The sequence below is a fragment of the Cupressus sempervirens genome, chromosome 6, assembly GCF_028749045.1.
Source record: "Cupressus sempervirens isolate cs-2001-9-10 chromosome 6, ASM2874904v1, whole genome shotgun sequence".
Taxonomy (NCBI): domain Eukaryota; kingdom Viridiplantae; phylum Streptophyta; class Pinopsida; order Cupressales; family Cupressaceae; genus Cupressus; species Cupressus sempervirens.
The window spans coordinates 285217391-285289479 of NC_143123.1; positions in this window are offsets into that span (position 1 = coordinate 285217391).

Sequence of the window (72089 nt, forward strand, 5' to 3'; positions counted from 1 at the left end):
GAAATTTCATCCATTCTCTGCTCAGAAGTAACCCATATGTTTATGACATATCAACCACATGTATATCAATAACATCCTAAATCCTAGGGTCAACTATCAACTGTATCTACACATCTTTCAATACACCAATAACTTTTACCTTCATTTTATCCAACTGTTTCACCACTCGATTAGAGGGTTGAGGACTGACTCCTAGCCTTTGAGCTATTGATAATGGCATTATGTTACAGGAAGCTCATGAATTGATAAGGCAATTGTGAAGATTCTTCCCATATATCCTGATGCTAAGCAAAAATGAGGGTACCTCAATTTTGTCTTTGAACATAGTCGGCATCGCTTCTACTGCATTCACTTGTTGAGATACTATCTTTTGAGGAACAATATTTGTATTATGGGAAACCTTTGTATGATCCAAGGTCTTCATGAGTGCTTCTCTTTGTTGTGGAAAATTCTATAACATGTCAAGCATGGACATATTGGCTTTAGTTCTTTTCAAATCCTCTAACGCATTGTACTTTTCAGTGGACCAAGCAAGATTCTTCAGTATTGTTGGTACATTCACTTGATTCTGATTTTGTTGTCCTCCATTTACTAGTCTTATTGGTGGTAGATTGTTACTTTCCCTTGGGTCAAGTGGAGTGGGTTGTAAACCTAGACGAATCCCATCTATCAAGGGATCCTTTCTATTTCTAAGATTGTATGTATTCTGATTGTCATTGTGAAAGGAAAACATCTCATCATGCTGAATATTAGGTTCCTGACTAAATGGGAATGAGAATTCCTTGCTTCTTGGTTGTTCCACTTGTGTATTATGTGCAAAATCATAGGATTCCAATAGCATATCATTGAATTGTATAGGAGGGGGATTGTCATTTACCTATGAATTTTGATTCATCTCCTGATTGCCATTATAGTAAGAACCATCATTATTGAGTGCATTTTAGCTATCATCATATTGATTGATATCAGCATATTGAATGTTGTTGTTATTGATAGGAATGCTTCCATTATTTGGATGAGTGTTCTATTTTTGGTTCTGTCTTTGGAAGCCATTATTTTGATCAGGAGGATTGAAGTTATTTCCTCCGCTATTATTTCCTGCATTGTTGTTATTATTGTTCCCATTGAAGTTCCTATTGTAATTCTGACCAAAATTATTGTTATAGGAGCTAGCATTGTTTCTTTGGTTGTTATTTTGTCCTTGTGACAATCTAAGATGTGTCAATTAATTGTTCATCTATGACATAGTCTTCTTCATTTGACCAACTTTTGAAATGAGGTTATTGTTTGTTTCCACGAAAACTATGGCCTTCTATTCAAAGAAAGTTGTTTTCATAGGCTCATACCCTAGATATGTTATCGCTTGATTTTGTGGAGTGGGTGCCTGCTATAATGGAACTAGATTCATAGGTATAAACTGGCTAGGCATAGTAGGTGCTCCCACGGGTATGTTGGTATTATAGGTGCTCCATTAGGTTTGGCTTGCTTCATGAATTTGATCACTTCTACAACGACTTTATCCAATGTGTCAATATTTTCTGCAGGAAGTCTTCTCAGAAAGATCGCAGTAAGATGGTCCATAGCATTCAGATAAATTTGAATAGTGGCTTCAACTAATATGGTGTATGGTGTTTCCAACTTACAATAGGCCATATGAAAGCAATGCTTGAAGTGGGAATTTATCTCAACTAGATCCCTTTTGATTGATATGAATTTTGTTGATGTATCACAGCTGGGTTGATGAATGTTTTGAATTGTTCCAAGAATAATTTTTTGAATGTGTCCCAATCTCCAATGCATTCGAGTGGCAAATTAACATACCAATTGAAGGCAATTTCCCCCAAAGAGTAGGGGAATAAATGAAGAACCACATCCTCATTAGCAACTTGCTTATAGTTGCAAATTTCCTTGAATACTTTGACGTGATCATCAGCAATTCATGTTTCACCATAAATGAATCTAGGGAAAAACTTCTTGGGATTCTTAGGGATGTCATGGAGTGCACCTCTCAAGTTTATTGGTGAGTCTACAGCATTTACAAAAAAGGCCATTGGAAGGTTTGGCAAACCTAACTGTGGTTGTTGAGGAGTAGCTATTGGAATATGTGGTGGTCTACCAGGTGGTTGGAGTGGAGTTGAAGAAGATGATGAAAGTTTGAATGGAAGTGGTTGAGCTCAAGATGTTCCCTTGTCACTACGTAGTTTTTGGAAGTGGGTGAGCTCAAGAAACTCATGTGCACTTGGTGTAGACCTTAATGCTCGCTGAAATGGGGATTTTGGACAATATCCTCCAGCTTGCATCAATCTTGGAAAAAGTGCACCTCTACAAAAGTACACTTTCTCAGCTCTCTAAATTTTGTACACCACAGAGTTTTGTGCACCTACAAAGTTGCGGATCTGTGGAATTGTGTAGCTATGGACCTGCAAACCTATGTATCTATGAAGCTACGAAGCTGTGAACCTGAATTTATTAAAAAACTCAAGAAATTTTCTAAACTTTTTGTGAAGTGTAGATTATTATAGAAGTGCAAAATTTCAAAATGTGGAAAAATTTTCATACTTTTCAGGAGTCAAAAGAGCCCTCCTTCTCGTACCACTTCTATTGGGAAATCATTTTACATGAGGTCAATGGCAAGAATCCATTGCATAATTCCTATCTTGAAAAGCTAATCTTTTTGGGATCAACTCCAAGGTTCAGTATTTGTCTTGCCACATACCAAAATCCACTCAGTTGGAGATAAATGTGATTGTTCATGAGGAGGCCTTTCCTGGTTCTACTATGATCTTGGAATGAAGTAAATCTATTTGTTGTCTCAAACTAACACACAAAAGAACAATATTTTTTGTATTTTCTAGTTTTTTGATGAATGCAATTGTAACAATGCAACTAAAATGAGGTCCTATTCTAACAAGGGGTTAGCAAAGAAAATAACGAAACTGAAAGAAAATAATATGAAATTGAAATAACTTGAAATTGAAATCCTAAATGGACATAAGCTATAGAAAAAAATACACTGTGAGTTAAACTTTTGAAGAAATCAATAGGAAACCAATGAAAATAGGAGCAGCGCTTCCTAGAATCCACTAATGCAATCGTTGGTGAGAAAATTCAACAATCGTATGATATTTCACCTTTCATCAAATTGCAAGGCCATAGAAAGTGCAATCATGCGAGACAAAAAGCTATGCAGGCACAATTTGATGATCTCTTCTCAAGCTTGATACATCAGTAGAATTCATAAATCTGTAGCAAACACCAGAACTAAAAGATCACACAACTCACTAGTACATTTGGGCTCATTTTTTGACCTTTATTGGTCAAAATTTTGACCCATTTTTCGACCAATCTTTGACCAAATTTGAGCAACGAATTGGTCGATAATTTTTTGGTCAAAAATTTGACGAATATACTGGATGGTCAAAATTTTGAACAATACGTTGATCGAAAAATGTCCAAGTTGTTGAGACATTTTCTGCCATGCATTGGTCAAACTTTCGACCAATGCTTGGTAGAAATCTGTGGGGCATTGGTCAAAATTTTGACCAATGCATGGTAGAAAACTAGACAGAACTGGTTGAAAACTTTTTGGTCAAAAATTCAACCATCTAGTAGGTTGGTCGAAACTTTGACGAATACGGTGGTCAAAAAATGTTGGCGTTGTTAGGGCATTTTCTGCCATTCATTGGTCAAACTTTTGACCAATGCTTTGTAGAAATCTATAGGGCCCATATCATGGACAGTGATATCATGGACCCACTTCCCATGTACTAGGTACGAAGATTTTTGATCGTGAGATTTAGCTGAGATCAAAAGGTGGCATTGACTCACTATGAAGAAGTGCTCGAAAGTTAAGTATAGTGAGTTAGCGAGTGTGGCCCACTACTATTGAAGTAAAATTTTTGTCCACAAGATCAAGTCTGGATCGACGACGCTCATTGACTCGCTATAAAGAGATGTGCAAAAATTAGGTATACCGAGTTAATGATTAATAGACCCACCATCGTGTTCTTAAAGGTTGTTTCAATTGTCTACCACACGATTTAAGTAAGATCAATGATCATCGCTAGTTCGATGTGGAAAGGTGCTCAAGAATTATGTATAACAAGTTAGCGAGTTGATGACACGTGTGCGTAGTCATGCATGGGCCCAGTTTGAACTGCCAGCCTTGAAGGAAAGGTAGAGGTGGAGGTGTTTTATTGGCTTGATTGCCAATGTGTTAAGAAGAAAGCTGAGTCAACTTAGTTGTAATTCCCAGATCGTAGGATTTTTCAAGGATCAACGGCACAAGTTTAAAAAAGAAAGTGTGATGCCACTATGTTTTTCTATTCGGCACATTTATGATAAGTGAAAGCTTCACAGGTGGGAGAAACAGAGAATAACACAGAGATTGTCATTAATTCTAGTCCCACGCGAACAGAGATTGCAAATTTTTTGAACACAAGAGCCTGATTGATTGTGTCATATTAAGCCTGGTAAAGACGTGAAACTATTCTTCTATCATTCGAGAGAAATTTTAGAAGTTCAAAGAAGAACAAGTTCAGCAAGTCAAGTAAGTACTCATATTATAACCTCTGTGGCATTCCAATTCTCTCAATACTGTCAAAATGCCTCCTAAGAAACCATTCTTTGGGAAAATTAATTATATGGATAGGAATGTCCACGATGATTTATTAGAATTACTCCAAGAATCTATTGTACAGCTTGCACAAGTTAAAAAGTTAATTTCCTTAAACCCTAGGCTTAAAATTGGTGATGGCCTATATGACAAGGGGAACTGGGTTAGGGATGAAACAACTACTCAAACTAGCCTTATCTTGTTTAAAAAGTGGTTTTCAGAAAGAAAGTTGTTTGCCCCACATGCTAATGTCTGGAATTTTGATTTGGGAAAGTTAGTAGTCCCAAGTGTTTTCATGGATTATGATTTGCTTGAAGTCATTGCTAAGAATTATGACCAAGCCATTAGGGTTGTAAGAAGAAAGGATGGTGTGCCTCTAGTCTCGATTACTCTTGAAGAAATTAGAGAGGTTTTTCACATGGAACCATTATCAGACTACCATGTGCAAATCAATCTGCTATGATTGGAGAATGAATATAAAGCAAAGAAGGATGTAATTAGGGGAGGTGCACTAAGGGCACATATTGGTACAATAGGAACTTTTCCAGTAATTACTGCAGCCTCTAGAGAGCCTTTTAAGAAGAGTCTTTTCACTTCCCGGGCTGTAGAGATATACAGGACCTTATGCCAAGTTTTTGGTGAAGATGAGCAAGAATTTATGCCCATTGGTTTCATGTACATGATGGTTCAGATTGCTTCCTTTGGTGTAGATGTTATTTTTTATTTTGCTTCCTTTTTGGCTGAAGAAATTCACATTGGTTTAGTTGGGATTGCGAAGGGCAAGGTGGAAAAAACTTTTGGTCACTACTCTCTATTAATGCATATTTTTTTGTTCAAAGGAGTGACATATTTTGGTAATGAGATGGAACTAAACAGAGAGGAGAATGGGGAAATACTGCCAGTCCAGTTGTGGAGTGCAGATATGACCTAGGATGCAAGTAATGCTAGTTTTGTTAGATTTGATAGATATTTTGCTACTAAATTGAGATGCCTCATATTGAGTGACAATCCCAGAATCCCTAGGGTACTAATGAGTCTCATCGGGCCTATGGATAACCACCATGACTTGAAAGTTTCACATAATTGGGGAGATATCATCCCCTACCCTATTTCTACTATTTTTAGAATCTATGGTTTCAAGGGGAACCCTCATGTTTTGCCTTACCAAGTTCCTTTGAAGGTGGGAATGGCTGAAGTTTTATGGTAGTTAGGGGGAGTGGAAGAAATATTTTTGTTGATCTTAATACTTTTTATAATCAATGGCTTTCTTTCCAATGTCTATCTCTCGACTCAACACATTTTTTCATTTTTCTTTCCTTCTTGCTTCATCATAAATACTTGGTTCACAAGCACTTATGGTGTTCTTCTTGATAAGATTATGAAGTGGACAATGACTTTCAATCTAGATAATCAAATGTTTGGCTCAACTTTTTTGGGTAAGTGTGATGATATGTAGTGCACTATAAATTTTATCTTCAATGAAAGGATTAGCACCACTAATTTTCAAATGGCAATCAACCAAAACTAGCTGACAATCTAACCTAAAAAATACATTTTATGCCAAATTCCAATCACAGTTAAAGACATTTAGCTATTGGAAAATGGCAAGATTATGTCTTATTTCAGATATGCAATAAAATGGGCAAGAAATGTGGAAGAACGTTAAGTTTTTATCCACCAAAACATGAGTAAAATTGTATAAACTGAATGTATTTTTAAAAATAATGTCAATTCCCTTCAAAAGAAATATTTTGCATGCAACTTACTTGCTGAAGATATTTCAAGTTCAGCAACTCTTTAATCACAGGATCCACAATAGTTAGAAGCTTTGACCTGTCTGTCAGTTGTGGCTTGGCCTGCAACAACAAAAAATTCTTAGTATATGCATCTCAACATTTAAAAAATAAATCAAGCAATTCAGGTTAGTTATAGTCTGTAAATTAACTGGCATTTGTTTCTTCTTTAACATATTTGAAAATCAAGTACAATTAATAGGAATACAAGAGCAAAACTTGGAATTCTACTAATGTCATCAATGTTAATCTTGGGTGATAGTACAAAGCCAGTAAGAAATCTGTAGTTGTACCAACCAAGATATTTACAAGACTTGATCACAAAAGGTTCATTTAGCACAAAACAACTTCAAAAATATTGTATATATACACTCTTTGACGTTGTCAAAGGGAACAATTATTTTAATGATGTTTTACGTAAGAATTGCTAGAGGAAATGATAAGCATGAAATATATTCAAGTTTTGACACTAAGGAATTGAAACATCCACACTAAGGAATTGCCTAGAGTATTTCAAGAGTGTGTATCCCACAAATGAAATTGGTATAAATGTTACAACCACCAAATTTGGAGGGCATGGAAATTTAGTCATCACTATCCTATGTAGTACACTTAATTTCATATGTTGGAATCATTTTGTGACTTGTACACATGATAGTCCAATAGTTTTTAATGTCATCTTCATCACAATTTTTCTATGATAGTCTAATAGTTACAGGTGGCATGTTTGTCACAATTTTTCCATGATAGTTTTGTTGGTCTGAATTTTTGCATAATCGAATTCCTTTGTCCAAGGTATAGAAGAATTCAAACTGGGATCCACCAATGGTTAATAGGGTTTCTAGCCAAGTCATATTTTGTAGGTCTTTGAAGCAATTTTTTGTCAAAACCCTAGGTCTTGTTTTCTTTTAAATTTTTTGGGCGCAAAACTAAAAATATGCAAAGATTCCCATCCTTTTCAAACTTTTTGCACCTTGAGTCACATCTTTTCTTTTGTGTTTTTGATTGCCCGATCCCTAAAAGATCTACGACAATCGCTATCTCGCTATGAAAAGATAGAAGTATTTTACCCTTAGCGACATAGCGACCATCACTAAGTTGAAAAGCAGTACCTTCAAGTGGAAATATAGTGACCGAAGATTGTATTGTTTCAGAGATATTTCATCACATTTACAACAGACATGTCAGAACTCAAAAAGGAATTACAACATTGAGGTACAAAAGGCATCAATAGAAATCTTAGCTTTTTCGATTAGTCGTTTTGTCACTATTGAAGAAATTGGGCACTTCACCATTAGTGACATGATGCCTTCACCAAAAATAATGGCCGACAGTCACTTTTAAATTTTTTGATGATCATAAGTTCTTTCAGGTTGCGTGGTGTATGTGCTATTTTATTATGTGTCAGATGCATTAACGAGGGTAGTTATGACTTCACTCACCTTTATCTTTCTGACCCTAAATTTTGATGAGTCACTAGAAATCGCTATGTCGCTATCAAAGAATTGGTGTCTCTCGCCGTTAGCGACATAGCACCCAGACGAAAAGTAGTTATGCGGCAACTTTTCAGAGTAAGTGGGTCTCAGAAAGTACTCCATCAGATATCAATTATAAACCTTTGGAACACACTAGCATCTAATGGGCTACACATATACGTCAGGAAAAGCAAAGACACCAGGATTCGCTATGTCTCTATCGGGAACTTTTTATTCTCGTCGTTAGCGACATAGCGCCCGACTAAGAAATAAACAAATATGGGCCCCAAGCAGCAGGTAATATAGCCAGGATTTCATCATGTCATCAATGATTGGACCCACGCCCTGTTCACAAAATATATGAAAGACTGATTGTCAAATCTATCTTAGATCCATGATCATCACTATCTCGCTATGGTGAGTTACATGAAGGTTACGAATAGCGACATGGTGACAAGGGGCCCACCATATTTCTTTTGAGCAATGCATCAAATGTCATTCGCATGATCAAATCAGGATCAATGACAGGCACTATCTTGCTATGGCAAGGTGCTCACTCTTTATGTATAGCGAGATAGCGCCTAAGTGACACGTTTCCTCAGAGTTCTGTGGGTCTAGTTCAGAGGTGCCAACAATGAAGGAAAGGTACACATGGAAAATTTTAATTGGGTTGACTACCAGCTTGTCAAGAGGAACATGAGTCGTCTTTGCTTGCATCCCTGGATCGTAGGATTTTTTGTAAATCCACGGTGTAAATTTGAATATAGAAGGTGATGCCACCCTATCCATTTATGAGAGATGAAAGCTTCACATGTGAAGAAAAATAGAGTATAACACAAAAGATTTTCTTAATTCCACCATACTCAAACAAAGATTCAGAGCATTTCTAAGTAGAAATAGTTGTTGAGAAGACCATGCTAGATTCGGTAAGATTGTGAAGCAGTTTGTTCGCAGAAAGATTACAGTAGCACTAAGAAGAACTAGAGTGAAATTCAAAGTAAGTACTTGCATTATAATCCTCCTACTATTTCAATTCCTTCAAGAGTTAATTAAAATTGCTCCAAAATAGAAAGTGTTTTCTGGTCAAGAGAACTATTTGGATAGGAATGTCCACAATGATTTTCTTGAACTGCTCCCTTCTTCCACTGTTGAAACTGTAGAAGTTAAGAGGCTAACTTCATTAAACCCTAGGCTGAAAATAGCAGATGGGTTGTATGACAAAGGAAACTGGGTTAGGGATGCAACAACTTCACAGACTGGTCTTGTTTTATTCAAAAAATGGTTTTCAAAGAGGAACCTTTTTGCCCCACATGCCAACATCTAGAATTTTGGTCTAGGGAAAATGGTGGTTCCCAGTATTTTCATGGATTATGATCTTTTGGAAGATAGAGCTAAGAATTATGACCAAGCCCTTATGGTAGTGAGGAGAACTGATGGTGAAATCTTGATTACAATCAGTGCAGAGGAGATTAGGGAAGTTTTCAATTTAGGGTCTATCACTCATTATCATGTGCCCATTGATTTGAAAGGGTTAGAAAATGAGTATATGTCTAAGAGAGATGCAGTTAGGCAAGGAGCGTTGAGCACACACATAGGTAGAATTGGAACACTTCTAGCAATAACAGCATCCTCCAGGGAGCCTTTCAAAAGGGCATACTTCAATTCTAGGGCTATAGAAATATATAGGTCCTTGTGTAAAGTTTTTGGGAGAGATGAAGAAGAGTTCATGTATGTGGATTTTATGTATATGATTACTCAAATTTCCTCTTTGGTGTGGATATAATTTTTTATTTTGCTTCTTACTTAGCTGAGGAGATTCACATTGGACTGATTGGAATTGCTAAGGGTAAGGTGGAAAAAACTTTTGGCCATTATTCTCTATTAATGCACATGTTCTTATTCAAGGGAGTAACATATTTTAGTAGAGAAATGGAATTAGATAGAGAACAGAGTGGGGAAGCATTACCAGTTCAATTGTGGAGTGTAGATATGACTTGGGATGCAGAGAATGCCAGTTTTGTCAGGTTTGATAGGTATTTCACTTCAAAGCTGAGATGCCTCCTATTAAGGGACAATCCCAAAATCCCCAAAGCATTAATGAATCTCATTAGGCCTATGGACAATCCAAGTGGTTTGAAAGTTTCACATAATTGGGGAGATGTCATTCCATATTCTGTTTCTACTGTATTTAGAATATATGGTTTTAAAGGAAGCCCTCACGTACTACCCTACCAAGTGCCTTTGAAGGTAGGAGTTGCTGAGATATTGTGGCAGCTGGGAGGAGTGGAGGAAGCCCTTTTATTGAAAAGACAAAAGGGGTCAATTTTTTTCCCACTTGCACAGTGGCTCATCATTTTGTAATCACAAAAGGAGATTGGCTTTCTCTGCACAAGATTTTGAATCCTTATAAGATGGCCACTTCCCATCCTCATTTTTGTGATTCTAAAGGATTTTATGATTTGGCTCTGAGGCAGAGAATTAAGCTTGGTAAAATTGAGCATGAATTTTATTTTCCTGAAGACTTAATAAGGAATGAGTACTCCTTGCAGGACCAAGAGACTAGGAAAGAAAAGTGGAAAGTCTTTTCTAAAATTTTGGATTTCATTCATTGTTTTGATCCAGATTATAGTCCTTTGGATGATGCAGTTACGAATGTAGATAAGATGAGAAAACTTATCAATAATTTTCCTAAAATAATAGAGGCAATGAATGAAAAGAAGCAATTCTTTATTAGGTTCTACCTGGATAAGGCCAAGGAAGTAATGGGAAGATTGGGTTTTACTCCCAATATAAGGGCAGGTCAATTAACTGTCCAAAAAAGGTTGGGATATACTATTGTTCAAAATAAAAAGAATACATTGGACAAAGGAAAATAAATAATTGAGTCCACTAGTAGGGTTTTGAAAGAGAGGCCTACTGAGCCCTCCCCTAAGAGGAGGAAAATAATAAGAGAGGAGGATTCTCATGTTGAGGAGTATTCACCTTCACAGACCCCTTTGAGAACCGAGGAGGAGGAGCTCACTATTGAGCAAATTGAACAAATTGGATCACAAGGGGGAGTTTTTATCACTCAAGCAGAGATCGATGAAGGGAACCCCCAGGAACCTCCTGTGCCAAGCCTTGAGCTGACTGCAGCTGATTTTAAGGGAAGGGAATTGGACCCTATTTTGGAACAAGCCAGCTAGCAATTTTTGTCAAATGACAATTTTGTAAGGTCTAGGGCTTTCCATCAATTTGCTTGGAAGGCAAACATCCACAGTTTTGAGGAAAGATGTAAGAACATGAAAACAGAGCATCTAGAAATGGATGAAGCCTCCATCCAAAACCAAATAAAGGAGCAAATGATGCAAGAATTCCATAACATTACCCCTCAGGAGGGAAGGCAAATGGTAAAAACTTCTACCATACTATTGTTGCCTAATTGGGATATTGCAGATGCATTGATTTTCAACTCTGTTTCTAATAGACTGGAGTTACAAGACCCAAATAAAAAGGAATTTGCAGGGATTGCTTTTAGTGATGATCAAGCTGCTCTTGTTATGTGGTCATTAAGAAGAGGATCCAGGATTGTATCAGCATAGCCTGATGGTTCAGGACTGATAGGGAATATTATTGTGAGGAGAGTTGCTGATACATCACACATACAGGCAGCCCATATGAATGTGGATTAATCTCAGTTTGCCTTGGCTACTGCTAAAAGGGAGGAAAAGGAAATGTTTGAATTACAAAGTAAATATGAGGTAGTTGTGGATGCCTATAATAAAGAGGTAAAAAGGAGAGTTGAGCTTGAGAACAAGCTACTAGGAAAATCCACCAGGCCTAAAATAACATACCCTCACCCCCCTGTTGAACCTTTCAAATCTACCCCCCTCATTGAAATACCAGACACACCCCAAGGGCCACAGTATTACACTGCTGAGGATTTTGAAGAAGAAAAGAGTAAACTGTGGGCCTTACATGTAGAGCTCGAATCTAAATATGAAGATAAACTAAGAACAGCTCTTACATATCTAGGAGACAAGGTTGAATGGCCACTAATCCATGATCAATTGGCTAGGGTGATTAACATCTGGGAGGAGTTAAAAGCAGATGATGAGGCTCTAAAGCCTATTGTGAAAAAATGGGTGAGAAGGGAGAAAGCAATAACCTTATTGTGTCTATCTGTTATAAATAATTCTCGTGATCAAATTGATAAAACCTTTGACATTGTTTCTGATCTTGCTGATTTTGATAGCAAAAGGATACATTTACAGAAGATAATAATAGGCTACTTAAACAAATATAAGAGCCAAAAATTCAATTTATTTCCTCATGCCCTAGATAAGAAAAATAGTTTGAAAAGCAAAGAGAAATGGGCGAAGGAACTTGATGATTTATTCTGTTTAAGAATGAATCAAGTCATAAATGAAATAGGGCATGCACGGTGGGCCACCACAACAGAAGAAATGGTGAAAGCCAAAATATTCTTTGATTCTTTAAAATAGGAATTTGTTGATATTGATAATGAGGCTAATTATATAATAAAGAAACAGAAGGATATTTTGCAATTCAATTGGCCAGATGACACATTATTTGATAGGTGGATGGCAAAAATGCCTTCTAGTGAACAATTTGATGTAGATGAAACTGACAGTGATGAGGTGTAGGGTGAGGAAGTCCAAATCATTGATACCATCACTACTCAAACCCAATTAGAAGAAGACAAGAAAAACCTGTCACTTTCAGTTGCAGAACCGGGACCACAAGATGCCAATACAATTAAAGAAAAGGAAAAGGTAGAAGTTGTCCTTGCCATGCAGAATGAAGGTGGTGGAAGCTTGCAGGTGGAGGTTAATGTGCCATCATCATAACAAGCTTCATCATTGGCTAATTTAGCAGTTACATATGAAGATGAATCAGATCAATAGCCAACTCAGCAACATCAGAACATGTAACAGAAGCTGACACACCAAAAGGAATGATTTGATTTCAATATCTTCTATTACCCATAGTTTTTTCATTTTGTGATAGGTGTATGTAGATATTCCTTGTAAAAGACACCTGTCAGTTTCTCTTAGCCTGAAGCTTGTTGCATTTCACACTATATAAGTGAAATTCTAGGGCAAGAGAAAAGGTCCAAATTCTATTTGCTAAGTGATACACTTAGTCTATTTTTGGTCCACCATTTTTGAGCAAAAATTCATGATGTATTTTCTCTGTTAGATCTTGAGAGTACATGAATATAGAATGATCTATGTTTCTTTCTGAAGGTCATTTTGAGTCTATTGTAAATTGTATAATATTTTCAAGGAAATTGAATACAAATTATGAACTATCCCCATATCAGTTCTTTCTGAACTTTGTCTCCTTTTGATTACTTAGTTATCTTGATGTTGTATAAGTAAAGGCTTGTGCAATTGAATGCAGTTCAATTAGGTTGTATATCTATTTATCATGGTTGTTAATTCAATGAATTAAGTAAAAGCTTTGATGAATTTGATAAGGTTGCTGCAATAGTGGAAAGGATTTTGAATGACGATTTTTGATAAGAATTGCTGATAAAATTTGTTGTAAGGAAACAAATTAGATCTAGAGATTTGTAGTAGACTCTGAACCCCAATGATTTAGGCATTGATCAAATTTAATCCAGTTGAAAGAGAAATGTGTCACACATGATTGTCAAAATGCAAAATTATAATCAACTTTACTTTTATTTCCTGTAGATCTTCAAAGTTGGCCTCTACTTGTTTGCATGGAATGTTTTAGCTTTAGTTAGCCATTATTGCTGAGAACATATGTAGACCTATAGAAGATTTTTGGCCATATCTATTATATGGGATGTGTTTATTAAAGTATCAAAAATTGTACATGTATTGGAGAATTTGAGATGAGAATTAGAATGAAACTAAGATAATTCTCATACAGTTTTCCCAGTCTTGTATCATCCCTGGGTATACCCACCCTAGTTTTGCAGAGCCAAAAGAGTAGAAAACCACCCTTGGTTTTGTAGAAGTTTGGCCCAAATGGTGTGCACATACAATTGATAATAAGAATTGGCTAGTCTTTAGACTGTGTGAGTATTGTCATCTTGGTATTAAGCATTTTGTTGCTTAGTAGTTTTAAAACACCAACAAGTCTATTATTCATCCAAATGGAAACCCTTGTAGGAAGGGTAAAAGCACAAACCTGTGTCACCTTTTATAAAGAAACATGATATCAGAATGTGACAGTTCAACATTAGTGACAAAAAAAATTGTATTTGTGTTTAAAATATGAAAATGATGTAAACTGATGAAATGTGTAGAATTGGATGAATTTTATGCCTATAATTTTTATAATTTTTTGAGCAATAATTTATTCATTTTATTTTATTTTGAAGTCCCTTTTTTAACTGTAAAAAATATAGGGTGTAGCTCCCGTCAAACAAGTATATGCAAAGCATCTTTTTTTGTTCTGATTTGAAAATATCTTATAGATGACATGTATAGCTAGTGCACAAAAAAAGAAATAATTATTTTTGATGTATATTTTCTTTGTTATAAGTACTCAAGTTTGACCTTATCAGAATCCAATAGTTTTTTCCTCCCGTCAAAACTTTCCTATCAAATCTATACCTTCTTGAAAAAAAATTACATATTCGTGAAGAGGATTCTCTCCTCTAGAGATAAATATAATTTTTAAATTTTTTTGATATGATTTACTATTTTTTCCCCTTTTTTGAGGGAGCATCTTCTGAAATGTTGAAATATCGACTGATAATACTTTGAGATTATAACATATTATAACTCATCAAAACACTCAAAAATTTATATAATGATGATATTGAATCTGAGATCTATTAAAGGGTATTTTTAGTTTTTGAAAAAAATTGAGTTTTGATAGAGAAATGAGATTTGACCAAAACAGTTTTTGGTATCACAAACGATGACACAGATTTGTGCTTTTACCCGGAAGACCTAATTGCAATGCAACAATTAAATGTAATGTTGAAATATAGGAGAGAGATTCTTTTGGTTGAACTAGAAGATAAATCATCTTCTAACAAAATGACAGAGACTTTCGGTAAAGGATCCAAAGTACATCAATTCAATTATAGTCTAGTAAATTTAGGTGCCATCTTCATCATAAATTTTTGAAAATAGTCCAGTATTTGTAGGTCTCATCTTCATCAAAAAATTTCTATGATAGTATATTAGTTTGAGGATTCATCTCCATCACAAGTTTTCCATGGCATACTTGTAGTTAGAGGTGCATTGAAGACCTTTTATCACTACATGAGCTCGTAGTAGAAGGTGATTATTCATTATCATCATCATCATCTAACATAGAATCACATGAATATCATATTTTATAGCCCACATGGCCTAGGTATTGAGGGTACAACTCCAAGCACTAAACACACCAGATTTCAAATTATTATCTTTATGTGTTGATGTTTAAGTTGAATGTTCTAGAGTTGAAGAGAGAAACACACTCAATTTTTTTTCTTTTTGTTCTTTTTTTGAATATGAAACTGTTGTCTAAATGATACAATATAATTATGTATTATTAAAACAAAAATACAAGAAAAATATGATACCAACACAACTATATTTATAAAACAAAAAATCTGTCATTATTATTTCTTCTAAGCTTTTACAACTACAGCTTCTGCATATACATTTCCTTTCTTTTCTTTCATTACTATAACAAAAAGTATAATAGTTGTTACAATAGACCAACATTCCAAATGATAAATTTGCATCTACACACTTTCAATAAAATGAAACAACAAAAGTACATTACATTCTTTTTGCAACTAGACTCTTTTTAACACTTATCATCAAAACATCACTAAGAAAAAACACTTGAGCGGAGACTCTCCCATTTATATTACACAACAATGGTTGAACTTTGGCATAAAAAATAATAATGATAGTAATAGTATTCACTTCCATCTTCAATATTATCATAAAAACCTACAACAAAAATACACATGTACCTATGGAAATATGCTCGAAGAGAAATCCCTCTCCTCGACCACCGGAGATGCAGGTGTGATTGGAGGTCGTGAATGGAACAGCTTTTGAAGTCGAGCACATCAGGAAGAATGAAAGAAAGACAATATCGAGAGTTTCGAACTACTATTCTTCCCCCCCTATATTGATGCAAATGCAAGGCCCCTTTCATATTATTCCCAGGGCTAGCAGGCATCATTAATCAAGTGGGTAGAGAAAATCTGAAACGAAACTGGGCTCAGAGAAAACCATGCGAAAATGTAGAGATAACCATGCAAAAATGCTCCAAAAATGTCAAATGAAATCGGGCGTGAAAAACGTAATTGGACAAAAAAATTTGAACTTTGCAGATGTATAAGCCCTGTGTTGGTCAAAATTTCAACCAACATGGGTCTTATATGTAAAAAAATGAAATTTTTGCCTTTATATTTCGACCACCCTAAATTTATTTAGTTGATGGTCAAAATTTTTGGTCAAAAAATGATGTTAAATGTAGTAGTGACTAGAAACAATGCAATAAACCTTTGGCTCAATCACAATTCCATGAACAAAATTCACAAAACAATGACACATTCAGGAAAGAATCACTACACTCTGAATGCAAACACCAAAAGCATAATTCTATTGCATAATAATGGCGGCCCTCATTACATTTTACAATTGGGTATTTATAAGAAAACATCTCCTCAATGTGTTGAGAGTGAGAGATATCTTCATGCAATAAATTTTTTTTTTTTTAATTTTAAAAAACTAAATATATACAAACTAAATTAATCTAGTGCTTAGAGGGACTCCATCCATATTTTATTCATTAATTGGATGCATGAGCCCTTTACATGTCAAAAATAGAGAAAAAATGAGAGAGAAAGTAGGAGGAAGCCTTTGATCAAAGTAGGAGTGTCTGGAGGCATCAAAAAAGGAAGTTGGTCCTTCACTAGGTGTGTGATGAAGTTAAAATGCCATCAGAATGCGTTCTTGATGCATGGAAAGTGTTATTTTTAGAACTGGTAGTTAATTTTCAACGCACCTCTAAATTTCAGAGCTATGGAGTTGTGGAGCTGCGGACCTTGACAGGGTCAAAATCTCAAAATTTTACTAAGTGTCAAAATTGAAATTCTGGCATCTGGGTTTTGTTCTTCTTCATCCCAAAGCTATGCTTGGATGTTTGCCCTTGAATTTCTCTATCATCTTAGTTATCTTAGCCACATATAGAAGATATAAAGCCTCATATTTATCCTTAACCTTCTATCTGTAGTTGTCCACCTCAATTCAAGTCTCTGCAAAATCTCCAAGTTTGGTGTCCAACTCTAATAGGCCTTCTTCTATCTGGAAGGCTTGTCAGATGTCCTCATCATCGACAACCTCCACAAAAATCTTTTTAAAATTCTCCACTACTATCTCTATAGGTAACAACCTCACTCATTCCTCATCTTCAAAAATATCCAAGCATGCATTACTGTATTGTCTCTCTACTTTCAAAATCTGTTCTCAGGCTTGGTCCTTGAGCCGATGAATCTCCTCGTGTAATATCTCCTTTACTTTATTGCTATATGTTATTTTCTCTATCCAACCATCAATCATGTCTAATTCTTCTCCAATATATACATCAATCAAAACCCGATATCTTTGGCCCTTTATGGCTTGTAGAGTCTGCAAATCCCTACTCCAAACATGTACCTCATCCATGATATTGAAGTCCTACTTCAAAATTGCTATGATCTTATTCATGTTCTCCTACGTAGCATGCAATAACTTCAAATTTCCTATGATAATCGGGATACCTTTCTCCTCAAAACTTTCTCACCATTCCAAACAAGCTTTCAAAAATGGGTCTAATTGTACACCTCCCCCTTCTCTAAGTGCAGTGTTCAAAGTATGCTCTGGGTGTTCAAGATCAAGAGGACCAACAACCTGGGCTAGATATCCTTTTAGAATCTCAACCTATCTTTGAAGCATGTGGAGTTCAATCTCCTTTTTTTCCATGTACTTGAGGACCTCTTTGACTCCCATAGTCATCATTTGTTAGGCTGAATCTCATGTAGACCTTTCCAACATAACATCCTTCAACTCATAATCTTTGAGACTAAGGCCTTTTGCATCTATGCCTTTAGGAGGGAAAGCCACTTGTGCAAATAAATCTAGGTTCCATATGGTGGTGGCAAATGCCAATGGTGCTGCCTCATGTGATGGAGACTCAAGTTTTTTCAAGATCTCTACAATGTCAAAAATGTCTTCTTCTAAAGCACGAATTTGAGGCTTAGAACTCTTCATTATTTCCTTTCAAATCCATCTAGGGATGTGTCTCACTAAGGACCTGGCTCTTGATGATGAAGGAGTATGTTATACAACTTCCTTCCCTTTGTCACTCCTATTGGGAGATGTATCTTGTTGGGAGGGTTCTCCTTGTGTAGCCTCAATCTCAATGGACCCTGTAGCCTGAACCTTGGTGTCATAGGAAAGTGACTAAGAATATTCCACCATTTGTCCTTCTAACACTTCACTGGTCACCATTTTCTCTTGACTCTCCTCAGATACTAGTTCCTTTTGAACATGCTCTTCCTATGAACTCTGAAGTGGGGAAGTCACCAAGCCCTATTCTACCATTGTAACTTGTGGTGGAAATGGAGGAGTAAGATCAAGACCCTATGTATCTCGTGACATCTGCATCCAGTCTTCCTGTAGGGGTGTCCCTGATCTTATCCCTTATCAACTCTGTACCTACAGGCATGAAATAAAAATCTAACATTGAGAAAACATCATCACTTTCTTCACTCTGCTCATCCACCCACTGTTGTACTTCATCTTCTAAAGAAGAGAGATCTAAAGGTTTTGCTTGAGTGGATGGCAAGGTACCCATGGCACTCTTTCTCCTTTACAACTCTGTAGCTCTAGCTAACTGAGTTCTTCTCTATAGGGGCACTTTTTCCTCTTCCTCTTCCTCCTTTGATTATATTTCCTCCTCTTCTTCATCTCCCTCCAAAATACTTTTAGGAATAGATGGATTAAGCATTAATCTTCTACTGATCCTTTGCCTTTTCTTCATTTGAATCTTAATCCTCTTCTATTTTTTGGAGGTAGAAGGAAAAGTTGGCTCATCTTGCATAGGAGGAATGGAGACTTGCAAAATCTCTCCTCTTCTGGTTGGCTAAGTACAATGGGCGGCAACTACAGTTCATCCTAGACTTGGGTAGCTCCAGTATCTTGAGACCCTTGTGGACTCTATTCATGCTGTTGGGAAGGCACATGTTCTATCTAAATCCTCTAAGGAGGGGTCCTCTTTCTTTTATTCTTTCCCTTCCTTTCAAGAGGGTGATAATATCCCACCAGGCGATCAAGCTAGTACATTATTTCTGGCCTAATAGGAGATTGAGCTGCAAAGGTAGCAATTGTTACTTTCCTTCCTCTACCTCTTTCTGGGTGAGCATGTGATTGGAAGATCATAGTATTAGGAATTGGATCAAGTGGAAAAGGTTTCTTGATCCAGTCTTTTGTCATTCTTATGACATGGCTCACTCAATGATTAATATCATTGACCTCCTCCCTATCAACCTCAGCATTCATAATGGGTCTTTCACCAATTTTGTCAGCATTGAATAGGGGGTCCAGTAACTCCTTTGAATCCTATTGCTTTATCTCCTCCAAGATGTTCAACTAGAGAGCCTTTTCTACTAGATACAAAGTCATCCTACAATAGTCTCTAATGCAGACATTGTAGTCATTTGTGGCATTCATCCAGTGATCTTCAATAGCATCCTCATGATGGAAGTCTCTTCCTGCCAAAATCTCCACTTTCCCAATATTATCAAAGTATGATCGAGGAGATTTGTATTCTTCAAAAGGATAGTTCTCCCACTCCCACTCAAAGGAAAGAATATCCTATTTCCTCTTCACCTGATAAGGTCCAATGACCAATGGCCATGCCCAACAAGGTCTTCATTATCTCTTTATCTTCTCATAGTCCAACTCAATTTGTCAAGATATCTCCAATAGTACTAGTTTGTCACTAGGGTATCTTAGGAGCTTCTTAGGATTGATGGATGCACCAGCTACCCGTAGATAGGTGAACATTTTGAACTGGATGAAGTAGGCTCCAAGAGCAGTGATTTGTGCTTTGGCTTCATCAAATAGCCTCTTCCCAAAGTCTCCTTCAATGAATTGAATGATCACAAAGATGAACGCATCATTCACAATTTTGTATTCTTTGCTTTGCCCTAAGAGTTTCTTCTTCACTAGCTGGGGATAGACTATGTATGGCCAGGCATTGGGGTCCTACATACTACCTCTCCTGTACAAATCTGGATAGTTTGTTGCCCTTTCTACAAGTAGGTACACCATGTAAGAAGTCATGTAAAACTTCTTCTTGTCCTTCACCATCCTCAACTGTTCACACAAGTTTTCACTTTGTGTGGTGGCCCAGTCCTGTGGTATCTTTGCCTATCTAATGGTCTCAATGAAGTTGACCATGAAGGTGCTAAGATGACCTACTATGGGTAATCCCATGACTCTACTCAAGAGAATAATAGAGTACCTGATATCCTCCTTCATGTATCCTTGGGTCATATCCACTTTGCCTGTTATCTTTCCCCTTGGAGGCTTCTCAATGAGGTATGAAGACTATATGATGACAATTGCCTCCTATTGGTGCTCCGTGTACCATCTTTCAGCTACTTCATATGACAATTTGATGAACTAATCCACTCTTTGTAGGTGGAAGACCCTCTCAATATTGTCAGGTTGTAGGTCCAACACAATCTCTCTAGTTACACTCTTGACTATTCTTTCATCGGGAACAAAATGTTGTGATAGGGCCATGATTAGTTCAGCTAACTGTACTGACATGGGATGTGACACTACGTTTACCAATCTAGAACGGATCAATGTGGACATCATGGCTGACCTCTCTATTGGCTTGTTGCAAATTCTCAGGAATTCTCCTAAGTTTGTGTGTCTGAGGTCGGTATCTCTGATCTCTATGTGGTCATCATGGAATCTCAACTTTGAAGGTACACCTTGAAACTTGAACATGACAGCTTTGGGTGCTACTCTAGATGTGGATGCCATTTAATTACCTGTACATTGTGAGAAAAAGAAAAAAAATGTTATTAGTCCAAGGATAAAACGTTAAAAAAAAAAAATTTAAAATAAACATAAAGAAAAGAAAAAAAAATGCCCCTATTTGGACATTTTATTTAATTTTCATTTATTTTTATTATTTTTTTAATACATTTTTATTTCCCTTTTTTTTTCTTTTTTTTATTGAATTTTTTTAAAAGAAATTATTATTTAAAAAAATAAATAAATAAATAATAACAAAAAGTGTGTGGTTTTTTTTTTTTAAATAAATTAAAATGGGTGCATGAGTGTCAAGGGTGCGATAAGGGTTTGTAAGCGAGCGTTGCCAACTAGTGGCGTGCAGGCACAAAAGCACAATGTGTTGTGCACAACAAAAACATGGGCATCAAAGGTATTATAGCCACAGGCACCATATAACATTTGTATCGCTGCCTTGGCACAGGTGCAGTATGAAATGGGCACTACTGTCGCTATCTTTCGGTGTGGGCACAATTTGAAATGAGTGTCACTGCCATTGGCATGGGCATAGTGTGAAATGAGTGTCGTTGCCTTTGGTGCAAGTGCAGTATGAAATGAGTGCCACTACCTTTGGTGCGATCATAGTGTGAAATGAGTGCCTTTGCCTTTCAACGCAGTCACAGTGGCACAAGCGTAGTGTGAAACGAGTGCCACTGCCTTTGGCGCAAGCATAGTATGAAATGGGCATCGCTGCCTTTACCCTAATGTGGGGAGATACCAAAAGCACCAATCTCATTGCTAAAATGATGGTGAAAGAAATATTTTGGGGGCTTTTATAACCCCATGCCGAGCAAGGTGTGTGGCTCACCTAGGCCCGTGCACGGGGGGCGTGGCTCACCTCGGTGCGTAAATGTCATTTTTTTAAAAAAAATTCTATGTTTTTGTGTTTTTCAATTTTTCTAATATTTTTGTGTTTTTACAACATTTCTAATGTTTTCGTAATTTTTTTATTTTTCCTTCTTCTTTTTTGTAATTTTTTTGAATTTTCGACTCTAAAACTCTAACTCTAATAAAATTTCTTCTCTCGACTCTCGAACTGTGAGTCTGGGAGTCAAAAAAAGGGGGTCCCCATTCCTAGCGAGGAATGGGGCATGTGTTGTGGATACCACAACACCTCCATAGGAGCACGCAAAGCAGTATGGCTAACTTTTAGATGGACTATTTGGAAAACCAATGGAATCCACTATAACTCACTGTGACAATTAAAGTTGTATTAAATTATCAGTTAACCCAATTTTCCATTACAGGTCCAAGCATATAGAAATTCCTTACCATTATACAAGGAATATGATGGAAAGATATGTTATCAAGTTTTACATCAGTACTGAAGAACAAAAGGCTGACATCTTCACCAAACCTCTTGCTAAATTGAAATTTGAGTATTTCAGGAATAAACTTGGTATAACTGAACTGTAATTCACTATCATGTAAACTTGTTATTGAATATCTAATAAAATCAATATTACAATATTTTGGATGTGTTATCACAAGAAAGGTGATGATCTTTCATGCAGATAAGGTCACTATTATAAGATGATGGTCTTAACAATAGGTTGACTTGTTTTCATGTGTCTATAAATTGTTAGAATGCATGACAATGGATGTATCTAGATTGTCTACATTTGGGTTGAAATCTCAAAATGTGTTGAATATCTTGATACTATGTTATCACTAGATTCAATTTTGTAAGAGATAGGAATAGTGATAATGGTTGTGTCATAAACAGTGAAGATGAATGGATTTCATTTCCCCAAATTGATACAAGTGCATTGGATGCATTCAATCCTCTTTTGTCTAAGAGGGAGTGTTAAGAATATAGCTTCATTCATATTGAAGCATTCTTACTACTATGAATTTCTTATGGTTATGAACACACACACACACACACACACACACACAAAGAGAGATGTGTGTGTGTGTGTGTGTGTGTGTGTGTGTGTGTGTGTGTGTGTGTGTGTGTGTGTGTGTGTGTGTGTGTGTGTGTGTGTGTGTGTGTGTGTGTGTTTATACATGATTATAATAGTGATATAATAATAAATATAAATATATATAGATACAATTATTATATACATATATATATATTGTAAATACATTAATATAATAATGAGTATCAATCAAGATTAATATTGTTTATGTTCAAGTCTATATTGATAGGATTATTGGTGTCTTAATTGAGTTACTATTGATCATGAGGAATCATGATCTCATGAGAGGTTGTGACTTTCATGGCAATTGCCACTAGGGAGTCACACCCTCTCATGGAATCATGACCTCTCCCTATAATATAAAAATAATTGTGATCAGTGACTGCTCAATTACCAAATCTATAATAGTGGCATTATGGTATGAAAAATAGTCATCAAAATTTATATTGATAATAAAACTAACAATCTCTTCTCACACCAATAATAAGATCAAGGATCTCAAAAGATAATTCCATATACATAATACTTTGTAACTATACATCAGTTACTGATATTATAGAATTTAGATTTTCTCTAAAAAGGATCCATAATCTTTACAAAGTAGTCCTTCAATGTCTTCTTCTTCATATTAAGTTTCATTCTATTGAATAGCCAACTATTTCCTTCTCTTTAAGGATTTCTTCAATTCCTCTCTTGTTGCCTCGAGATGTTACAATACAATTTGTATGTCAAGCTTCTAATTCTCAGTGAACTTTCCCAACTTGTAGGCATCCATATCCAAGATCTTAACTCTCAAGTGGTTAGACTTCTTCAAATAGAACAAGTTCTCTAACACCAATTGTTGGAATTTTATTGGGAAAGGAAGATATTGAGGTGGGGGTGAATCAGGATCTTTAAAAAAAATTATCCTTTGAACTAATGTCAACTATCACCACTAACCCTTAGCTCAATAGTGTTACAAATCACATAAACAAGTACTACAATGATATGTCATATCTAATCTACTAATCACAATGATAAGCTTAAAAGTAAATGAAAAATGTATACCACAAAAGATCTGGTCACCCAAAAACCCAACAAGGTGGAGGTAAAACTAGGGTGGGGATGACACCCATAAATCTTCACTAGTACACTAATAAAGTGTGTCTATTAAGGCTACAATGTTTGATCACTTCAGGTGATCTATCTTATGAGGGGTCTACCATGATAAGAGCTTACAATATTTATTCTGTGTACCTTGAAAAATTATTGAAACTTACAAAAAAGTAAGCATTCTATTTACATGGGCTTGTTAGGATCACTTATTAAGAGATTTACCCTAATTCACTTCCTAGAATGTATGAGTACTTAATCCTTTGGTTGGCACTCTGATGTTTGAATACAAATCTCCTCTTTCCAATTCTTGATCCTCTCTCTTTAATTCTAATAAACTCTATGATGTACTTCACTACTTGGTTGGTCTACCTATTTTTTGCTTCTAACATCCAAACATAACCTCTTTCAAATACACACTTATCTCCTTTTCTCTCCTCTTAATTTAGGGCTTGGATCCTCTTTAAATAAGAAATTGGTGAGGCTTCTAGATCAAGATCAATGGTCTATATTCAACACTTTTTTCCATTTATGCATTCCCATTTTCTGATTGGTTGCATGTCTTGCATAGGGATAAATGACCAAAACAAAATGCATAGTCATCTCCTTGAATTACTCCTTAATCATTAAAAAATGCATAGAAGTTGGCTAAAATATTTTACCTAACTGTTTGTGTCATTCCAGACATATATACCAAAACTACTTACTCGGCATTAAAAAAAATGGTGCTCAACCATTACTCTTATCCATATGTTATCACTTGACATTCACACCACTCAATATGGATTGTCACTTGGTATACTTGCTTAGCTTAGTACATATTGGAGTACTCAACAACCACTAATTTTCTCAATAGTAACTACTATTTGGTCCATACAAGATATTTACACAAATCAAATACATTTCTCAACCTTAGTAGATTGGCTCAGTTACAGTGATGACTGGCCAATGCTGCCTCATAAATGAATAAGTGTTTGACACTAATTAGAAACATGACTTGGAGATTAACAATAAAAACACACTCTTGTAGAACCTTTGAGTCATACTAATGGATGCAAATCTAGGGATAAGACTAGTTTGGGATTCTCCAACACTGACAAACAACCCATATTTTATTAAGAGCCTAATAGTGTCGATGAATCCAAAGAAGAAACTCTACCTATTAATGTTGTCACTCATGAGGATGTGAATTTTGTTCCTTCTACTATTATCCTTTTAAATAAGGACCCTACTCGATCATGTTGATGAAGCTTCTATATCCTACCAAAATAATGATTCAAATATTAAGGACCCAAATAGAGAAAGAATCCAGAGGAAAACTGCATGTTTTCTAGAATGAACTATAGTTCAAATTCGCATGAATATGATTGGGATTCATTTTCACTTGAATCTATGGAATTGTGGGTAGATGTTATGCACGCGTATTCTAATTAGATCAAGATGGTAGATGTGCCACTCATAGGACTTGATGAGCCAAGTCCACATATACCTTGGAGGAGAACCTTAGAGATTTTGAATTACTTGTTACTAGAGATGACTCCTACCACATAAACAAATTGGAACCCTCCACATCACTTTCACTTGTACATCCTGACCTCATTGGTTGGTCACAACAAAATCAACAACCTAAGCTCCTCACTTTCCATAATGATTATGAGATTTCATGCTACCTCAAGGCAATTGAGCATATAGTTTCTTCCACCAGTGAACCTATTACAAATATGATTGAATCTCACATCAAGTATCTTCATCAAAAAAATGAAATGGAAAATTAAAATAAATAGGCATTTTGATGCTGAAAACCACTTTATGGCAGTGTCAAAACTGAAAGTAGTAAAAAGAAAAGATGTATCCAAGGGTGAAAACCTCTATAAGGTGACCAAGGATGAGATACTTGGTAGTCTTTCTAACCATTTCCAAGAAAGATCATCAATCTTGATAGAGCCAACTCAGCAAGTTAAAATTGGGACATAATAGAGTCCATATATCATTCATCTAGCTCAGTCCTTATCAGAAGAAGACAAAAGGTAATTTATAGAGTTCTTTGTTTAGAAGTGTTTGGACATATTTATACATGCTAGGGCTTGACACTAATATTATTATACACCATCTATCTATAGCTCCCGGTGTGAAACCTATCAAGCAAAAACTAAGGAAAATGCATCCATGCGTAGCTCTTTTAGTTAAAGTAGAATTAGAAAAACTACTCAATTCTAGATTCATGCAAGCTATTGATTATGCTAAATGGATTTCTAATAGTGTTCCTATTTCAAAACATGATAAGTCTATTTGTGTATGCATAGACTTCTAATATCTTAATGAAGTGTGCCCTAAGGATGATTTTCCATTCCCAAGTATTGATAAGATAGTGGACATGACAACAAACTATGATATGTATTCCCTAATGGATGGATTCTCAAATTATAATCAAATCAAAATATCCCCTGAAGAATAAGAAAGTATTACATTTCACTTGTGCACATGGAACCTTTTACTGGAGTGCCATGTCATTTGGACTAAAAACTGTTGGAGATACCTACCAAAGAGCTATGACCACTATATTTCATGACATGATGCACAAATCTATGAAAGATTATGTGGACGATACCTTGTAAAAGTCTAAAAAAAGAAACACTCATCTTGAATATTTAGGTTTAATCTTGGAGTTGATGAAACAATTAGAGGCTAGACTTAATCCCAAGAAATGCACTTTTGGTTTCACCTCATGAAAACTACTTGGATACATCATTTTAGCTAAAGGAATTGAGGTTGACCCTGAGAATGTTCAAGCTATAATGGATATGCCACATCCCAAAAAAATTAGTCAAATGAGAAGTTTACAAGGACATCTTTGATCTATTAGGAGGTTCATGTCTCAACTTTCTAATAGAGCACAACCTTTTAACAAGAATTTTCACAAAGGAGAACTTGCATATGGAATTAAGAATGTGAGAAGAGCCTAGATATTAAAAAGAATACTTGATTAATCCTCCTATTCTAATGCCTCATATACCAGGAAAACCTCTCACACTATATATCTCAACTAGAGAAAGATCCTTGGGAGCATTACTAACATTAAAAGATGATACAGGAAAAGAGAGAGTCATATGCCTCATCAATGGAACTCTAATGGCTTCTAAGATCAATTACACTAATATTGAAAAAGCATGTCTTGTAGTATTGTTTGTATCCCAAAAACTCAAACACAATATGCTATCTCAAAGTATACAGCTTGTAGCTAAGATTGATCCCTTAAAATGCCTACTAACAAAACCACCCTTACTGCTTGACTAGCAAAATAGATGATTATTCTTTCCAAAATTGACATTCAGCACATCAATCATAAGGAAATCAAAGGACAAGCCATCTGTGATCAACTAGTTGACTTTTCTCTACAAGACCATACACCAATGCAAATTGACTTTTTGGATTCTTTCATTATGTACATGATGTTGAACACCTAGAAGATGTTCTTTTATGGTTCATATACATAGAATAGTGTTGGTTTTGGAGTCCTTTTATCACTTCTCAAAGATACACTATACCAAAGTCCTATAAGTTGTTGTTTCCTTGCACAAACAATATAGTTGAGTATGAGGCTCTTACTAATGGGATTAAGTTGTTATTGAATGGAGGATTACTAAGTAATAAATATTTAGAGATTCTCATCTTGTCATCAATTAAACCAATAATGATTACCAGACTAAAGATGAAAAATCAATGCCTAATAAGAAGATGATCGATGATCTTTGGAGTTACTTCACCTTTGTCACATTCTATAAAAATTTTAGGACTAAGATTCAAGTGGTTTATGTTATGGCCACATTGGATTATATCCTTCAGTTACATAAACATGAATCATTATGTGAATTTCTAGTAGAAGAACTATGCTACCCTGCATAAAATTCACCTAAAAACTATGTTATCTACACCATTATTGGTTGTGATTCCTCTTGCTACACTAATATTTATTCCTACCTTTGTGACCAAGTTATCCTAGACAACCTAACTCATAATGAGAAAAGACAAATCATCTATAATGCCTCTCATTATACCCTCATCTATGGTGACTTTTTGAGGAGGGGTCTAGATAGGACACTTATTAGGTGCTTAGAAAGAGAGGAATCCAAATAGACATTAGTTGAATTCCATGATGGTGTATGTGGGTGTCACTCTAATGGTCTTGCACTACCTTGGAAGCTACTTAGGGTTGGCTAGTACTAGCCTACTTTGTAGACAAATGCTTTTAGATTTTCTAGAAGTTATAAGAAGTTCCAGATGCACTATGACTTAATCCATGCTCCAAGAAGATACCTCATTCCTTATGCCTCACATTGGCCTTTTCAGTAGTGGTATTTTGATCTAGTAGGCCAAATACATCTCAACTAATTTGGAGGGCATAAGTTTATCATTACTCCTACTGAGTACTTCATTAAAGGGTTACCACTTTTAGATTCTATAGGGAAACAAGTGTTAGTTTTCATGTTAAATTGCATCGTCTATAAATATGGTATTCTATCCTTCATAATTACTAATACTAAAGAACAATTCAAAAACAAAAATCTAAAACAACCATGTAAGAAATTCAAGATCAAGCAACACTGGTCTTTTATCTACTACCATTAATGAAATAGATAAGTCAAAGCTTTTAATAAGACTCTTCTCAAAATCTTACATAGAATTATTGGAAAATCTAGTAGGCATTGGAACCTTCATATCAATCCTTCTTTATGGGTTTACAAAATGAGAAATCACACATGTAGGGGAACTACTCCTTTCACCCTTGTCTATGGGGCTAACGATGTCTTGCATATTGGGATAGAGATACCTTCACTTCAAGTCTCCCTAAGAGGACTTATCATAGACGAGGACTATCACATTCCCCACATGCAAGAACTAGAGCTATTGGATGAACATAGAAAAACTTCTTTTGAACACAAGAGTTTATCAAAAATAAATGTCTACGAGATACAATAAGAAAGTTGATCATAAAGCTTTTGAAGTTGGAAATTTGGTGCTAGGAGAAAACCCTAAGAATTATCAACATAAGCAATAGGAGGGGAAATTTGAACCTAACTAGTTGGGTCCTTATATCATCACTGTTACTTTTATATATGCTCCATATCAGCTCTCAACACCAAGGGGAGATCAATTCCTCATGCCTATCAATATACTCCATCTAAAGAAGGTTTTGATTGATTCTCTTGGCATTTAGAGCTTCTATACATAGCTTATGGTCCTTAAAACATCCAAATTATTAAAAAATATCATGAAAAATGATCATTTTAGTAAAAACCTAGCAATAGGAATTTTGATGTATCATCAAAAAAAAAAAATTCCTACCAAGTGGTGAAAGCCTAGAAACATGCACTACTTGAGATCTATGAGCTTATATCTATCATATTGTGGTCTTGGCCATAACGTCTTGACTTCTATCACACTTGTTTGCTTGGTTTGTAATTGGTCTTTGTCTAGGTATAGGGGCACCAACTATGTCATGTTTGGTCTCTAGAATATGCTATTGTTCATTGACACAACACCAAGCAATGTTTTTCAACACTACCCTAAAATTGAATGTTCTCAACACTTATCAAATGCCTTGTCTTGTCTACACCTTGTTAATTGTCAAATTGTGTGATACATCCCACTTGCAAGCATAAGTCCTAGAGAGTCAATGATCATTAATTTTTTTACAAAATGATTAACCTGAAATGATTGATATATGCTTGCTCATTTTCTTTATGTGTTGATTTCTATTGCTAATTTTTACTAGTGTTCCCTCCTTGGTTACTCTAGGATGTAACTTGACTAGATGATTAGGGGCATGGGGCATATTTTCTTTATCTTCTTCCTATGGGCATAGTTTTGATGATCCTATGTGTTCTAGTGCATCATGTGTTTATGTTAAGTACCTCCTCTTAGTTGGAACATCGCATATACCTTGACCTACTTCATTTGGACACTTGGGTAATTCAAAACTATGTCCTTGACTATTACATTGTGTTTTTCATGTAATACCATGCTTATGGTCATCTAAACACCCATGTCTCAATGCATGAATAATCTTTCTATATTAACTAGGAATCTAGAATCAAGTCATCTTGACCTATATGTCTTTGATGCTTATGTTAGTTTCCTACAACCTATGACATATAGATCATATTCATATCTTCATAGTTGCTCTTGCACTAATGATGATTTCATGATCTTATGATGTCCCTTATGAAGGTTTGATGATAATAACAAGGACCTACTTAATTGACCCTTGCAAATCACACTTTACATTTCATAATAGCTTGTATATTAGAGTTTTCATCCTAGCTTGAATTTTAGGATTTGCATCTTGAGTGAGGAGAGTGTCTTCATTAATTAACTACATTCATCCTAGTATCTTATCTTCTCTTCTTGATCATATTTTTACCATTTCTTGATCCTGTGCTCATCATCATTTCTCTTTTATCCTACAACCAAAGGGGTTAGTCATATCTTCTTATTCCAAAATTCTAAGTTTTCAAATCATGAAGTTCATAAAGCATTATATCAATAACATCTATGAGAGCATCACACATACATTATGGTACTAGAAATATAAAAAGAGTATGTATACATCAACATCACATGAGCGTAAAGAAAAGTGTTGGAATTAAATATATATCCATGATACAAGCATAAGCAAAAGACAAATTACACAACATAAAGTTGAATCTAGTATCTAATACATATAAATAGACCAAATATAAGTACAATGAGATCAATGTCTCAAAATGGCCCTAAGTACAATCCATGCATCCAGAGCTCATGACTGACTATTGCCATCCTATATAGGAAAAGTAGGGAGAAGAGCCAATGTCCTATCTGGTAGTTATATCGCATTCCTTGATCTCTCAACCCATTGCAAGTATTTAGGTAGCCTCTAACCTTCAGGTACAACACCTATATATCATGCATAGTAATAAGAAGCTTGCATATTATGATGCTCTATGTCTTGTCAAGTATTTTCTCTCTCCTAAAACAAAGTTTGACTACATGATCTCTCATCATGCATTTTTGGTCCCATGTGATGATAATCCTCAACTACTGGATCTCTTCTTGCACTGCCCTTATCTCTATCTCTAGTCACACTAGCCTACCCTCATCCTTCAGTTGATCAAGTGCTCTTTGCTCCTATTGTTGTCAATTTTGTCTTTGGTTGGATCCTAAGCCTCTCTCTACTCTATGTCTCCTTATCACTCTTGGTCCCTATGGCTCATTCTCCTCCATAACCATGGCAATCCCCACTGAGCTCAAAGTTCCCCTCTCTCCCCTTCTCTTGGTGTATGTCCAAATACTAATATGAGAACCACCACCACCTCCTCCTTTCCCTTCTCCATGACCTCCATATCCATCGTCATCCCCATCATCTCCATCATAACCATCTCCTACCCTAGACACTCTCTATGGGATTGATAAATTTGGGGTATGGATGTTTCATGTATCCATCTTATATACTCAATTGACATACCCACATCTACCACATATGAAAGCAAGTCTCATGCCACTTATTGTAACTCATGTAGCTCCTTGAGGCATAGGTCATAACTAAACATGGGATCCCATCCTAGGGTCTCCTCCATAGGGTACCTTGCATAATTTTTCACCTCTACACTCATAATCTACTACCGCTAAAATAGTCTCTACATACTACTAATAACAAACCTCTTCACTAATCTGGTGTGCCTACCTAATAGTGGTTTGCTACAAAACATGCATGCCAATCATCCCCAACACCCTCCTACTACTCACAATAATAATTTCACCATACCACCACTAAGATTTCATCTAACATTTTCCTCTAGAAGGGGGTATCTCCCACATGAGTCTGTTGAATGTATCCTAAACATCTATAATATAAACCCCCTACCTCATTTGTACTCTAGGATAGGTTACATCAATATGCTCCCAAGCCTATGCCTATGCAATCATGACCTCGACTAACCATCTCTTCCTCTCCCTATATATTATGTCATGGAGCTCTTAGTGTATATCATACAACATAAAGGAGCCTCAAGCCATGCATCAAGGATGTAAAAGCAAATCCATCATTAATTGGGCTTAGCCACATTGAAATCCTTGTTGAATCCTATCTACACCAAGTAGATATCCAATCAAGGATTCATAATGCAAACATCTGGATAATCATTATTGTAAGTGGTCATCATCTACTACAACAAGATTGTCCTATCCAGGATAGGATAGTATGCAAAAACCTAATGCATCATAGTTATGCCCTCTATGTGTCACAAGTTATAGAGTGTGTTAGTATCTATCATGGGTATTTCATCAATAAGAAACAATAAAAATCACAAAAACATCTACATACTCATAGGATCTCCTCTACAAGGAATGTATTGTATCTAATACACATCCTCCATTGTGATCATGATCTCACTAGTGGGTAGATGAAATGTATTACGCTCAGAGTGAAACCTCTTAGTAAGAACAGTCACTAGGCCATGATTTTCCCATATATAGGGAAAATATAACAAAGATCCAAGACCCATGGTTTCTAGTGTCAATTTCTCCTCATTAGAAAAATGACATGATACTCTAAGGTTGACAAAATAGGGACACCTCTATTGGAAATTTGGTTAGCGCTCCCCTCAAGATTCATGAAAAGGGCTTAACTCTCCTATGTACTATAAGTTGAGTGGTTGCATCATGCATTGATAGATCAATCTTTTGGTGCAATAACAACCCCACTCTAACAAGTGGTATCAGAGCTTGGTCATAGGTTTGAATCCTCAAACCTTCAGGTATCATTGAGGGGGAGATTGTTGGAAATTTGGTCAGTGCTCCCTTTAGTATTTGTTACAAGGGCTTAACCACCTCCTATGTACTATAAGTTGAGTGGTTGTATCAGGCATTGACAAATTGGTCTTTTGGTGCAATAGAAACCCCACTCTAACAACCTCATAGTTAGATCTAGAAATTTTTGCTGCATCATAAGAGAGAGAAAATATTCTAGAACACATAAATAAGATATCAAGAAGCATTTAAGTACATCAATGAATCACTCAAAGAATATAGAAAGTTTATTGGCTAGCCTAAAAAATAATTGCATGATTAATTTTTTTAAATGATAATGTACATATTGTCCTCATATTTTATAATCTTTAGCTCTTTGTCTTACGATAGTTCTTGTTTGTTCAGTACTTCACACCCAATCATATTACAAGTGGATCCACATCATGTGATACTCTAGAAAACTACAATATAATACTCTAAAATAATACAAAATATCATACAAATAAACTCCTAATTATATGTGTCATTCTAGAGTATTGTACAAAATTGAAATCTCTAAGCTAAAAACCATGAAAAACCTTAAAAATAGAAGTAGAAACGAGTTTAGTTTTCAACCACATACTAGTGTGAGGTAGTCTTGAGGCTGGTTATGCATTTGACTTAGCTTAAATCAGTTCTTGTGGATTGGAACCTACATTTTATCTCTCTAAAGGCTCTAAACTCACTAAAGGATGAAGGAACAAATGATTTGAAAATGACCCTTTTGGACCCCTTATATAGCATTTTGAACTAATTTTCAAAAGTTTAAAATCTCCACAAAAATTACACCCTAACCTGCTTTTGATGTCCTGGATCCATTTTTGAGTTCAAAATTGGCATCTACATTCATCTTGACTATAAAAATTGTGATTTAAAATTCTCTTTCTTTTTTGCATAGTTAACTAACCCTTTCAACGTGAAGTCTTTACATCTTTTAATGCAAACATCATTTATTCACCATTTCAACCTCTCTATCTTCTCACCTTCATCATTTCATCACATTTGTTCTCTATTTGACCTAGTTTCAATATTATATTCTTTTTGGTCAAACTAGTCAAACTGGGGCACATTTTCATTACATGGTGGTCAAACTTAGTCCTATGTTTTTTGAATCACTTATATATCATCATGGACCTTATTTAGCTCAATTTGATCAAATATATCTTATTTTTGCATCTCCTCTATATCATTTTAATTTCAATCCCAAGGGGATGGGAATAATCTATCATTGCTCTTTCAAGCTACAAATTGATTATGTTGAGCTATCAATTGCTAGGGGCATCTCAACTTCATCACTTCACATCAAGTTGAGATCCTTCAAACCTTTCTTCTTTGTAGATGCTTGGTCTAAACTTTTTTTTCTTGGATGCATCAAATCTCATTGCATCACATCAATTCTAGTATTGTCTTATCAAGCTTTTCCTAGTGTCAAGTTTCATCACTTCACTTCAAACTGTGTGTTCAAGATCATCTACCTCAGTACACTTCATTCGATCAAGTTTGGAGTTGGTTATCATATCAACTACTTAACATCATCATTCTTTGACTCAATGTGCTCTCTTAGATCACTATCATGTTGACTTGAAGACGGGAAAATGTAATCATTCAAAAATATTCTAGCATACTATAAACCCCCTTTTCAACATTTTAATCTCCATGCTAGACCACACTATGTTCTTAATCAATTTTTCATAATTAAAAATCAATAATCTTTGATCAAGTCATTGTTTAATAATTTATTTAATTATATTGTAAAGTTTGACCACCTTATCCTAAGTTTTATTTAATTAGAATAACATGCTTCATTTTAATTATATAGAAGTTCCCTTTATCCTATGTGTACATGAAAATGTATTTCTAATTTAAAAAGATCAAGAAAAAACAAGTTGTCTACAACTTGAATGCACATGTTTGAAGGTGGGCGGAATCTCTTTTGCCTCTTAATCTCTTCCATTCATTCTTTTTCCTCTTGACCACAACTACTCCTTTTTCCTCTTGAGAAACTCTTGTACATTTATCAACTAGGAGAAAATCTCAACCATTTCTTTTGTCTCTTAATATCTAACCATCCAAATCTCTCTAAAAGGAGTCTCTCACCTCACTCTCTCATAACTTTGGAGTTTATGATAATTTTATGCTGCTATTTTAATTCTTGATTTCTTGAGCACTTGAGCACTCACTTGCACTCTTGCATTCTAGATTAATATTTCCTTTTATTGCATATAACTTAAGCCACATAACTTAACTAGGAAGATTTTGATCTTCACCTTGTTATCTTATTTTACTTTTCTTTGTACTTGCATCTCATAGTAACTTAATCTTACATTCTCATTATAGTTAGATTGCATTGCATTCTCATTTTAAGTCCTTGGATATTAGAATTCTTGCTATTACTCCTTGAATCTTCCATTCTATATAGCACCTTGTAAGGGTCTCCATCCTTAGGCTTATTCAAGAGAAGCTATCACATTATTTGGTTCCTTACACTTCATATATAGGAAGCTAATTAAGCTTTCTCTTGAGACTCCTAATCCATGGGATCACTTGAAAATAATGGTTTATAGAAGTGTGCTCACATTTTAGCATACAGGGGTGAAAAGGAGTATTATGAACCATAACTGCCAAATCCCAATAAGATATGCCAAAAAAAATCATTAATGAGGTCTTTGATCTAGGTGATCCTCTTTCCTTTGGTCATTAATTTTTGGATAGGTCCTTATGAAATCCACAGTTATGCTAAAAATTTAGTACCTACTAGTCACTTTTCTTATTGACCTAATGTACCAGTTTTTTGATGTCTTCTTTAACAGTTAGACTAAATTTGTGTATTGTTGATTTTTTTTGGATGATCAAGTTTTGGATGCTATAAAGGCTAGAAAATGTGATAGCAATGACCACTTTGTCATCAAAAGGAGTAGTGCGACAATTTGATATCTTGGTATTACCCCTCCAAATATTCCTAAGGACCTGACGAAGTGTTCTCAATTTTATAAGGGTATAAACTTCTTGCCCATAATAAACAAAAAATGAGGGAATGGGAATTGGTTGTTAATTGTACCTATTCTTAATAGATTTGTGAATGACATATTTACTAAGATAATTTATATAAATTAATAGTATGCTAGATGAATGAAAGCATTATGTTAGATAATTAGTGTGTGTGGTTTTTATTTCACCAATAACCTTGTTTATGACTTAACTGTGTTGAAGAAGAGTTCACATAAGTTGGAGATATATTTCCAATTACAAGAGGTGCTTATATATGTTGATTAGAAGTAGAATAAGAATAGGAGATACAATTCTCTATAAAAAAAACATTATCTTGAAGATCTATTTGGTGAATGGATGTACCTACATGGGTTCTATATGACCTAAAGTGTAGGGAAAGTTAACCACAATCTAGTTAATCTCATTCATTGGCCAAGTCAATTGGAAGGTTTGAAAATAGAATTTTGCATATTGTTAGATTTTTTCAATCTATTTATTTAAGAACCAACACTATTTTTAGATCCTTTTACTCTTATTAATCTCTCTCTCTCTCTCTCTCTCTCTCTCTCTCTCTCTCTCTCTCTCTATATATATATATATATATATATATATATATATATATATATATATATATATATATATATATATATATATATATATATATATATAGATGTATGTATGTATGTATGTATGTATGTATGTATGTATGTATAGTTCATCTCAACCTTTTTGCCTTTCTCTACCTCCCTAAATCTCTTCCATCCTTTACAAAAAAAATTCTCTCATATTCTCTTTCCTCTATTTGTATTATAATTGTAAATTATTTGGTTTTGCACATTTTGTTTCTCTTTAGTCTATGGTCACAATAAAAGAACTTAACAGATTTTGATTAGATTATTTTAATGTAACCATTTTTGAAGGGATTATAATATTATATTTTAGAGGATTTATCTATATCTTAATATCTCTCTCAATACCCCTACCCTTCTTTCTATATTTCCTCCAATTTCTCATTCTCTACTCATATATTTGTATATTTCTCATTTTCTTTCTCTTTCTATCTTTGTATCTCTTCCTCTTTGCTTTTTCTTTATAAGTGAATGTGTCTTCACCCTGTATCATTCCAATTACATTTATCTCTCTTACTTTTAACTAATATTTCTTTGATGTATCTCCCTCTCTCTATCTATAATCCATTTATTTACATATATATCACCTCTATATCTATATAAATATCTCTCCCATGCCCTCTCTATCTACTAATGTACATTTCTATCCTTATTTATCTTTTGTTATCTCCCTCTCATTTCTATGCATATCTTTCTCTACCTCAACATCCTTATCAATTTTTCTATACATATCTTTATTTGCCTTAATATTCTTATCTCTTTATCTCTCCACCTACTATCTATCTCTTTCCCTATCCTCTTTGTCTTGTTTGTTGGCCAAATCGGTTGGAAGGCTTGGGCATAGAGCTTGGCATATCCTTATACTATCCATAATGTTGATACCATTAAGAGAAGAAGTACAAGTAACATATATCATAAGTCTACTATTGGTTGAAGCCAAATATTTAGTAGGCAATACACCACTGGTATTTTTTTTTGAAATGTTGAACACGTAGTTATAAGTTGACCATCAATACTTCCATCTTCTAGATTTATTTTTTTACCATGAATTGAGTCATAATTAAAAATGGCTTTGGAATCGCAATGGCCCATTTATGGGAAATTTTTCTTTCCCTAAGGTTATGTTTTCTTCTACCGCAAATTCGTCTTCCCCTAAGGTTATGTTTTCTTCTACTACTAGTAATCCACTTTTCATAAAATTCACTCCATTAATTACAACATAGATTTGTAAGCACAAAAATGGTTCGATTTTCTCAATAAAAAAATCCAATAAATGAAGATAGATAGAGGAAATGACCAAATAACAATGACTTTCTCTCATGTTGACCTCACAATTGCTAATATGAAATGAACCCCAAAAATGACAACGTGTGTAATTGTTAAAGTTTTAGTCAATTTGGATGTCTTTATCCTTTATATATGTGTGTTCATCATATATATATATATATATATGATTAAAGTTTATATTATATTAATTATCTAATTAATGAATAGGCATGTGCCATGAAGGGACTTGTCTCTTCATCAATTATTCTCTTTATATATATAAGAGATTGCTTCCATTTGGAAAACACATATCAAATACAATGGTAGTGTTAATACATTTGCAACAGATCCTCAAAAATTCAACATGGTATCAGAGAAAGGTTCATAACTTAAATAGCACTAGCATAAGCAAAATAGTATAGAGTACAATTCATGTGCAAGTATTGTGTTGTGTAAATAAATTTGGTATATTCATCGCATATCAGTGTGCTCCCTCAAGGTTAAAAATGGTAGAAGATATTACATATATCACAAAAGATATTAAAGTGATCTCTGAAGTGATTCAACAATGATTTATGAAAACAATATTTATTGGGGAGTAATATGCATGAAGCATAAATAAAAATGAATTATGCATATTATCCAACAACAAATAAGGAATAAAGCATGTATATAACCTCATCGAGATTATACTGAAAAAGCAATAAGGACACAATAGAAATAATTGAATGCCAACAGTCACCGTAGGGGGAGAAAAGGAACAAAATATATAAAAACAAAGGTTATTATTTAATTCAACACTAATTTTTATCAATTCAAGCATGCAAAGTCATGCTAAAGAAGATTATGATATTTTTGAGAAGTATGTCAGTTAGCAAAAGGAAGAAAAATTGATTAAATAGGCTAGCTAAGGAGAAAATGTTTCCATTTTTGAAGCAAATATATGTAGTGATATAAATATGTCAGCAAACACATAAGACTATACACTAAAATTAGAAAGAAATGATTAAGATAAAAGTTTGACAGTGTATATGTTTAATGGTGAATTTGACCATATATGTAGATCAAATAATAAGCAGTCAAGTATAATTAAAACCATCACTTGGATATAGAATTTGGGTCAAATATAAAGTATAAAATGAACCTCTAAGAAAAATATAATTTTTGGAAGCTACAACTTGTTGGAAACTTACAATTGGAACAATTTTTGTTTTGTATTGACGTCAAATCTACTGATAAGACATATTGCTACCTAATCTAAATGTCATATCTATTTGATTGATAAAGAGGATTTGAGAAATTGCTCATAACAATAGCACCTAGAGGAAAGGTTGAGTTATAAAAAGGAAGCTACAATGGACATTTGATTAGTTGGACTTTGATGAGAAAAATTTATTGTTTATATCAAAAAAGTTAAGCTAAGCCAAGTAATAGAGTAAATGGTTAAGGAATGTCAAGTGATGCTAGTGTCAACCGAGCCATAGTAAGTGTCAAGAAAATCTAGTGTTGATCGAGCATCAGTATCAATCGAGCAAGATAGTTGCTACCAAGCCATAAATATTTATAGTGACCGAGTGTTAAGTGATAACCAAGTGTCAAAATTTAGTGATTGTCGAGCAACATTGTTGAAGATGAATTTGAGGAAATTGTGATTCCCAACCGACTTAGTTGATTTCTTGGGAGATGTAAATTGTATTGAAGATAAGATTGATTAGTTGGATCATTAAATTCAAGGCAATTATTAGGTAAAGACCTAATAAATAGATTATGGAGAAGTTTCTAGAAGAAGATCAAGAAGATGGATAGATACAATGAATCATGTTGAACCTGATTGTAAACCTTAAGATCTATGGTGATAGTGGAAAATTGTAAAGGAATAATTGCCTATATAAAGAGGTATAGAGCCAAATGGAAAGTGTGTGTGTGTGTGTGTGTCTATGTGTGTGTGTGAGTGTGGTGTGTATGAGAGAGAGAGGCATACAGAGAAAGGTGGATCAGAGATGCACAAGTGTAAGAGTGAATGTGAAGCTAAAGGAGATTGCTTACATAGATACTATTGATATTGATAAGTGAAATTTGAGCAAGAAGACTTAAGTGTTGTTAAAGGGGGAAAATTGATTTCTTGAAGGTTTTCTGAGTGAATCAAGAACAAAGATAATAGTGAAGAGCTTATCACTAAACAAGCATGTGAACTGAATAGAAATTTGAACTTGCAAAGTGAGTTCTAATCATACAGATTGAAACCATATTGTTTTCTTTCTAACCATTGTAAATAGCTTGGATTGAAATCCTTTTAATAGAGGTTGACCTAGTAGTCATTTGAAGGACTTAATAGTTTATGTAAATCCTTTAACAAGGTGACATTCTAAGTGGAATGATAAAATTCCTTTGACAAGATCAGTCCTAACAAGGCTATTAAATCTCTAACCAGGTCACATTTAACAGTATGTATTATAATAATAGGGTTGGCTCCTAACATAGCTCATTCTAAAAGAGTGAAAAAGTAGTGGCATGTTGCTAGTGGCTTTTCCCAAATTGGGTTTCCATGTGAAAATCCTAGTGTCAAACTTGTGTTGAATCCTTTATATGTTTTACATTTTATATTTAGCAAAGTATGATATGTTTGAGACAATAATTGTATCATTACAGTAGAGACCTAGAAACAACAAGATAAGAAAAATAGTGAGTTTTGTGTTTAATTATTCAAATGGTACGTAAGGACCTTAACTTATTCATCCCCACCCCCCCCACCCTTCTCAAGTATTCTGAACATTTCTAACAATTGGTATCAGAGCTTAGTACTTACATAGAAAAATTTGAAGGTATTAAAGCCAAAGATCATGACTCAGAAGAGAGATGTACCTAAGCTAAAAAATGAGAACTTTCCTACATGGAAAACCTTGATGAGGTTACATATATCCAGTATCAATGATGTTGCTATCAAATTTGTGGACAATGAGTATGTGAAGGTAATAACTACTCCTCTAATAGTTGATCAACTAAAGTAAAATCAAGAACACAATCAAGCAATGTTGGAGATTGCCTTAGCCCTTAGTTATGTTGAGTTTGATGACTTAAATGATTGTGATAGTGCAAATAAAATGTGGGACAAATTGAAGACCATATATGGAGGTGATGACTTTGTTTTACATCTCATGCTCTCTTTCATTTTGATGATGGATTGTGTAGTGTGATTTGAAATGTTGATGGTAAAAATATTTACACAATTGAATCTAGAAACAAATCAATGTAATGTCTTGAGAGCCAAATCAAATAGCCTAAGAGGTAAATTTGATGCCATGAGAATGATGGAAGGTGAGAATTTAATACAATATTGCACAAGAGTTAAAGAAGTTGTTAATGCTATTAGTGGTGCAAATGGAGAAATCAAAAATGAAATTGTGATAAACAAGGTATTGAGGACTCTACTCCCTATTTATGTCATTAGAGTGTTTGTAATTCAAGAACTAAAATGCACACCAGGTAAAACTTTGACCCTGGAAGGTGTAATTGGTAGACTTAGTACTTTTGAAATGTCTAACTTGATAACTACATGCCTACTACTATTGAATATGTCTTTAAGTCACAACTGGTTCTTAGCAAAAGAAAAGGAAACCATGTGAAGAGTGACAGTGACAGTTATGATGATGAGATTGATGAACTTGAAGCCCTCACTACAAAATGATTTGGAGGAGGAAAAGGTGAATACAAAGGTAAACTACCTATTATCTATTTTTCATGAATCAAAGTAGGTCATATTGCGGCTAGGTGTCTTGACAGGGAGGATAAGTATGAAAGGAAGGAAAGTAAGTACAAAGGAAGAAGAGATGACTAATACTTGAAGAGAAACAACAATGGAAAAGTTAAGAAATCATATTATATTGCTGAAGAAGAAACTAATAATGAATCTAAAAGTAATGATGATGAAGTTGTCTATGTTGCTATGAAAGAAGATTCTGATGAAGATGAGAAAACTGTATTGATTTCATATGTAAACAAAAGTGACAAATGGATTATTGATAGTGGATATTCAAATCATATAACTGGTGATAAAGATAAATTTGAGGACATTGATCCATACAAAGGTGGATGTGTTAAATTTGGTAATGATATTCCATGTGTTGTAAAAGGTAAAGAAACTATTCAACTAACTAATAAGATAAAATGCGACAAAGTTTACTAGGTTGAAGGATTTAACTATAATTTTTTGAATGTTTCACAACTGAACAAATCAAGTGATAGAGTTGAATTTCACAATAGGGAGGTCAAGATACATGATGTTGATGGTAAGCTAGTTGGAAGTGATGATCAGAAAAGAGGTAACTTGATCTATCTAGATTTATCTAATGAGACATGTTTGTTTTAACAACAAGAAGATGTTTAGTTATGGCACAAGAGGTTATGTCATATAAACTTTGAAAATTTGGTTGATATCAGTAAAATGAAGAAAGTAAGAGAATTTCCTAAACTAAAGAAGCTTGACAATGCTATGTGTAAATAATGTGAATTGGGAAAAATGACCAAGTCTGGTTTTAAGAGAAAAATATACACTTCTAATGATATTTTGGAACTGGTTCATACTGACCTATGTGGACCCGTTGATGTTCAAAGCTACTATGGAGATAAGCATTTCATTCTATTTGTTGATGATTACTCTAGGATGATGATTGTGATGTTTCTTAAAGCTAAATGTGATGCTTTTCAATTATTGAAGTGGTATTTAGCCAAAATTAAAAAAGAAACAATGAAGAATCTAAAGTGCTTGAGATCTAACAGAGGTGGTGAATTCATTTCAAATGAGTTCAATACATTCTACAATGATAGAAGATTTAAAAGAAAGAAGTCAAAACCAAGGACCCCTCCTCAAAATGGATAGGTGAAAGGAGAAACAGATCAATAATGGACTATGCAAGAATATTAATGATGGAGAAGAGTGTATCAAAGTGTATAGGATAAAATATGGTTGATGAATAGGGTTTAGAATAATGCACAAGAAAGAGTCCCTAAGCCCATATTTTACACATACATATAGATTATTATGATATGGGATGTAAATATAGGAAATTAGTATTGAAATGAAGAAATAAAGGGTACTTACCTCCAAAAAAGAATCGAATAAAAACCTTGTCAAATAATCTCAAAAACTAATGATTTTTGCATACCTAAACCAAAATTACAAGATCTTCAAAACCCAGAAATATTTTTCTTTTCTGAGGGTAGGTCAATCTTGACCCAATTAGCAAGGCATGATTGTGCCTCAAAATTTGACCTTGACCAGCACTGCTCTGAAAAAATTTATGTTCGCAAATCCTACAAATTTAACGAGAAGGATATCCAAATATGCATTGAAATTTGTTGTTCCACACCTATACCTACAAGAAAAATGGTTTTTTTTTTTGGATGGAGGGTTTTCCTTAGTCAAACCCCAATTTGGAATTAACCTTGAAATGTAATTGAAATTGTAATATGAATAAACAAAGTAAATGGAACTATTCACCTTGCTGATGATGAAATCCTTGTGGAGGATTCAAATCCTTAAATCCACAGGTACGAATGCTCCAAATGAATGTAAAAATGTATGTAGGATATCTCAAATCAATGGCATTAGATCTTCAACACCAATCTTGAATGGATCTTGGATTAGGAAGAGGCTTGAATGGAAATGGATAAATCTTAAACTAGAGAGCTCCATAGAGCTTGAATCCTTAAATGGTTACTAATGGATCTCCTTGATGAATTGAATGTTTGAAGATGGATGCTTGCTTGAACTTGATAATGCTTGAATGCTTGATCATGAAAGAGTATAACTTCATCTCATCTCCTTATGCCTTGTTTTTTGTCTTCTTGAGTGTTAGAGAAAATGATAGGAGGAGGCTTCCTTATACCGAGATCTAGGGCACAAACTTCTAGAGAAGGCTAACATAGGAGCAATAAATCCCAATTAACCTTAACCCCTAGAAATGGACCTATATTAAATTAAATTTAAGAGTTTACCATTTTGGAGACCAAAACAGCTGACCCGAAAGCAGGAAAGAAATTCTTTTCAAAACCCAACATCTGAAAATCATAGAACCTTGAAATTTGAACCTTAGGTTAGGGTCGAGGTCTACCCTGACTAGGTAAGGGTCAAGGTCATCCTTGACCTAAGTCAAGGTCAAGGTTGACCTTGACCTAGAAGATCATCCTTGACACAAAAGTCAAGAATTTTAGGATTTTACTCCAGAATGGTAGAAAAGTACAGAAAGACAATAGACAAGGGGGCAGAATAGGGGAGAAAGCCATATCCAAGTCAAAGACCCATTCAAGGCACTTGAAATGACCCCAAACCACTTACTCAAAGAGCTTAAACCTCTTAACATGGAAGTGCTTCTATTTTAAGATGATACATTTAACCCCCACTTCAGCAAGATTATGGATTCGATGCAAACTCTTGGTAAAGTAGATCATAATAAAAAGATGATCTTATTTAAAAGTCAAAGGGACAAAGGAATCCTCAAGCCTCTAGGGACTCAAGTCTTTGTCAACTCCAAGATCACAATAAGAGAGAAATCTCTAGAAAAGAAATCGAAGAGGGATAGAGGAGGTGTTAGCTTTCCCAGTAAGATGTGTGTATCTCACTGTGAACCACAAAGGGAATAGGATGGCCCATGAAGAAGAAACTTGATAGTCACCCCATAAAGTTATGCACCTTCTATTGGCTTTGTGCATATATCTAGTGCATCTTTCGATGACTTTTATAAAGTACCCATGGATCCTTATTCTCATATCACCATAGAATACACTTGTACAATGTGTATTTCTTCAGGATTTAGCAATTTATGTGTGTTACCTTCTGAGGATTTAGCATATTTGAAATTGGAAATGTGTGTCTGTTTAGAATTTAGCAACTTATGTGTGTTACCCTCAAAGGATTTAGCATATTGAAAATTGAAAATGAATGTCTCTTCAGGATTTAGCAACTTAGGTGTGTTACCTTCCTAGATTTAGCAAGCTACAAAATAAAAGGTTAGAACAAAAATGCATAATATAGAACAAGGGAGGCCATATATATTCCCCCCTCCTTAAGATGGAAAAAATAAATACTATTTTGACATGTTAAGGAATGAAAAGAACAAGGATAAAGTCTTCTTCAACATCAAGACAATATCCATAGACAACACCCAATCCAAGCCAAGAAGGTCACAGCTTCTATGAGGCCATGGAAGGGATGAATGCAAAGAGATATCATGCAAGAAGAGAAAAAGTAACCCTTGTGAGGGATAGCACATAATTTAGCTTCCAAGGTGAGAGATTTATCAACCACGGAAACCCAATGTCAAATAACAAAGTAGGTTATGATCAAGGACAAATATCCTCAATGCAAACCATAATTTTCATGTACAGTTGAATATCACATAATATAATATATTGCTTAACCAAGGAAAAGTGAATCTTGGCAAGACAAAAAAGAAGGAGAGGACATCCTTTCCCCCCAAGCATAGGAACAAGGATGAAAGGGGACCTATTATATGAATCACAACATTATACAAAACAGTAAGCCCCAAAAGATTAGGCTAACATTGTGTACATAATGCAAAGTTCCATAATAGGAACATAAATGTTATTTGGAAAAAGTAGGATTGAAATACAACTCATTGCCACATGATATATAAATAAACTTACATTAATGAGCTATCTAATATTATAATGTAAATCTTGAAATTCATTAGTAGAGTGATCATGAAATCAATGATATAAACAAAAAGGAAGAGTCTTTAAGTGTGGACTACATTTCTTTTTGCATTTAGGTCTAGTAATCATCTTAGAATGAAGGAGTTTTGGCAAAAATAACTTCTTGGTCAAAGCCCTTCATAGTTTCATCATGTTTTGAAGTGTTATTTGAGATGTTATCATTAATTTTTTATTGAGGATTAAATCCCAATGCATAAGAATTCTCATGCCCCCCATTCTGTAAGGACATTTTAATTCCTTGTTCCATTGAATCCTTGTTTAACTAGGAAATGATAACTAGAACCATAATAAGAAGCCATATCAAAAGGAGTTAATGACACTTTAGTAGTCACTATGTCAACATTTGTAGGTTTAATAGTTTCATTATGGATAGAAGCAGAAACAAAGTGGTTACAAATAGATTTAGAAGTAAAAACTCATTGTTCAAACTCTCTTTGTGACTTCATAAAATCAAGATCAGAAACCTTATACTCTCTAATAAAGGTAGGATTAAAATCCAAGGTTCCCCAATCATCACCAGGAAGAGCATTAGAGAAAGAAGGATTACTATTAGAAACAGTAGTATGAATTTGAATATTAAAACAAGGATTTAGCGCATCATTCACATGAAGTGTATACATCGTGTTGTTATGTATAAACTTGACTTTATGGTGAAGGGTGGAAGGAATAACATGCATCTCATGCAACCGAGGTCTACCCAAAAGAAGGTTATAATTGAGAGGTCCCAACATAACATGAATAGGTGTATTCATGATGACCAAACCTACTTTAATAGGTAAGGTAATGATTCACAAAGTGCTCTTAGAAATATTATCAAAGCCACGTATAGGAAAATTATTAGGTTGAATAGTTGAAAGATCAATGTTAATTGCTTTGAGCACATCCATGCTACAAACATTAAACCCAGATCCATTATCAATCAAGTTCCTATGAATGATACTTTTATTGATAGTAACAACCACCATAAGAGCATCATATTGATTTTGAACTTCTTTAGAAGGTAAATCCTTTTGAGTAAATACAATGTCTGGAACACTCAATGTAGTATGCATGCATTGTAAGAAGTTATTTATGTTCTCTTGATTAGGAGGTGGAGTGGGAAAAGTTGCTAGAGCTTTTTGCAAGGCTTCATAATAGGTAGGTGAAGTTTGAAGAAGCTCCCGTAAGGAAATCCTATCAGGAGTATTTTGCAATTGGTTTATCAATTCATACTCCTTGCTAGGAAGATGAGGTAGAGGAGGAAGGATGGGTTGAGAGGGTAGCAATAAAGTAGAAACCATTAGATTAGGTTGAAGGTTACTCCTTGTACAATATGTGTGAGCTATAGAATCTTGGTCACTAAAAGACTCTAAAGATTTCATAGGTATACCTTTGATAGTAATGCAAGGACAACCTTTGATAGTCAACAAAGGTTCTAGATAAACCATGTTAATCATCTCAACACTACAAACAAAATCATAAGAAGGAAGAAAAGAAGACATCCTAGGAGAAGATGAGGTAGAATCTTGATTCTCCATAAGATCATCACTAAGAGCATTAAGGAAATTTATATCATTCTCCGCTAATGCCTCATCACTAGAAGGAATCTCAAATGGAGGTAAAGCATCTATAATGTCATTTTCATTCACTAAAATATATACATAAGGAGAGTATGTTTTAGAAAAATAGTTATCATTATGTATGAATATGTCATCCATTAATAAATCACCATCTTGCATCAAAGCTTCTTCATGAGGAGGGGATAAATCAATGTCTTTATCCAAGGGTTCATCCCAAAAAGTAGATTTAGTCACAATGGTTTCATGAGGATGAGATTAATCAGCATCCAAATCCAAATGTTCATCTTGAATAGGAGGATTATCATCCCTATCAATAAAGCACTTTGTAGGAGTGCCATAAATCACTAAAGCTTGATCCCAAAAGGGGGAAGAAGGTAAATTATATTCTAAAGTAGGCTCATAGAAAGGACATATATTATGAGAAGAATTAACATCAATCCTTATCTCATGTCCATAATGAGAAATATGAGGGAGAGATAGATTAAATTCATCTTCTTGCTCTAATGTATCCTTACAAGGTGATTCAAAAGAGATAAAGCAACATCACACACACTAGGAAATATCATTTTAGGTTAATCAATATTTAAAATAGTGGAACATGAAGGCAACCATGCACACACCCTAAGGTAAAAGACAATTGGAGAGGTTTTGGAGGAGTGTGAAATAGGAATAAGATCAATGGACATCTTATCTAAACCATTTTCATCCTCACTTCCATGTACCTCATTAGGCAATCCATCCTCTTGTGCAATAAAAGCCTCATCAAAGCATTCAAAATAAGAATCATACATATTGAAATACTAAAAGCATGAAAATGTAAAAGTTTTGTATTTTTAAAGAAATTTTGCAATTTTATTTTTGGATTTTTGAAAAATGCAAGAGCATAAAAGAAATCTACTTTTATATGCATGTAAGATCTAACATAAAATGAAAATCTAACATAAAAAAGAAAGAGTTGTCTATCATGGGCTCACCAATATGTAAGATGAAGGTGAATACACAAGATAATATGAAGGGAAAACTAACACCAAAGACATGATAGGGAATCTAATTCCAAAAAAGTGAGGGGGTAGGCATGTCGGGTTCACCAAAATGTATAGGGTAAAATATGAATGATGAATAGGGTTTAAAATAATGCACGTTAAAGAGACCCTAAACCCATATTTTACACATACATTTAAATTATTATGATATAGGATGTAAATATAGGAAATTAATATTGAAATGAAGAAATAAAGGGTACTTACCTAGGAAAATGAATTGGCTGAAAATCCTGTCAAACAATCTCAAAAACTATTGATTACCGCATTACTAAACTGAAACTGCGAGATCTTTAAAACCCAAAAATCTTATTCTTTTCTAAGGGTAGGTCGACCTTGACCCAATTAGCAAGGTTTCAATTGTAACCTGAGGCACAATTATACCCTAGGGCATAATTGTGCCCCAAAAATCAAGTTCAAGCAAGCATCCATCTTTAAGCTTTCAATTCATTAAGGGGATCTATTAGTGGCCATTGAAGGATTCATACTTGTGGATTTAAGGATTCGAATCCTCCTCAAGGATTTCAACATAAGCAAGGTGAATAGTTCCATTTACTTTGTTTATTCATATTACAATTTCAATTACATTTCAAGGTTAATTCCAAATTGGGGTTTGACTAAGGAAAACCCCCCATCCAACAAAAAAAACCATTTTTCTACAGGTACAAGTGTGGAACAATGACTATTAGTGCATATTTGGATACCCTTTTCATCAAACTTATGAGATCTATGAACAAAAAATTGGTTAGAGCAGTGCTTAATGAATTGAAAGCTTAAAGATGGATGCTTGCTTGAACTTGATAATACTTGAATTCTTGATCACGAAAGACTATAACTTCATCTCATCTCCTTATGCCTTATTTTTGTCTTCTTGAGCGTTAGAGAAAATGAGAGGACGAGGCTTCCTTATATAGATATGTAGGGCACAAACATCTAAAGAAGGTTGAAATAGGAGAATTAAATCCCAATTGACCTTAACCCCTAGAAATGGACCTGGATTAAATTCAATTTAAGAGTTTACGATTTGGAGACCAAAACAACTGACATAGAAGCAGGAAAATAATTCTTTTTGAAACCTGACATCCAAAAATCATGGAACCTTGAAATTTTAACCTTGGTTCAAGGTCGAGGTCATCCTTGACCTAGGTTAGAGTCAAGATTCACCTTGACTTAAAAGGTCATCCTTGACCCTGATGTTGTCCTTGACCCAAAAGTCAAGAATCTAAGGATTTTAGTCTAGAATGCTAGAAAAGTGCAGAAAGAAAGTGGAAAAGGGGGTAGAACAAGGGAAAAAGTCAGATCCAAGTCAAAGGTCCATTCAAGACACTTGATATGACACCAAACCACTTACTCAGAGGGCTAAACACTCTTAACATGGAAGATCTTCCATTTTAAGATGATACACAAAGAAATATTGAAGAGAAGCTATTAGTACTATTGTCTATACCTTGAATGGAGTACAAGTCAAGAAAGGTACAAATGCTACACCATTTGAACTATGGTATGGATATGCTCCTAATGTTAAATATTTCAAAATCTTTGTAAGTAGATGCTATATACTTAAAGATAATAGGAATGGAAAACTTGATGCAAAGAGTCAAGAAGGTATATTCGTAAGATATTCCACCAAGAGTAAAGCTTATAAGTGTTTGAACTCTAATACTAACAAAGTTGTGGAAAGTGAAAATGTGAAAATTGATGAGTTTGTAAACAAAAGTGATGATGCATGCAAAGAAGAACATGAAGACTACAATACATTCATCTATGTGGATGATGATGCTCCAAGCACTCCTAATGAACAAGCAATTCAAGTTGCAGTCTCTCAGCAGACAGGAAATGTTGTAGTGGAATAAATTTATGAGGAATAGAGAGTGGGTGTCGAACAATAGACTGAAGATGCCAAGTCACAAATAGGCAATGCTGACCATCAGATAGAAAATGTCGAGCATGTAGAAGTTGGACCAGAACCTAAATGAGAAAGAGAAAATGAGCTTGAGATTATTTTCCAAGATGAACCTATGGAAGAACAATAAGGAAACTACCTATGCTAGTAAAGTATGTGAGAAGACATCACAAACCTAAACAAATCATTGGTGATGTTGAATCAAGTGTTATGAAAAGAAAGAAACTCAAAGATGACACATGCTTACTTTGTGAGTTTGAGCCCAAAATAGTAAAAGATTCTCTAGACAATGAAGATTGGATTTAGGCAATGAATGAGGAATTGAATAGATTGACCAGATCAATACTTAGACTTTAATGGAAAGACCTAAAGACAAAAATGGAATTGGTACAAAGTGGGTTTTTAGAAAAGAACTCAATGAGAATGGTGAAGTAACAAGAAATAAATCAAGACTGGTATGCAAGGGATATGCTCGAGAAGAAGGAGTTGATTATGGAGAAACTTTTTCTCTTGTGGCAAGACTTGAAGGAGTTAGAACTTTGCCTGCATATTCAACCTATAAGAATTTCAAGGTATATCAAATAGATATCAAATATACATTTTTGAATGGTATACATGAGGAAGAAGTGTACATTGATCAACTTGAAGGATTTATAGATCTCGACAAGAAGAATATGGTATGTAAATTGAAAAAATCCATTTATGGATTGAAACATGCCCCAAGAGCATGGTATGAAAGATTGCATAATTATTTGGTAAAGATTGGTTTTGAAAGGAAAAATGATAACAATAATCTATATTTGAAGAATGGTAAGAACAATGAAGTATTGCTATCTAAAATATTTGTTGATGACATTATATTTGGAGGAAGAGAAACATTATGCAAATCATTTGTTGATGAAATGAAGAAGGAATTTACAATGTCTATGTTTAGTGAAATCAAATTCTTTATTGGATTACAAGTATGTCAAATAAAGTTTTCTAGTTTTATTACAAAATCCAAATACATCAAGGAGATGCTAAAGATTTGGTATGGAAGATTCAAGATCAGTGAGCACACTTATGTCAACATGACATAAGTTATCTAAGAATGATGAATCTATTGATGTGACCTAGACCTTATGATGCAAAGATAAACTCAACAGAAGCAAAAACAAAAGGAACCAGCACTAGAAAGAGATAGATAACAATATTTTTCTAATTGATTCATCAAATGAATAGTATATACACTTTCTCTCCTAAATATTTCTTCTTCCCATAACTTTGTACCCAGAAACTTAACTAAACCTAAACCTAAAAACTCTATTTATACTTGCTAGGATGGTCTATGGAACATTCTAGATTATTACAAAATAGGAAAACTAACCCAAAGAGATCTCTTACCAAAACGGCTTATAGAATGTTCTAGATCTTGCCAAAATGGCTTACAGAATGTTGTAGGTTATTATAAAATAGGAAAACTGACCCCACAATGGTCTGGGCACATCCCAAGAAGAGATCTTTATGTGGGTGCTCCTGCACAATACACCCGGGGACAATAGAATTCAAGTCCCTTGGATTGTCCTTCCTCTTTCTTGTCTTCCAATTCCTTGGTATTTGTTTTTTTTACTCTTGACCAATATCCAAATCAACTGTCGTATGTGTGTAAACATTTTCCATATTCAGATAGAACTCTTGAAAACCTACAATGAATGGATTAGATGGAACCTCATTAAATATGACTTAACCAATTTGGGTTACTGTAGGAATTGTTGCATCCTTTACTATGATGTCTTTATGCTACAATATCTCCATGCTTGGAGACAAATTCATCGCTATTAGAGCCTCCTCTATCCTCTTAGCTTCATCACAAGTCTTCTTCCTTGCTACTAATATCCTTTTGATAGGCCAGACCACCTTCTTTCTTAATGTCAAATGCCATTTCTTGGTTGCATTAAGGACCATCACATCCAACTCTTTATGAACCAATTCATCACAATTATCATCAACCATTTCAACCTCTTTTATATCTTTAAGAACTTTTGTATCATAAGTTTCATCAAAAACATGTTGTTGCTCACCTTGTATAGATGCTTCACTGTGCTTATTTGGTATGTCAGCATCGATCTGTTCATCTGGTATATTAGCATCAATGTGATCAGGTTGTTCTTTCAATGGACAGCTCTTCTCTTCCAATGTCTCAGTACAAGCTTCTGTAATCTGAATGGATTGTTTCTCCAAATTATTATTTTATCTTTCCATATTTTTCTTCAATTCCTCTTTTAGTCTCGCTAAAATTTCTTCCCATTTTTTTAGTTCCCTCATTAGGAATCTCATTTTCTCTTCTATCTCTTGATTTATTCTAGCTTCCTCTTCTCTTCTCTTTTTTTTCTCTTCCTCTCTTTTCTTTTTCTAAAAATCACAATATGAAACCCATGCATCTAAAAGTATCCTCTTATAATGAGATAAATCCCCTCTTGTGACCATTTTTCTCCTATCTAGGTTCTCTCCACTCAACCTAGTCTTGTGGCCACTCTACAAGTTCTCTTCCCAACCTGTCACAACGAACACAAACTCACAATTCTCCTATGCCTAGACCTTTTGCTGAGTTCTGATACCAAAAATGATGCAGAGATGAACTCAATGGAAGCAAAAACAAAAGGAACCAGGACCAAAAAGAGATAGATAACAATATTCTTCTAATTGATTCATCAAATGAACAATATATACACTTGCTCTCCTAAATATTTCTTCTTCCCATAACTTTGTACCCAGAAACTTGACTAAATGTAAACCTAAAAACTCTATTTATACTTGCTAGGATGGTTTACAAAACATTCTAGATTATTACAAAATAGGAAAACTGACCCAAAGAGATCTCTTGCCAAAACAGCTTATGGAATGTTCTAGATCTTGCTAAAACGGCTTACAAAATGTTGTAAGTTATTACAGAATAGGAAAATTGACCCCACAATGGTTTGGGCACATCATCTCAAGAAGAGATCTTTATGTGGGTGCTCCTGCACCACCTTATATAGATCCATGATTGAAAAATTGTAATATGTTGTTCATAGTGGACCTGATATTACATTTGTAGTTGGGATAGTTGCTATGTTTTCAGAAAATCCTAAGGAAATTCACATGATGGCAATCAGAAGGATAATGAGATATCTGAAAGGTACATAAGACTACATATTGTATTACAAAAGAAGTGTTAGATTTGAACGAAAGGTATTTACTGACTCACATTGGGCAGGAAATATTGATGACAAAAAAAGCACGTATAGAGGTGCATTCTTTATAGGAAAGAGATTGGTATCATGGAAAATCAAGAAACATAATTATATTTCCCAATCAACAACTGAAGATAAGTATGTGGTAGTTGTAGTGAATTGTTCAAACATTATGTGGATAAAGCTATTATTGAAAGGTATGAAAGAAGAAATTATAGATCTAGTAGATATCTATTGTGATAACACAAGTTTCATTAACATTTCACAGAATCCAATGATGCATACTAAGACAAAGCGCATTACTATCAAGTATCACTACTTGAGGGAACTAGTGCAAGACAAAGAAGTGAAGCTAGAATATGTGCACACCAAAGAACAAATTGTTGACATATTCACAAAATCCTTACCTAAAGATGTTCATAAATATCTTAGAGGTAAATTTGGGGTGATTCCCCTAAACAAAGCTACTTAAGGAGGCAAGGTGCATTGCATCAAATGTGCTAATCAGAATATTTTATGCATTGATGCAATACAAATCTATGTTGTGAAATGCCTAAGGTAGACATTCAAGTACAATATAATAGATTAGTCATACACAGATGACAAAAATCATCCATACATGCAAAATCTACATAATTCAGATGTATGACATGATTGAAGCTAAGAAACTTGATTATCTTTGGCATTGTTGTCAAAGAGGGAGAAATATACAATAAATGAAGAAGAGATAGCCATATAATATACAACATAAGAAAATGACCAAAGAGGGAGACTTAACCAAATGAAGGAGAGATAGAAAAAGGACAGATTACTATCTCAGAGGGAGAAAATCTTTTTGGATTGTATGGTAACAAACTGAGACACATTTGATACATTAAGATATTGTGAATATTGAGATATAGAGATATTGCCATGGATTCCAAAGAGGGATATTGTTGGAAACTTACAATTGGAATAGTTGTTGTTTTATCATTGATGTCAAATCTATTGATAAGGCATATTGATACCTAATCTAAATGTTATATCTATTTAATTGATGAAGAGGATTTGAGAAATTGCTCATAACAATAGCACCTAGAGGAAAGGTTGATTTATGAAAAGGAAGCTACAATGGACATTTGATTAGTTGGACTTTGATAAGACAAAGTGATTGTTTATATAAAAGAAGTTAAGCTAAGTCAAGCACTAAAGTAAATGATTAAGGAATGTCGAGTGATGCTAGTGTCAACTGAGCAACAGTAAGTGTTGAGAAAATCTAATGTTGATCGATCATCAATATCATCTGAGAAAGATAGTTGATGTTGAGCCAAAGATATTTATAGTGACTGAGTATTAAGTGATGACCAATGTCAAAACTTAGTGATTGTCAAGTAAGACTATTGAAGATGAATTTGAGAAATTCATGATTCCCAGCCAACTGTGTTGATTTCTTGGGAGATGTAAACTATGTTGAAGATAAGATTGATAAGTTGGATCATTAATTAAAGGTGAGGATTAGATAAACACCTAACAGACAAATTCTAGAGAAGTTTCTAGAAGATCAAGAAGATGGACATATACAATGAGTCATGTTGAACCTAATCATAAACCCTAAGATCTACATTGATCATGAAAAATGGTGAAGCAAAAATTTCCTATATAAAGAGGTATAGATATGAATGGAAAGTGTGTGGGTTTGAGTGTGGTGCATATAATGGGGATCAGAGATGCACAAGTGTAACAGTGAATGTGAAGCTAAAGGAGATTGCTTACGCAGATGTTGTTGATATTGATAAGTGAAATCTGAGCAAGAAGGCATAAGTGTTGTTGAAGGGGTAAAAATGATTGCTTGAAGGGTTGCTGAGTGAACCAAGAATAGAGATTATAGTGAAGAGCTTATTAGTAAATCAACACTTGAACCGAATAGAGATCTGAACTTGCAAAGTGATTTGTAATCATACAAATCAAAACCCTATTGTTTTCTTTCTAATCATTGTAAACAATTTGTATTGAACTCCTTTTAACAGAGGTTGACCAAAAATAATTTGTGGAGAAGTGTTTGAAATATTCAAGATTATGCTAAGTTATTGAGAGGGGAGGGGTGAATTAGTAACTTTGAAACTTTTATCAAATTCTAATCTTAATTCCAATAACCATTTAATTCAATAAATTAGATCTAACTATATGCATAAGAAACTGAAAATATTCATGGCACATGAACACAATGATTTGGTAACCCATAAACCTTCCAAATAGAAAGTAAAATTGGGGTGGGGATGATACCCACAAAACTTCAATACTACAACAGAAAGTTGACCTATTAAGGCTTATAATGATCACTTATGATGATCTACCCTGTTAGGTGCAATTAGGACTGGTAGGTCTACCTTGTTAGACAATTTGCAGACATACAATGAAGTATTCACTCGGTAAAGAGATTTGACAAAAGATGGTTAAGTCTACCTTGTTAGAGGATTTGAACTGGTTCACCTATTAGAATGAAATAGTTGATCTTTGGCTTAACACTGATTTGTTGATAGAGATTCTTTGAAGTATTGATCACCTTTATGTGATAGATATGACTTTGTTGCTCCTTTGCTGATATGGCCTTACAATATACTTTGCTAGTGATTCACATTCACATGCATATGTATATTCATGTATTCATTCTTTCTTTTCACACTGGATATGATACAATATATTGCATGTGTGTGTGTGTGTGTGTGTGTGTGTGTGTGTGTGTGTGTGTGTGTGTGTGTGTGTGTGTGTGTGTGTGTGTGTGTGTGTGTGTGTGTGTGTGTGTGTGTGTGTATCAATCCAATTTTACAAAACTACAAATTGACCAATATACAAGTTAACACCAATATAACAAAGTCAACTCAAATGAAGACACTTAGGTTTTAAAGACTGACTTGGTGAAGTTATGATACATGGTGTCCACTATCATTACTTGGCATTGTCATGTATTCAGTAGAAGTAGAGTCTCGATCCATACTAATCATCTTAGAGTAGTCTCGAACTCGGTCTACACTGTCGACTTGCTAGATATTGTGTAACTTGTTAGAAACTGAATTACATGCTTACCATACCTAAACTCAGTAAACACTAATCATCAGATAACTTGATAGAAACTATGAAGCTTGATAACCACTAGGGTGTTTGGTAGGAACTGTAAAGCTCAGTGGCTATAGAATTACATGGCAAACACTATAGACTGTTCAATGAGCTCGGCAGCCATACAGAATTTGAATAAGTGTTACATCACTAATGAAAAAAATTGACATAATTTCAACAAGAAGAGTCCCAAAATTATATCAAAATTTTTTACTTAGAAGTGCACAAAGTTACTTTCCACCAATACAACCTAGGGGTCCACAATGGTTCCCAAAACCCACATTATCTAAACTAGATCCAATTCAAAGTCTAGAGCACCTCTTTAAGGCATAACAAGACACAAACTAAAGAGAAAAAAATTAGGGGTGGAATATGGTCTTATTTAATATTAAGATGCAAGTCTCAAATGTTTGAAACACAAACTCCCCAATATTTTCCTTGGAAAATCAAACTACACACCTAAACCTCCAAATAGGGCTACAAGGAGAAATCTTGGATTTATGAAGGAAACCTTCTTGGAACTCCACCAAAAAAGCCTTAATCACCTCCAAACTCTTTAATCTACTAATTAACAACCCTCACCAAGCTAGGACCCCTAATCAATCCCCTAACTCAAGTTGCTAATAATTCTCTCCTAAGCCTAATAAAGCCAATTAGGTCACTTTTACAAAGAAAGTACTAGGAATTTAATTCATCTTCCAACCAAGCCTATTGTAACACTTTAGGAATATTTAAAAACATCTAAATTTAAGTATTTAGACTTCTACTCCACCCCGAGGCCAAGTTGTGCCTCAAAAACCCAAAATTGGACAATTACATGTAAATGCCTATCCAAAGGGTTTAATATTTACTCCCCACATCTTTTGCCTCTAGGTCTAAGACAAAAAAATACTTATATTACATCCTCTACCCTTTCTTTACACCAAGGCTTAGATTTTTACCATGGTGGAATCTCTAGGAAACAGAGATTTTGTCTCGAAACCCTAGTTAGGGCCTTCCTTCAACCAACAAGCACACAAAATTGGATTTCTCTTATTAAACCTAATAGGAAGAATTAAAACCACTTTAAAATCCTTCATAATAAATATATTCAACTTTTCCAATCCTTCAGTGGTTCACATGCATCCGTACAATTCTGTACAATCGAAGTTTCAGATAGTTTTTGTAGGAAACAACAGAATATTATTGATTTCAATGCCAAAAATTGCACTAGATTCTTCTCTTCTATGCTGAGAAAGGTTTCTCAACCTTATTTATAACATTCCCAATAAATTCCAACTAAAAAAGATGGTTGTGAACATTGGGATTCAAATCTTGCATTTTTGCACAAAAATTGCATTGCAACATTGAAAAAAAAGTTGTCAAATATTATCAAACTCTTCTCAACTTTAATCCTAGGCTCTACCTAGGAACCTAGAAAGATTATGATCATAATATAATCATTATTCAGCCTTCTAAACTACTTTTTCCTATTTATAACTTAGAAATTTCCCATAAAATGAGTAAGGTAGACAGCTAGGTTTATAACACACCTAATGTCTCCTTACCTTACAAATTGGACATTATTTCTAACATTGGATTTTAGATCCAAATACTACCCTAACCCTTTGTATTTTTTCCTCTTGATGTGCTTGTAATGGATGGAATTAAAGGTGCTCCTGCACCATACTCTTGAGGTGCATTGATCTCAAGTCCTCTTGAGATAAGGTCTTGCAAATTTAGGCCATGTTTATGGATCTCTTGTTCATCCGTCCATATAGACTCTTCTTTAGGAAATAACTACCATTAAACCAAATACTTCTTTTATACATTGTTCCTAGTTTGTTTGATGACCTTTATGTCAATTCTCCTTCATTCATGGGTTGGTATCCCTGCAACATCTTCTTCAAGATCTTCAAGCTTCACTTTTGAACCTGCATTCACATCACCTTTATATGGGGTTAGATCACAAATATTAAATATGAGAGAGATACCAAGATGTGAGGGAAACTCTATCTCATAAGAATTCATTCCATGCTTCTTCAATATCTAAGAAGGTCCTACTTTCTTCATGAGTAGTTTGTTATGCTTGCCCTTTGGTAACCTCTCCTTTTTCAAGTATGACCAAACCAAGTCTCAAACCTACAACTAAAAATCTCTTTTATGTTTGTCTTTTGCTTGCTTATACTTCTCTACACTCTTCTCAAGTGCCAACCTCACTAATTCATGAATCTCCTTCATACTTTCTGCAAACTTCTCTCCATGAGCATTGATTGGAGTGTTTGAAGGTAATTCCCTAAGTTCTAAGATGCCTCTTGGATTCTTCCAATGCACTATTTGAAAACAAATCTTTCTTGTACTCCTATTGGCTAAGTCATTAAAAGAAAACTTTGCTTGGGGTAGGACTGATTCCCACGTGTCTCCATATTGATTTGTCAAACACCTAAGTAGATTTCCAAGAGACTAGTTGACCACCTCTATCTGCCCATTTGTTTGTGGATGGTAGGCAGAGCTAAAAGTCATATTAGTTCCCAATTTCTTCCACAACGTCATCTAAATGTGACTAATAAATTTTACACCTCTATCTAACAGTATGGTTTGAGGAAAACCATGTATCCTAACAATTTCTTTGACAAATAAAATTGCAATTGTTGATGCATCATTAATGCTCTTACAAGGGATGAAGTGGGCCATTTTACTAAATATGTCCACTACAACATAAATGCTATCATTTCCCTTCTGTAATCTTGGAAATCCCATCACAAAGTCCATGCTACAACTCGCCCAAGGCCTTATAAGAATAGGCAAAGGTTGGTATAGTCCTACATTGGTGGATGTACCATTGGCCCTATAAAAGATTATACATGTCTCCAAAATCTTCCTTACTTTAGTCTAAAGTCTTGGCTAATAATAGAACCTTCTCACTTGTTCCAAGGTCTTGTCCAAGCCAAAATGTCCTCCAATGTTGCCTGCATGTTTCTCCCTAACAACGTTCCCCCTCATTGAACATTTTCGAATGCATAGTTGGTGCCCCTTGAATAATAACCCATTTTGAATCAAGTAGTCTACATATTTAGTGTGATAGGTTTCAAAAAAAATAGAACACACCTTATAGATGTCTTTGAAATCACTATCCTCTTTATACATGTCTTTCAATGAATTGATCCCTATACTTTGGAGTTGGATTTCTTGCACAACTAGATTCCTCCTACTTAATGCATCTTCCACTTTATTAGAAACTCCCTTCTTGTGTTTTATTGAAAAGGTGTAGGCTTGAATTGACTCCACCCATTTCATATGTTTGTGGCTTTGTTTCTCTTGGCCATTTAAGAAACTCAAAGCTTGGTTGTTTGTGAAAACCACAAATTCTTTTGGAAGGAGGTAGTGGCTCCATTTCTTCAATGACTATACTAAGGCATATAGTTCCAAGTCATGAGAAGAGTATTTCCTCTTGGATCAATTTAGTTTCTCACTAAAAAAGGCTATTGGCCTTCCCTCCTAACTCAAGACAGCCCCTATAGCCAGGTTAGAAGCATCACATTCAATAGTAAAAATCTTCTAAAAATCAAGGAACACTAGGATAGGTTTCTCCATTACCTTCTTCTTCAGCATTTGGAAGGCCTCCTCTACATCCTTGTTTCACACAAACTTAAATTTTTTCACACCCTTGATGGTCTCAAGGATAGGAGCACACAACTGACTGAAGCTCCTAATGAACCTTCTATAGAAAGAAGCAAGTCCATGAAAGCTTCTAACTTCAATCATGGTCCTAGGAGAAGACCAACTCAAGATGGCTTCCACCTTCTTAGGATCCATTTTTATATTGCCTTTTAAGATTAAAAATCCCAAATAAACAAGTTCTCCTTGCATAAAAACACACTTGTCCGAGTTTATGAAAAGCTTTTATTCATGCAATCTTTTTAAAACCAAGTTAAGATGTTCTAAATGTTCCTCCTTACTCTTGCTAAAAATAAAAGTATCATCAAGGTACACTATGAAAAAATTTTGAAGAAATGGTTTTAGCACTTCTTTCATGAGTCTCATGAATGTTCTTGGAGCATTTGACAAGCCAAAAGGCATCACCCTCCATTCATACAAGCCCTCATTGATTTTAAATGCAATCTTCCACTCATCACCATCCCTAATCCTTATTTGGTGATAGCCACTTTTCAAGTCTATCTTGGAATAGTACCTTGCTCCCCCTAGTTGGTACAATAGGTCCTCTATTCTAAGCATAGGGAACCTATACCTAATAATGATTATATTTATTGCTCTAGAGTTCATGCACAATCTACATGTGCCTTCCCTCTTAGGGGTTAAAAGGACATGTACTACACAAGGACTGAGGCTTTTTGAAATCAAACCTTTATCTTGGAGTTCTTTTATTTTTCTTATCATTTCTTGATTCTACTCTAGAGTTAGTTTGTATTCTTCCTTATTAGGCAATGTTGCTCCTGGGATTAGATCTATGTTATGGATTATGTCTCTGATTGGGGGCAACTCACTTGGCAATTCTTTGGTGACAATGTCTTTATACTGGTTCAATAGGTCTACAACCTCTTTAGGACCCACATGTCTCAAGGGCCTCACTTCCTTCACAACCTTATTAGGTCTATCATACTTTGGTAAAATTACTAGGGCATAGCATGGAGCCTTTTCCTACTTTGCAACTTTTAGAAACTCTTTTCCATCTAAAAATAAAAACTTAGGATCCTTTTGTTCTTCTGCAGAATTTGGCAAGGGTAAGAGAGTTACTTTTTCACCTTTATGGTTGATGGTGTATGTGTTCAGTCTTCCATCATGGTGTGCATCCACATCATATTGTCAAGGTCTCCCTAGTAGCAAATGACAGGCATCCACTGGAACAATTTCACAGAGGATCTTGTCTTTGTATTTTCCAACCTAGAATTCCACCCAAGCTTGCTCCTCTATGATAGTTTGTTGCTTCTTTGTGAGCCAGGACACCTTGTAAGGGTTTGGATGTGGCACCCTTCTCAACTTCAACTTCTTTATTGCCTCTTTAGATACCAAGTTGTCTATAGACCCATTGTCAATCATCATCTTGTAGACTTTGTCTCCACACTTGTGGGTGGTTTTAAACAAGTTCTTCATCTGAGGTGGTTGTTGAGTGCTTGGAGCATTCAATAATGTCCTCATCATAAGGGCTTCTACCTTCTTATGTGTTGCATAAAATCCTTGTATTTCCTTTTCTTGACTATCTTCTTCTCTGACTAGGTTTTCTCTCCTATCAATTTGATTTTTTGTCTTTTCAGGACACTTAGATGCCAAGTGCCCCATTTGGTTACATCTATAATACCTTGGAGTTCCTAATGATCTCCCTCCAAATCTTCACCTTGAGTCTCATCTTGTTCCCCTATGAGATCCTCTAGAATTATTCTCATTAAAGGAATTCTCCTAACTGGTCTCCCCATAGTCTCTAGGAGTTTGTCCTCTACCACCACTTGATCCTCTTCCTCTATTGCCAAAATCTCTCTGGCTTCCTCCTTTTCCACCGTGATCTTGCTTCCTCTTAGGCTTATCCTCCACTTTCAATGCAAATTGAAAGAATTTCTAGACTGTGTTAGGAGAACACAAACTTTTCATCTTCAACATTCATCCTCAACCCTTGCATATACCTAGCAAGTTTGACACACTCTGGCTCCACCAACTTAGATTTCATAGTGAGTTTGTGGAATTCCTCAATGTAATTAGAGATGTCCATCTCCTTTTGCCTCAAACTCTACCTCTTCTTATGAAGTAGAATCTCATAGTCCTCAAGTACATAGGCTTCCTATATAAAGGTCACCATCTTCTTCTATGTGCTTATATGATTTTTCTCCATCTTCACCCTCTCTACTTGAGTGAAATTCCACCAAGTTAAGGTTGACCCCTTCAACTTAGATTTGGCTATCTTAACCTTTTGATGCTCTAGTATCTCCTCATAGTCAAAGAAACTAGTGAGTGCATCAATCCAACCCATTACTTCTTCTGGATCCATCTTCCCACTATAGACAGGAAGATCAAGTTTGGTGTCCATGGTCCTTTTCTCCATGGATTTCAAAGTCTTTAGGAACAACCTCTATTCTTTAGGAATCTCTTCTTCCTCCTCCTGCCAAGGGGCTTCTTCATCACTCCCCTCCTCATTCTTAGAGTTACCACAAAATCCTTTCTTGACTTTTTATTTCAATTTTTCTAGCTCTTTCTTCATTTTCTTCCTTTTTGCATCATGCTCCTTCACTACCCTCAGTAGTTCATCATTTGTCATTCTATTAGGAAGTTCATTATCATTTTTCTTCTTCACCATCTGACATAGTTGCAACTTTATCTTTCTCCAAAGATTTACTAGTTGCTTTGATAACACTTGGAGTAGAGTCCCCAAATTATAGTAAAAAATATTACTTAGAAGTTCACAAAGACACTTTCCATCAATACAACCTAGGGCTCCACAATGATTCCCAAAACCCACACTATCTAGACTAGATCCAATTCAAAGTCTAGAACACCTCTTTAAGGCATAACAAGACACAAACTCAAGACCAAATGTTTCAGGGATTGAATATGGTTTTCTTCAACACTAAGATGCAAGTCTCAAATGTTTGAAACACAAACTCCCCAATATTTGCCTTGGAAAATCAAACTACACGCCTAAACCTCCAAATAGGGCTATAAGGAGAAATCCTAGGTTTATGAAGGCAACCTTCTTGGAACTCCACCACAAAAATCCCTAATCACCTCCAGACTCTTCAATCCACTAATAAACAACCCTCACCAAGTTAGGACCCCTGATTAATCCCCTAACTCAAGTTGCTTATAATTCTATCCTAGGCCTAATAGGGATAATTAGGTCACTTTTACAAAGCAAGTACTAGGAATTCAATTCATCTTCCAACCAAGCCTATTAGAAAACTTTAGGAATATGTCAAAACATATAAATCCAAGGATTTAGACTTCTACTCCACACCCGAGCCAAGTTGTGCCTCAAAAACCCAAAAATGGACAGTCACATGTAAATGGTTGTCCAGAGGGTTTAGTATTTACTCCCCACATATTTTGACTCTAGTTATAAAACCAAAAAATTCTTGTAGTGCATCCTTCCCCCTTTCTTTCCACCAAGGTTTATATTTTTCCCATGGTGGAATCTCTAGGAAAGAGAGATTTTCTCTCGAAACCCTAGTTAGGGCCTTCCTGTGACCAACAAGCACGCAAAATTGGATTTCTCTTATTCAACCTAATTTTAAGAATTCAAACCACTTTAAAATACTTCATAATAAATCTACTCAACCTTTCCAATCCTTCAGTGGTTCATATGCATCCATACAATCGAAGTTTCAAATAGTTTTTGTCAGAAATAATAGAATTTTAATTAGTTCAATGCCAAAAATACATTAGATTCTTCTCTTCTAAGTTGAGAAAGGTTTCTCAACCTTATTTATAACATTCCAAATCAGTTCCAACCAACAAAGATGTTTGTGAACCTTGGGATTCAAATTTTGCATATTTGCACAAAAATTGCATTATGCAACATTGACAACTTTTTGAAAAAGTTGTCAAATGTTATCAAACTCTTCTAAACTTTAATCCTAGACTCTACATAGGAACTATAAAGGTTATGATCATAATATAATAATTTTTCAACCTTCTAAACTACTTTTTCCTATTTCTAACTTAGAAATTTCCCATAAAATGACTAAGGTAGACAACTAGGTTTATAACACACCAAGTGTCTCCTTGCCTTACAAATTGGATATTATTTCTAACACTAAATTTTAGATCCAACTACTACCCTAACCCTTTTCCTTTGATCCTTCTGATGTCCTTGCAATGGATGGAATTGAAGGTGCTCCTGCAACAATTTGAAGGACTTAACTATCTATGTAAATCCTTTAACAAGCTGACATTCTAAGTGGAATGATTAAAGTCCTTTGACAATGTCACTCCTAACAGGGTGATTAAATCCTCTAACCAGGTCACATTTAACAGTGTGTATTGTAACCCTTAACAGGGTTGGCTCCTAACATAGCTCACTTCAAAAGAGTGAAAAAGTGATGACACGTTGTTGGTGGTTTTTCCAAAATTAGGTTTCCACATAAAAATCCTAGTGTCAAACTTGTGTTGAATGCTTTATATGTTTTAAATTTTATATTCAACAAAGTATGCTATTTTTGAGATAGTAATTTTATCATTATAGTAGAGATCGAGTAACAATAAGATAAGCAAGGGGGGGAGGCTTATGTTAAGGAGGAAAAAGCTATGAATGAAGTCCTGGATATCTACTCCAGAGGGTCAGGTCAACTTATTAACTAGGAAAAGAGCTCTTTATACTTTATTAATACCCTAGAGGACAGACAGAGAAAAATTTCTAGGATTCTAGGTTGTGGAGTGGGAAATTTTCCCTCTACTTACCTTGGGCTTCCTTTGGGAACAATTCCTCCTAAATCCTTTTGGAATGGTATTATGGACAAGTTTAGCAAGAAGTTAGTTGGCTGGAAAGGTGCCACTCTTAGCCAAGCTGGCAAATGCCAATTGGTTAAATCCACCCTTCAGAACTTGCCTGTGTACGCTTTGAGTCTTTTTGTGATTCCAATGAAATTTGTTGAGAGGATGGAGAAGATATAGAGGGATTTATTATGGACTGGTGTAGAAGGGAAAAAAAGATATCCTCTTGTTTCCTAGGACAAAGTTTGTCACCCTAAGATGTATAAGGAAGCTTACTCATCTAAATAAGGCTCGTTTGGCAAAGCAATTATGGCGTATCTTCAATAGCACTAGGGAATGGAGAGACATTTTGGTTAACAAGTATATTAAGAGGCCTTCAATTCAGTTCACCCTTTTTAGCGAGGATATTCCTAGAGGATTTGCTATCTAGAATGGTTTTATAAAAGCTAGGGACTTGGCTAAGGCAAAAGTATCTTGGAAATTGGGGAATGGGGAGGATATCCAGTTCTCTTCTGATAGTTGGCTTATTCAGGATCCCCTTATGAACAATCTTGTCTATGAAGTTTGGGTGAATCATTGTATTCAACATTTTGGGCTGAAAGTTAGTTACTATAGGAATGACCAGGGTTGGAAAGACCTGTCTATTATCTCTGAAGATCTAAATCCAATCATGTTAATGTTAAATTCTATGGCTCTCAACAACAAGAGGGATGAAATGATCTGGGGGGACAATTCTAGTGGAAATTACTCTGTTGCTTTAGGTTATATGGCTCTTTGGAGCTTAAAAGAGAAGCCTCCACGGTTGAGAGCTTGGCTTCCTAGCCTCATACCAAAAATCAATATATTTTATTGGCTAGCCCTACAGAATAAAATCCTCACTTAGGATAACCTTATAAAAGGAGGACAGATTATGCCAAGCAGGTGTATTTTATGCAAGAACCAGTTGGAAATAGGCAACCACTTGTTCATTCACTATTCCTACTCAAGGAAGGTTTGGGATTTCCTTACCCAAGACTTAGGGATTAGCTAGTGCATGCTAGACAATCTCCTGGATTTTTTTAGCCAATGGAAAAATTTGCTCAATCTGTCTATTTTGCAGGAATTAAGACCTAGATCTTACCTCACTACTGATGGAGCATATGGAAGGAGAGGAACACTAGAATCTTCAGAGACAGAGAGGAGCCGGCCATAGTGCTCGGGAAGAAGATTTATAAAAATATAAAGGAGAACTACCTAGTAAGGAAGGGGGGAGATATCGAAGTAGGTGGTAGAAAAATTGAGAAGGAAAAAGTCAAAATGCTAAAAAGACAAGAAATCAAGTGGCTTCTCCCCCCTTTGATGGGGCCTCCAAGGGTAATCCTGGCTCCTCGAGAAGTGGAGGCATAATAAGTAATGAATTTGGTGAGGGAGTAGCAGCCTTCTCTCTCCCATTGGGCTTTCAAACTAATCACTTTGTGGAAGCAAGTGCTCCATGCCATGTGGTGAAACTAGCTTTTGAAGTTGGAGTTACTAATCTCTAGCTTGAAGGGGATTCGAATAACATTATTAAATGTATTAATGGAAATTCTCATTATTCGTGGTTGATTGCAAATCTAATTGAAGAGACACATGAGACTCTTACTAAATTTCATAGAGTCCATGTCACTCATGTTTTTCAGGAAGCAAACCCGATGGTAGATTGGTTCACAAATAAAGGTGTCGAATCTAACCAAAAGATGACTTGGCAACTGGGAAAGAGTTTTCTGGCAGATGTTAAGAGCTTGATCGAGCTGGATAAGATCCAAGGGAGTACGTAGGAGATCAATTTGCAATTATGACTAGGAATGGTTTTTGGGGAAAGGGTACAATCCATAAAGGTTGTATTGGAAAGTGCAAGAGGTGGAATTTATTACAGTTTATTCAAGATGCTTTATGGGTTATTTTTTGCATATGCAACCTATGCTACTATAAGGTTAATTTCTTCGACTTTTTTCTTAAACACAGAGGACCCCATCAGGTGGTGAAGTTACAATGGGCTGTGCTTATGAGAATTGTGGGAGTGCAAAGTGCTGAAATGGTGAGTGAAAGGTGCAGAAAAGAAGCAATGGGAAAGATGGAAAAATGGAGTAGGGACAAAGTGTGGGAGAAGCTGGAATAGGGAAAAATTACAAGATATATCATGAAGCTGCATGGTTTTGATCATGATGTGACAGATTGCATGGTCAGCTCGTGGAAGGATGGTAGAGTCAAGGTGAATGGGGTTTCATTTCTGATAACGGAGGAGGTGATTTTGACTATAACTAAGATTTTGATGGAGGGTTTTAAGTTCTTTAGGGACTAAAAGCTCTCGGCCAATGGACTTTGTTGAGAACACTAAGGAGCTGAATGCCCTGAAAAAGAGTGATACGTTCTATGATACAGATTCCATAATGAAACTATGGAGGTATGTTCTACGCATCATCATCGAGTACATTACTCTTGACCTTAGGTTTAATCGTGTTCGCACCCACCATTTCATTCTTTTAAATCATTTTTGGCATGATAGTAAAGTTTCATTTCCTTTCTATTTGCTGACTTCCATGAGCAAGGCAGTGTCTAGCTTCAAAAAGAAGCCCATTATTAACCCCGCTTTGCATGAGTGGTTGTTATTGCTTATCTATGAGCACTTTAAAGCTTAGATGATAAGTAACATCCCCTCACAGGTAGGGAAAGAGGAAAATGGTAGTTCAAGCTACTCCTCTGACTCAGATGATATTCAGAGCATTAGCTTTGAGGAAGGAGGGTTAACTTTCTCTGGTAAAAAAGTTACACCACATGATAAGAAGTCGCCCTCTCCCATTACTCCTAGTAGAAAAAGCCCTAGGGGTCATGGTCAGAAGATGCTTGGGAATGAGGAGAAGGACTACAGTGATGAAGAGGAGGACATGGAGACTAAAGATGAGAATAAGGAGAAGCAAGAGGATAAAAAGGAAGACCAGGGTGGGAAGAAACACAAGTGGTTGGGTTTGGAGGATGAGAGGACGTAGCGGGAACCGGATATGTCTTCTCTACCTCTCTCCCCTATCCATCCTCATGCCCATCTAGATGAGCAAAAATAGGACAGTATTGGAGATGAGGGTGGGGAAGTGCTAGCCAAAGACAGAAGGAAATCCTGGAGGAATTTTAATGGGAGGCCAATGAAAATGGGTATTTTCAAAGAAGTAATGAATCCCCAGATACTGGTGGAGAATCGGGAGGAGTCACAACTTGAAGAGCTAATTAACCCTGCGATTGTGGCAATCTTTGATAATGCTAGGGAAACTAGAATGAACCTTTTGAACAATGCTTGTAATGGCATGATTGATAATTTTAGGTCAATCAAGTGGTTTTTTCATGAGTTGGAGGAGGTTAAGGAGAAGGCGGGTCAAATGGAAGGAGCCAAGAATCTGAAGGGTCTTGAGAAAGGGACAAACCAGGATGATAGAATTAGCTTGACAAAAAGGAGGATTCTCAACCTAGAAAATTACAACCACAATCTATTGAGCCAGATGATCTCACTACTCAACTCGATAAATGACAATATCATGTCTTTAACTAGTTTGATTAACGATAGAGGTATGCTGGGGGATGAGGAAGGAAAAGATAGGGGAAAAGCCAGATCTAATGATAAAACTACCACAGGCATCACTTACACTTCTCTGGACCAGGATGTTCATAGGACCCATCAGCAGGAGGTTGAGGAGAACCAAATGGCCTATGAGGCTGCCCAGGTCATGCAGGAGCTGGAAAGAAAGAACGAGGATTAGCTCTTTTCTATCCTTTTGTTTCTAGTTGTTCCTTTTTTGTGTGGCTTTTTTTCCTAGCTTTTGTCTATTGTGTTTTTCAAAAAATAGTGTGGCCTTTCCTATGGCTTTTGTTGTTCGGCTGGGCCTAGTGCTTATTATCAGCCTTTAGACGTACTCTTTTTTGGCTAGGCTTTTAATGCTTATTATTAACCTTATTTATGTTTTAACTATTGGGTTTCAGGGTCACTGTAAAACTTATTTATCTAATAAAAAATAACAAGATAAGAAAAACAGTGAGTGTCTATGTTTAATTGTCCAAATGGTACTTAAGGACCTTCAGTAATTGATTCATCCCCTATCTCAATTATTCCAAACATTTCTAACACAACTAAAAAATAAGAAATGACCAAGTGTGGATGACAATAACATTCTTAGACAAACACAAAGATGCAACAATTTCTAAGACATGTGGAGGAGCAGTGCTTAGAATAGACTATTAGAAGCATGCTTAACTATTGTAGGTGTTAAGATACATAGTCAACAAAGAAAGCATTGACAATAATGAAGTCCAAGTCAACATAAATGCGATGATATTATATCATCGCATGAACCATGTCAAGGGACCATTGAAAGTTTCCAAGTCAAATAAATTAACAACATGGATTATGTTGAAGATGGAGTGGTAGCAAGGTGCAATTAGGAATGATAATTCTCAGTGGCAAAAATTATACAACACACTCATTTTATTTTTCTTCATCCATGTTAAGATCACTAGACCAATTCACTAAACACACATAGGAGATGAAGATTTAATTTTATATTGAAAGAATTTGATGATGAGGAGATTCAATTTCAAACACAAGTGTGAAGATATTCTCTTACTCATCATGTAATTTACAAATGGAACAAGAACATTTATGAATCTTTCGCAAATGGATTTGGAGGTCTATGATAATGAAAAATATAAAGACCAGTATTTAAAATGAGCAAAATAATAAATAGTGAGCCTTCAAATATTTTGTGAGAAATGCTACAGGAGCAAGTGCTGGGCATAGGAATAAATTTTTGTTTGCAATTGTGATGGTGTTTAGATGTTTTTTGTTATTATTAAATTTTAGGGTTTGAATTGCATTCGGGGTGTTGTTTAATTTTAGGGTTTAATTAATATTTTGTTATAACTTTAATAAAGGTTTAAACAAACCTTTACAGGTCTGGTGGTTGCCAAAACCAGTTCTTAACTTTTTGGCTTCATTTATAAATTCTCTCCAAAATCTTTTTGGGAGAGTACGATTTGAGATTTTTCTTTTCTATGTGAAGAAGGACTGAGATGAACAGATGAAATAAATAAAAGTGTAGTTCTTTCTTGCTACTTGGGTTTTTGTTTTATTTTATTCACAATGCCTATCATATCTATTGTTTTCTGAATAAAATATAGTAGTAGTAGCATTGTTTTCTTTTTGTAGAAGTTATCGTTGCAGGAAGCCAGACTCACACTAGTATCTCTGGAAATTAAATTGGGCAATAATGCCTCTTGATCGCATAATCACCATGTGAAGTGGCCTGAGTGTGGTGGAGAGCGGGTAGGAGGAATGTACATTACTTTCTTCATGGTCATTTGCAGGAATGGGCTACATTTTGAAGAAACATGTGTTTGGTAAGGCAGCATCCCTATGTGCTTGCCATGAATGAACACATGTAACCTGTAAGGTGTTGTTCATATTTGGTGTTTCCCTATAGTTTTTTTTTAATTTCTTCTTTCCACCCAATATTGAGCCTATTATAGGCTTTGTTCTTGTTATCTCCTCATCAAGAAACAAGTATAAGTGCTCAAGAGATAATAAGATTTAGGAATTGACAGACGATAGTAAGCATGAAAGATTTGGAATATGGCCCATTGATGGATGCACGGGTGCGACGGATTGGAAGCTGAATCTATTTGGTCAAGAATTCCACGTAATGTTTGTTCAAAGGTCTAAAATATTCTATGGCAATGGAACTTGCGATGGAATCAATCCATGATGAATCAGAGACATTAATCAATAATATATGGAGAAGTTCCACGTTATATAACAATGATGAGAAGTTCAAAAACATCAGCACTCACACATCAAGCATACAGATGCACCAAGATAATTTAAGGGATACTCAATGAATGTATTTTTTTAATAAATTTGTAAAGTTTGAAGAAATAAGGATAGAGACAATTTTACAGACGTATTTGGAACAAATATAATACAAGCTTGATGGCGGCTGAGGTTAGTAAGAAAAAGATAAAAGTCAGATACATATTATAAAAGACATATACAAGGAGCTATTTATTTTCAATGTAAATGAAATAAGAGACTTTTTCAGCATTAATGAAATTCCCAAGAAGATGACAAGTTTAAGGAGAAAATAAACAATCAAAGATGACCAACCAATGTGTGGTAAGAAACCTTGTGTGTTTTCTCTTGAACCATGTGCCCATATAAAGGTAAGGCAAGGGGGATTGAAGATTCAATAAGAACCAAGTCAATAAGAGATGATTAAAGATTCAATGAGGTCCATGTCTTCTGAAGATAAGTAGTAGCACATGTTCTGCCACTTAGCTAATAGTAATAGTAACTGTTTCATTTAGTTTATATAGTTATTAATGCAAGAATTCTTAAGGGCGAAAAGTAGGATATATACTAGAGATAAATAGATAAATGTAGATCACTTCACAATATGGGAAATAATATTGATTTACATGTCGAAAATATAAATTAAAGATATATATGGAACTATTATTCACATTTTTTATATAGTAGTGGTATACATATTATAAGTAAGAGTATATATATATATATATATATATATATATATATATATATAATTGAGAATTATAATGTGAACCATAATAGTAATGATAAATATATTTATGTTGTCAGTGATAGGTATGATCTAAACTACTAACATTCTTATTTGAATTATAAGTATTGTGTGCCTTGATCTTTTCCTTTGAGAATGGTTTTGTAGCAAATAGAGGGAGATTGATATTCCAGGCCACCCTGAAAAGAGGAAATAGATAGATGATATGATTCAGTCAACTTTCAGTGATCTTAATCATATTGATTCAGATGGAGTAAACCATGTTGTGATGGATTCCCCAGTGATCAATAAATTATACCAGTCAAGAGGACTGTGCTTCATGAATATACCTTGTGATTATGTGTTTTTAATGGGCCTATCCCCTGTATACATCATGATGACTTCCAAATGATGTCACTTGTATTTATAGAAGTTATTGAAAGGTGACAATATTACAATAATTTTATTTTCTATTATGATGGATATCTTATGATATCTATGCATATCATGATAGATTAAACCTTCATTGGTGAATTTACACATTATGAGAATGCATATGCACATACCTTGTAACCATTTTTGAATACTTTGTGAATATCATTGATATTCTGGGAGGCCAATACTTTTGATATCAGATGTGATATCATACATTTGAGTATTGGTGAATATCATGTACTTTGGGAGACTAATACTCTTGATATCAAATGTGATATCAAAATGATGGATATCTTCTGATCGAAGAGATCCTTAAAACTTTTTATTCCTAATATTACCAATGGTGTAATATATGTCTTGTGTTTATCCTCCCTGGCTAAGGGGGAGTGTTGATGTGTGGCAACTTCAGTTAGCTAAAATTCTATGTTATACATTTTGAGAAAGTGTTGTACTTAA